At 48.0% G+C, this 71,122-nt stretch overlaps 1 protein-coding gene, 1 long non-coding RNA gene and 1 pseudogene across 4 annotated transcripts; 1 reads left to right on the plus strand and 2 right to left on the minus strand.

Moving 5' to 3' along the window:
* Positions 1-17,743: 17,743 nt before the first annotated feature.
* Positions 17,744-32,813, minus strand: LOC103345651 (uncharacterized). 3 transcript variants are annotated; one of them, XR_016218607.1, is made up of 4 exons: positions 32,599-32,813; positions 19,894-20,001; positions 19,379-19,584; positions 17,744-17,912 (listed from the first exon to the last, which is right to left on the minus strand). It is a non-coding gene; the product is annotated as an uncharacterized LOC103345651 (long non-coding RNA). The 3 variants fall into 3 exon arrangements; XR_016218606.1 differs by lacking the exon at positions 19,379-19,584 and having other exon boundaries at positions 32,599-32,801; XR_016218608.1 differs by lacking the exon at positions 17,744-17,912 and having other exon boundaries at positions 19,378-19,584; positions 32,599-32,803.
* A 1,881-nt stretch (positions 32,814-34,694) lies between these two features.
* LOC149123264 (small ribosomal subunit protein eS6 pseudogene) lies at positions 34,695-35,481 on the minus strand (annotated as a pseudogene).
* A 17,477-nt stretch (positions 35,482-52,958) lies between these two features.
* On the plus strand, positions 52,959-64,213 carry LOC103345660 (golgin subfamily A member 2). Its single transcript, XM_089311040.1, has 16 exons — positions 52,959-53,100; positions 54,418-54,540; positions 55,388-55,460; positions 55,669-55,676; positions 58,878-58,985; positions 59,262-59,305; positions 59,426-59,489; positions 59,979-60,035; positions 60,197-60,277; positions 61,126-61,164; positions 61,271-61,329; positions 61,638-61,779; positions 62,322-62,409; positions 62,762-63,090; positions 63,338-63,451; positions 63,956-64,213. Exons 1-16 carry the CDS (start codon positions 53,014-53,016, stop codon positions 64,211-64,213), a joined length of 1,674 nt encoding a protein of 557 aa, XP_089167166.1. The 5' UTR covers positions 52,959-53,013.
* The last annotated feature ends 6,909 nt before the right edge of the window (positions 64,214-71,122 follow it).

A 71,122-nucleotide genomic window follows, 5' to 3' on the forward strand; every position in this document is an offset into this window, starting at 1 on the left:
AGTGCAGGGCCCAAGCACTTGGGCCATCCTCCACTGCATTCCCAGGCCACAGCAGAGAGCTAGCCTGGAAGACGGGCAACCAGGACAGAATCCGACACCCCCACTGGGAATAGAACCCAGAGTGCCGGCACCGCAGGCAGAGGATTAGCATAGTGAGCCGCGGCGCCAGCCTCACCATAGGGTTTTAACATAGCTGTGTAAAGTTGCTCCTCAGATCCACAGTTAAGAGTTAGATTAGATCTCATGGCTTTCTTCATGAGGAGCTATGGTGATTTGGGATTCCTTGATTAGGAGACTAGTGAGCAGAAGTGAGAACAATGAAATTCTTCAGAAAAATCTTTGGCTAACTCACATGGCCCCAGTGTTTCAAGAATCACTGTTTTTTATGGGTACTTTAAGGATGAATGTTGGACTGTAGGAAACATAGTTGATGAAAAGCAGTGGCCTGGGGCATATTCATTCAGATACAAGGCTTCTGTAAGCAAAGTTAAAAACCATTTTTCTCATGCTTTGTAGAAGTCGTTTTCTGGGTGGAAAGTTAAATGTATGAGAAGATAACAGTGGAGAAACATTGAATTTCCATTATGGACACAGCTGTAACTTATAAGGTATTGGTGAAGAGATTGGTGACTAGAGATTTTTGTTCATTTTGGTGCAAACAAAGCTTCTTTACTGTTTTTATTCATTTACTTTAAACTTTATTTTAAAGGCAGTGAAGCAAAACTATTACCCACTGATTCATTCCCCAAATGCTCTCAATGGCCGGCACCAGGAAGGGGCAAAGTTGGGAGCCAGGAACTTAGTGCAGGCCTCCCACATGGGTGGCAGTAACCTAATTACTCAGACCATAACTACTGCCTCCCAGGTGGAGTCAGGAGGCAGAGCCAGTTATTGAACCCAGGTATTCTCATATGGGAAGCAGGTATCTTAAACAGCAGCTTAGCAGATGGCCAGATGCCCAGCCTCCTTATTCTTTTTAGAAGAGTTCCGTTATGTGGGCAGACGATGGCATAGTTCAACAGTCTCCTCTCGGTGGACATTGGTCTGTGATCATGTGTTTGCAAATACAAAAAATACTTGTACAAAGGATAATCTTGTACACTGTCACTTCATACAGACATCTACATCTGTAGAATAAGTCTAGAAGCCAGACGGAGTCAAACACTAAAGGAATCTAATTGTGACAGTTGTCACCAGCCCATATTGCACTGGGATGATGCTCTTCTACAAATCACCCATGGAAGTACCTATGTCTCTAAAACATTTCCAATAGAATGTGTTATTTTATTGCCACTTGGCTTTCTAAGTGACTTGTAACAGAGTTAGTACCCCTTAGTCTGGAATTCTCTTGGTATTCCAAGATGGAACAAAGCTGGACAGGGGAGCTCCCCCAGACTCCTGAACCCACGCTGTGCACAGAGCAGATCCAAAGCAGCTGCAGCTGCCCAGCGAGCACCAAGCTGAAATTTCATCTCCACCTGCATAACTAGGCAGACTCAACCCAGGTGAAACAAAACATTAATATTCTTTGGAGGAGCTTGGCAGGATCCAGAGATTCTAGAAGAATCACAGTGTCCAGAAAATAGGCAGAATCTGGAGTCACTCAGCAACTAAAGAATGAGGAAAACATGGCCCATTTTCAAAGGGAAAGGCAGCCCCAAATCACTAAGATGCTGAAATTATCAGGCAAGGACTTGAGACAGCTATTATAAATTTGCTCAGTGAGGTTAAAAAAATAAACAGATAATGACAAAAGAGAAGCAAGAAACCTTAAACTTAGGGCTGCACAAAAAAATAGTATAAAATATCTGAAAAAAAAAAAGTGTTGTGTTCTGGATTGCCCAGATAGAAAGAACCAGGGAGACTCACTGAAATGCAAAGAACAAAGGGACTTTATTTGTAGGTCTGTTAGATAGGAAGTCAGATATAACTTATGTGTGTGTGACAAAGGCCTAAAGAGAAGACGTCTATGTCCAGCATCTGCATCTCAAAGTCATCCCGATAACCTGCCAGGCAGGGGTCCCGCCCCTTCTGCCTGATAACCTTCTAGGTGCAGTCTAGTATCTGCACTTCAAAACGATCCTGATCTTCCAGGGGGTCCTGCCCATCCTTCCTCTAACCAGGGCATCTTCAGCCAGGCTTCCTCCTGTCTGATAACTTCAGGGGAGGAACTCAGATAGGAGTTTTTCCATTTACATCCAAGAAGTCCTTTGTTCCAAGAGGAGCAGAGGTAGGGAAGCAAGACCCATCTCCTTAAAAACCCCCGGCCTCAACCGGACTGTGCGCTCAGCCCTCTGCCTCTCTGCTGAGCCGCCCGCCTGGCCTGGCCAGGTGTACTCTCTCCACTCAACCATGTAACCACGTTCTCCCCCAGTCCAAGTGACTGAGCACTCTCTCGGGTCCTGTCTGGAGAGGTGCCCATCCGTTCTTAAGGATGTCCCTTCCCTAATAAACCTTGCTATTTTACCTCCCACTACTCTGTCTCACGCCTGAATTCTTTCTTGCGTGAAGACAAGAACCCTGCCATTCATTGGTAACAGGTCCAGCATGCTGGGGCTCCAGCCTCCTGTGCAACGCAGTGCTGAGAGACCAAGACCCCCTTCTTTGTTTCCAGGGTTTTTATAGTCCCCGGGTGTCGCTCCCCCTCTTCATGGAGGAACGACACTAAACCCTGCCTAGGCTTCATATCCGAGTCACGGCACCATTATGTCGCTCCCCGTCTTCGCGGAGGAACGACACAGGACCCTGCGCTGTTCTTTTGTCTGCTCGGCCCTCCCCGGGTTTGCTGCTGGTTCTTCCCGGGTTGGCTACCGACCCTTCCACCTCCGTGGAAGGGCGGTTCCCCCTGCCACTTTCCCCACTTCCGCGGGGGAGCGGCACATCACCGGCCAGCTCTCTCGGGGGCTGCACAGGTGTTCCTTCAGATAGATGTTCCTGGTGCATGTTGTCTCTCTCCTCCTTTATAGTCCTCTTCCACCAATCCCAACTCTGCTACCCACACGCCGAGTACGCTGCTCTCCTCCAATCAGGAGCAGGATCAGCTGCTGCAGGTCATCACTCAAGTTGGCGAGAGGCAGCTGCGTAGAAGTTGTTACTCCCTTCTCAGCGCCATATTGTGGGAGAACAGATGCATAGAATAAGTCTTAATTCCAGTAACAGTCTAGTCCGAGTTGCTCCCCACACCCGGGCAAACAAGTATCACATCCGAATTCTTTCTTTCCCCTGGCCCTGCCAGACCAAGGACGGCCCACCTTATTGGTTGCCCCAACCTGGTCCTGCCAGACCAAGAACTGCCCAGTGTCAGGTTTCATCTTCTCTTGCCAGGTGCATCCTGGGCCTAGCCAGTTCCTTTGTCTTGTATGAAGCCTATCATGGCGTGGCTCTGGCCTCTCACAAAAGGACAGAATATGTTTGTTACTGGTGAATGGCAGGGTTCTTGTCTTCACGCAAGAAAGAATTTAGGCATGAGACAGAGTAGTGGGAGGTAAAATAGCAAGGTTTATTAGGGAAGGGATATCCATAAGAACAGATAGGCACCTCTCCAGACAGAGCCTGACAGGGTGCCCAGTCGCTCAGACAGGGAGAGCGGGGTTCCATGGTCGAGTGGAGAGAGTACACCTGGCCAGGCCAGGCGGGCAGCTCAGCAGAGGCAGAGGGCTGAGCACGCAGTCCGGTTGAGGCCAGGGGTTTTTAAGGAGATGGGTCTTGCTTCCCTACCTCTGCTCCTCTTGGAACAAAGGACTTTTTGGATGTAAATAGAAAAACTCCTATCTGAGTTTTCCCCTGAAAGTTTCAGACAGGGGAACCTGGCTGGCGTCGCCCCGCCTTAGAGGAGCCTTAGAGGAAGGATGGTTATTGGGTAGAGGGGCTGGGCGTGTTTGAAGTGCAGATACTGGGCTGCACCTGGAAGGTTATCAGGCAGAAGGGGCAGGACCCCCACCTGGCAGGTTATTGGTAGAAGGAGCAGGGCAGGATGCAGACACTGGGCTGCCCCTGAAATGTTATCAGGATGACTTTGAGATGCATATGCTGGACCCAAGTGTCTCCTTAGGCCTTTGTCACACACACATAAGCTCATATCTGACTTCCTTGGTTAGTAGTATAATGAAGATGGCAGGAAAGGGTCCATGAATTTGAATGTAGAGCACTAGAAAGTATCCAATTTGAAGCAAAGATGGAAGAAAAGGAATAGATATTCTTAGGGACTCATCAGTCAACAGATGTACAGTATGCATGACTGGAATTCTAGAAGAGCAGAGGGAGACATTGATGTTGAAGAACAGATGTGGAAATCCTAACACTGCGATTTAACACTGGTTGAGATAAAATAAGTGTGTTCCCACTGATTTTAAGGCCTGTGTTTGCTAAGGGCAGTGCAGAATATTTGAGGCTTGGGAAATATCCTACTTTAACAAAATCACATTTTTCCTTAGATTTGTGAAATTGCTTTCATTTATCTTTTAATAAAGATTGAGGCTGGCACTGTGGTGCCGTGTGATGAGCTGCTGCTTGGATGCTGGCATCCCCTATCCAAGTGCCCATTCGAGCCCCCACTGCTCTGCTTCTGACCTGGCTCCTTGGCAATGTACCTGGGAAGGCAGCAGAGGATGGCGAGCACTCTGTCTGCTGCCCGCCCCCATGTGGGAGACCTGACTGGAGAGCGGGCTCCTGGCTTTGGCCAGCTCAGACTTGGCTGTCGTGGATATATGGGGAGTGACTCAGCCGATGAGTCAGCTGTATGTGATGCTCTGCTTTTCAGATACACAAATTGACTCCTTTCCAGTGTAAGTATTCTCTATTTTAATGTTTAAAACCATTAATCTGGGCAATGTGGTCATGTTGTAAATCCCCCACAAGCTAGAGAAAATGGTTCCTCTGTTGGTTTCAAAGTGAAGACAGTGGGAGAGGCCATTGTGTGCTCTGATTAGTGTGACATGTATTCACCAATGTAAGGTTTTGCTGCTCTTTAAATGTCCCTATTTGAGTTAAAAGTCCTTTTTCTTCCTAGTCAGAGGTAAAATCATAAACCTGTATACAGGATTGCACCTTCTCACAACTCTGATGGAGAGAGCAGTCTTTGATCCAAGTTCAATGTCAGTGTGAAGTCTCACATCTACACCTGCCTGGGGATGCACAGAGTTGTGCATCCTTCACAGAGCCTTCCTCCCCTTCCTCTTTCCTGGAAGAAATCTGTTTTCATTCTTTCCTAATTAATTTACACATTTTATCAACAGTGAGTGCATGCAGTGTTTCTGGAGTTAGGTGTTAGCACAGCAAGACGCCCAGCATGCAGGAAATGACCCCAACCCCCTACAGGTTACTGTTCAGACAGAGGTGGTTGTGAAGGAAAGCTGATCCCACAGGAGCTCCCTCCGCCCTCTCGGCCTCCTCCTGACTGGGATCAGAGATCTGTTGACAAAGTGCTAGGTTACATTTTTCTTTAATAGCTTTTAAAATTATTTTCCAAATACAAATAACAAATGAGAAGATGTCTAGTGCATATTGTTTCTCATCCCTCCTTACCCCAGAGAAAACATTTTTTGCAGTTTCTGATTTTAGTCTTCTGGTTTCTACTGCATTTGTGATATTTTTTTCTCTCTCCATTTATTCATTTGGGATGCTGTCACTGACTGTCCAGTTTGAATATTTACAATTTAGTTCATTTGTGTTACAACCCTCTGCCCTTTCCTCATGTTGATATTTAGGTAATTTCACATTTTTGAGATTTTTAAAATTTAAATAATCTTTATACTTCTCTTTCTACATCTCCCTTGAACAGAATCTCTTCAAATTCCACTTGATTTTTAAAAGATTTTGAGAGACAGAGTTACAGATAGTGAGACAGAAAGGTCTTCCATCTACAGGTTCATTCCCAAATGGCCACAACACCTGGAGCTGGGCCAATCTAAAGCCAGGAGCTTCTTCCAGGTCTCCCACATGAGTGCAGGGGCCCAAGCACTTGGGCCGTCTTCCACTGCTTTCCCAGGCCATAGCAGAGAGCTGGATTGGGAGAGGAGTAGCTGAGACAAGACCCCATACCCATCGGGGATGCTGGCGTGGGCAGAGGCTTAGCCCACTACACCACAGCACTGGCTCTCGAGTTTCACTTATTAAGGATGTGAATTCTCTTACCTCTTTGCCTACCTTTCTTTCCTTCCTTCCTTGTGTCAAGGATAACTTGGACTTTACATCATCAAGGTTAGTAATATTTACATTCCATCTTGCAACCACAAATCACTGACCAGAGGATGAATAAACATTGGCAACCAACAAGCAGCACTGACCTTACAGGAGTATGTGCATGCTGTCCAGGGGTGGTCTGAGCAGTGTGTTAGATGATGTGTTCTGTAACCAATACAGTTTAAAATGGCCTGGGCCACTCTGAGGAAAATGCCCTGTATCAAGGTAAATTAGAATACTTTCTCTGATGCTCTATGTATTACTTAAATTCATACCACATTATTATTTGCTTTTCAATTGGATCACAGTTCACTTGTCTATTTAACAGGTTTTTCCTGGAGTTTTGAATGTAGTTTGTCTATAATGATGTTGTCTGTTGATTTTATAAGATCTCCTTACACACCCGTGCCTGTACTTTGCAATTTTTAAATATTTACTTGAGAGGTACAGTTACAGAGACAGACAGAGGTATTCATCCACTGGTTCCCTTCCCAAATGGCTTCAGTGGCTGGAGCTGTGCTGATCTGAAGCCAGGAGATTCTTCCAGGTCTCCTACCCAGGTGCAAGGGCCCTAGCACTTGGGCCACCTCTGCTTTCCTGGGATATTATCAGGGTGCTGGGTCAGAAGTGGAGTAGCTGGTTCTTGCACTGGTGCCCGTATGGGATACTGGCACAGCAGGCAGATGCTTAAACTACTACACAGTGCTGGCCCCTGTACTTTGCACTTGTAGTTCCATCAGCCTTCCTCCGTGTCTGAAAACTCCTCTCTTGGAGTCTTTAGTCTTTAATTTGCAGTGGACTAGTTACCTGGTAGGCATGATTCATGCAATTACCCAGGCATTTCCATAAATTACCCTCCTGGCTTCCTTTCTCTTCAGGGACTCTCATTTGACTTGAGGGGAAAGTGCAGAACAGGTAGATTCTATGAGACCTGGCGTATCTCAATCTGAGTTTATTATATTTCAAAAAACTGCTGGTCTCCATGGGTACAGACACAAGCACTTGGGCCAGCATCTGCTGCCTTCCCAGGTGTGTAATCAGGAAGCAGAACAGCCAGGACTTGAACCAGGCACCCAACAAGGAACTGAATCTGCAGCACCACTATACCCACTCCTCACACTCTTTTTTATTTCTTTTTACTTCTTCTTGTAAAGAGAGAAGGAAACAATATGAAGATTCATTGAAGAATATTAGGGTCTAGTCAAACAGTTAAATAAATGCCATAAAATCTCAGAAGTGAAAAGAATAAATCCCATGGCAATATTAGGAAGCTACATGGATACAGTCAGTAAAATCCAGACAGTGGGGAATCTATAGGACAACTAATCTAGTTTCTTCAGTTAAGTTACGATGAACTGAGAAGGTAAGATGCAGGGGGAGCTTATATATTAACAGAGATTTAAAAAGCAATTTTTAGATCTCATTGGATCCTACAGTCAAGCAAAATATAAATTGTTAATAAAGCCACTGGAAATTTGAATGCTTACTCAATATGTCACAATGGTGTAAAAACAGGATAGTGTTTTTGCTGAGATACATAGTAAAACATCTCTTTAAAAGATTTATTTATTTAAAAGGCAGAGTTACAGAGTAGCAGAAGCAGAGAGAGAGAGAGAGGTCTTACATCTGCTTGTTCACTCCCCAAATGGCCACAAAACCTGGAGCCATGAACTTCTTCCAGGTCTCCCATGTGAGTGCAGGGCCGAAGGACTTGGGCCATCTTTTACTGGTTTCCCAGGCCACAACACAGAGCTGGATCAGAAGTGGAGCAGCTCAGCCAGTGCTGCGGCTCACTAGGCTAATCCTCCGCCTGCAGCACCAGTACTCCGGGTTCTAGTCCCAGTTGGGGTGCTGGTTCTATCCCGGTTGCTGCAGGCTTCTGCTACTCTGTAACTCTGCCTTTTAAATAAATAAATCTTTTAAAAAGATGTTTTACTATGTATCTCAGCAAAAACACTATCCTGTTTTTACACTGTTTTTGTCACGCTGCTTGACTTTGGGGAAGGTCATTGATGGAGTCCTTCCTTGGCTCCTTGCCTCAGTATTTTTCTCGGGTGACATATAGGGCTATACATAAACATATTTATATTACATATTATTTTAATACATTTTAATGTAGAGTTTTTCATCCTAGCTGGGTTTTTTGGATTTATTTTTTTTTAATTGTGTTTGCTGGAATTAAATTTGGAAGGATTGGAAGCTTCTGTATAAAATCTCAAGCTAGGAATTTCCTTTTTTAATGTATTTTTATTTTTTTTTTTTTACAGGCAGAGTGGACAGTGAGAGAGAGAGAGAGAGAGGGAGAAAGGTCCTCCTTTGCCATTGGTTCACCCTCCAATGGCCGTCGCGGCCCGTGCACTGCGGCTGGTGCACCGCGCTAATCCGATAGCAGCAGCCAGGTGCTTCTCCTGGTCTCCCATGGGGTGCAGGGCCCAAGCACTTGGGCCATCCTCCACTGCACTCCCAGGCCACAGCAGAGAGCTGGCCTGGAAGAGGAGCAACCGGGACTAGAACCTGGTGTGTCAGCGCCACTAGGCGGAGGATTAGCCTAGTGAGCTGCGGCACTGGCCCTTAATGTAATCTTATTCCCCCTCTCTTGTTTAGGAGCTGGGAATCTCAAATTCAAAACTGCAGTTGTTCTGGGAAGAACAAAATCTGCTTCTATATCCAGGTGACAAAATGATTCTGATGGAGAAAGCTTTGTAGGAATTCAGTCAATCTTTATCAGTTTCACTTATTTGATATCCAGTGTTTGGTCTCAATAATCACAATATTATAAAAAGTAGCATGAGATTAAATGCCCCATGTTGTGGTGCAGGAGTATTTTCCAGAAAAATAAATCTGGAAAAACATTCTGGGGCACGTGTGCTGCTGTGTGCTCCCCACGGCGGCCTTCCACCATGAGAAAGCGTTGCTGAGTCATCAAGTCCCTTTGGATGTGATTTGGAGGTAAATTTTTTCAGTGCACTGTGTAGTTCCAAAGGGAATAGGTGTCTAGATTTCAGGCAACAGTCTTGGAATGTCTCATGCTGCTTATCAGGTCCCATTTACCATTGTGGAAAATGGAAAACAGCTTTGAGCTCTTTCCAAATCATTGTTTTGTCCCAGATCACAGCCCAGCTCAGACTGTGCCAGGTGCATGTCCTTTACGCAGTTCCCATGCCAGCCATGTTTGCGTATGTGATTGCACAACAAACTCAGCAACAAAAAGACAATTCTGAATTTTCATAATGTGTATATTTTCGCTCCTAGCAGACCTTTCCTACTAATGCTGATTTTCTGTTGACTAGGCACAGACAACACAGCATGATTCTCATTCCTATGGACACACAGGAACACAAATCTAAGGCCTTTGACCACTTGGCTACACGGTGAGACTCAATAAACAGGTCTGTGCAGTAGAATGCACTTGAAGGGACTTGATAGCATGTGAGTGGATGAGATATGTTCTAGACCTTCCTGTGGCCCTGACCACTCTCTGACCTGGAGGCAGGATGTGAGTGGATGAGATGTGTTCTAGACCTTCCTGTGGCCCTGACCACTGTCTGACCTGGAGGCAGCACGTGAGTGGATGAGATGTGTTCTAGACCTTCCTGTGGCCTGACCACTGTCTGACATGGAGGCAGCATGTGAGTGGATGAGATGTGTTCTAGACCTTCCTGTGGCCCTGACCACTGTCTGACCTGGAGGCAGCACGTGAGTGGATGAGATGTGTTCTAGACCTTCCTGTGGCCCTGACCGCTGTCTGACCTGGAGGCAGGATGCAGCATGTGAGTGGATGAGATGTGTTCTAGACATTCCTGTGGCCCTGACCGCTGTCTGACATGGAGGCAGCATGTGAGTGGATGAGATGTGTTCTAGACCTTCCTGTGGCCTGACCACTGTCTGACATGGAGGCAGCACGTGAGTGGATGAGATGTGTTCTAGACCTTCCTGTGGCCCTGACCGCTGTCTGACCTGGAGGCAGGATGCAGCATGTGAGTGGATGAGATGTGTTCTAGACATTCCTGTGGCCCTGACCACTGTCTGACCTGGAGGCAGGATGTGAGTGGATGAGATGTGTTCTAGACCTTCCTGTGCCCTGACCACTGTCTAATGTGTTTGCAGGATGGAGCAGACCAGCAGCATTGCAGCTCTCAGCCCTGTGTTGTTGCCTTGGGGAAAGGGCAGAATGCATTCTGGGAACAGCTGTGCTAACTGTCTGCTCCTTTCTGCTGTCCATGAGAATGGATTAATGACAAGGTATTGATAAATGTAGTAACCCACAGCAAAATTCATTTCTATCTCTAAGTTTAGATTTTTCTTTTTTAAAATTTTATTTAAGACATACAAATTTCATGTGTTTCATGTATACTAATTTAGGAACACTGTGATACTTCCCATCCTACCCTCCCTCCTGCCTACACTCCCACCTCTCCCTCCTCCTTCTCCTATTCCCTCTCCTAATTTTTTACAATGATCTACTTTAAGTTTACTTTTAAAGAATTACTCATTTATTTGAAAGCTAGAGTTATAGAGAGGCAGAGAGAGAGACAGACATACAGACAGAGGTATTTAATCCACTGGTTCATGCCCCAGATGACCACAATGGGGAGTGCTACACCAGTTTGAAGCCAGGAGCTTCTTCTGGGTCTCCCACATGTGTACAGGGTCCTAAGGACTTGGGAAATAGAAGCTTTCCCGGGTGATAGCAGAGAGCTGGATCAGAACTAGAGCAGCTGGGACTCAAACCGGTGCTCACAGGGATGTTGGCACTGCAGGCGGTGGCTTTACCTACTAAGCCACAGTGCTGCCCCCATCAGTTTACTTTACATTCATAAGATTAACCTGACACTAAGTAAAGTTCAACAAATACTTCAACAAAGAAGAATAAGGGAAAAAAACTTCCTCAGTAGTAGAGACAAGGGCTATAAACAATCACTGAAGCTCAGGTTTCCTACTCTAGCTACAAGATTCACTAATAAGCAGTATGCTTTTTATCTATCTGAGTGCAGGACATGCCCCCGCCCCCCATCACCCTTGGCTGGAGCTTCTAAGAACCAAAAAGACGTTTGTCCTCTGTGTCCATGCTGCTGAGGTAATCACTCAGCAAACATCTGTTGAGCACTGAGTGCCATGCCAGGTGCTGGGACCACATGAACACAGTAGACTGAGATCCTTGCCCTCACAGCACTTTCACAGTGCTGGGAGGAGACAGGCAGTGACTACAGACAGGCAACGAAGTCAGCTGCATGTGTGCTGGCAAGACATGCTATGAAAAGGCTGATGGAACTTCAGGTTCTGTGGTGACTCGGGCTTCCTGTCAATGAGCATGACTAATGAATACATGCCATTAGCAGCAATAAGACTCGCAGCTTTGTAGGAGGCTTAAAATCAACACCTTCTGTAAGCTACAGTTGTAGAATGCACCCATAGGTTAAGCATGGTACCAACGGGATCAACAAACCCACTGGAGTAAGCGACACATGGGGGCGCTATTGGGTTGCAGAGTTACAGCCTGAACAACACAGATGGGTTAGTAATCCAGGTTGGGTGTCAACATAGTCCACTGAAGAGCCTCCATTTGAATTTCAGTATGCAAAATTGACCAGCACCTCTCCCACTCCCTATGTCCTAGGCTGAAAGAAACTGTGCTGAGAAGTCAGTTAGAAACATCTGCTCTGACAAGAGCTGCAGAGTTAGCATGAGGTCGTCTCTAGAGTTTGCCAGGGGGAGGTGGAGGCAGACTAAAGCGTGCCTGTGTTCCCAGTCCCAGGGACGGATATGCCAGCGTTTTCCAGAGGCAGAGGCACAGCGGGACAAGTGTGGACTGGGAGGCATTGCACCTGAAGGTCCGATCTCGGAGTCCCCTCCCACACAGAGCCTGCGCTGTCCCCTGAGCAGACCCCTGGCATCTTCACATGGCTTTCCACAGAGATAGAAGATGAAGTTGAGTTCCGTCACTCACTGCTAAGTTTTGAAGCATTCTCTTTTTCCCTCCCCAAGTGAGATTCTCTGGAATTTTTTTTTACTTTTCTAAGCAATCTTCCTTTCCCAAGAAAAATTTTCTATGGAATCCCATATACAAAAATATAAGGAAAATGCAATTACAAAACAATGGTAAAACAGTCTTGTGTAGCAATGGAAGCCAGTCTTTTCCATAGCTCTAGGATTTCAGGGAATGAAATGGAAGCCCCTGGATCAAATGGACCCTCTAATCTCTGACGTGCTCGGTGACGCTCTCTTTGGGGCTGACTTCTCCCTGGGATGCCCATGACAATCAGGGCTTTGAAATCCTACTTTCTGTGAGTAATTAAACTTTAGTAGGTTGCTGTGTGTGATGCTGTTTTTGGTCAACTCATCTTGTTCTTTCAAATTCTATTTTCTACTTTATAGATAAGTTACACAGAGGACATCTTGATCCATTTCAATTAAGTTCAAGTTCCAACCTCCATTGTAATCCTAGGTGAGATCAATTTTGAAAACTCCTCCTCCAGTCTTGTTAACATTTTCAGGTTTAAAACTGAAACATCTATGAGTCTACTTTGAGTTACTTTCTCCTTTATTTGCTTCATTTATCAAGGAGAACTATTGCATATTATGGAATTTTCTTACACAGAATGATAATAAGACCACTTCAAACACTTAAATAATTATCACATTGACTGAAAACATGGCTAAATGAGAATATTCAACTCAAAGCGAGATGTTTTTCCTAAAACATGATCTGTGGTCCTCTGCTTGTGTTAAGACAACCTCAGTGCACCTGGAATGAAGTCTTCCTCGTCTGCCTGTCAGAAACATAAATAACTTTGAATAGCATGGACCTGGAATGACTCCATCCTTCTGCTCACTGAAATCTGACCCAACGTTCAAATAACATCTCTGCCCCCTTTCAGAAATGTCTCTCCACACGCACCCAGTGAGCCCTGACCCTGCAGCCCTCAGGGTAGGACCTGGGACAGAGATGCCCTCTCCTCTGCCTTTCTTTGTCCCTCTCCACAGCCCTGATCCTATCCCCCTCTTCTGGATGCTAAACTCATGCAGGGACTGTGTCTTAGCCACCTTCACAACTGCTGCCACTCTAATAAAGTAGCTGCTGCACAGTAAGTATTGCAGAGCCATTTCTACAGTCTGAAATTTATGATGATTTTAAAAATGCACATGTCAGAATTCCTAGCAGTGCACAGTGAGCCTTATAGTGGCAGTGATTTTCCCTTTCCCCTCACTGCAATGCCATTCTTTTTTTTTTTTAGAAAGCTTTTATTTAATAAATAAAAATTTAGTAAGTACAACTTCTGGATTATAGCAGTTCTTACCCCCATACCTACCCTCCCACACCACTCCCTCCCCATCCCATTCTTCATTAAGATTCATATTTAATGGTCTTTATATACAGAAGACCAACTCTACACTAAGTAAAGTTCAACAGTTTGAACCCACACTGACACACAAAGCATAAAGTACTGTTTGAAGACAAGATTTACCATTAATTCTCACAGTACAACTCTTTAAGGACAGAGGCCCTACATAAGGAGTAAGTGCACAGTGACTCCTGTTGTTGATTTACCAATTGACAGTCTTACTTATGTCAGTGATCACTGGCGGCTCTTGTTATGAGCTGCCAAGGCTATTGAAGCCTTTTGAGTCCACAAACTCCATCAGTATTTGTACAGGGCCATAACCAAAGTGGAAGTTCTCTCCTCCCTTCAGAGAAAAGTACCACCTTCTCGGGTGGTCGCTTTTTCCACTGGGATCTCACAGAGATCCTTCATGTAGATCATTTTTTGCCACAGTGTCTTGGCTTTCCATGCCTGTGAAACTCTCTTGGGCATTATAGCCAGATCCAAATGCCTTAAGGGCTGATTCGGAGGTCAGAGTGCTGTTTAGGGCATTTGTCATTCTATGAGTCTGCTGTATGGCCAGCTTCCCATGTTGGAATACTCTTTTTATTTCTATCTATTGTTATTACCAGACACTTGGTCTTATTTATGTGGTCACTTGGGCAGTTATTCCTATCTATATGAGCAGTTACACACTTAAAATGATCACTTTAGCATGTAAGATAGCATTAGTTTCACTCAGCTTAATGGGATTGGGAGTCCAATGCAAGTTTTAACTTTACCCTTAGGGGTAAGTCCGTGGGAACATGTGCCAAACTGTGCATCTCTCCCCTCTGTTGTTTCCACTTTTATTTTTTCCCAGGATCTATTTTCAATTGGATTTACACACGTATGAATAATTCTGTGCTAAGTAAATAGTTCAACCAATGGTATTATGTTGAAAAAGAAAATCATAAAAAAAAAAAAAGTACTAAACTCTTCCTCGACACTTAAGACAAGGGCTGCTGAAGTCCTTGCTTCTTGTCATGTCAGTTTTACTTCTACAGGTTTCCTTTTATGTGCTTTGTTAGTTGTCACAGATCAGGGAGAAAATATGGTATTAGTCCCTTTGGGACTGACGATGCCATTCTTATTGAAGACAGTGCATCGTTTCCCCAGGATTTCTGTAAATAAGGAATGCCCTGGGCCACGTTCCCATTCTCCTTTCTTTCTCCCAGGTGAAGGCAGGGAATTTGAAACTTCCCAAGATTGCCTGGGACCTGGCAGAATCCACCACTGTAGGAGAACAGCAGGTGTGGTGGCGCGTGCTCTGCAGATCGTGTGTGAATGGCAACACAAAGCAGAGCCTTCAAGAACAAACTCTACAAACACGTAAGGGTGATCACTCACTTGTATCTATCCTAGTCCAGTTACAAAATGTTACTGGGCTGGGCATTTGTCACAGCAAATAAGCTGCCATTTGCTTGGGACACCATTATCCCATATAGGAGGACCTGGTTTGAGTCCTGCTATTCCACTCTGGTCCAGTTTTTGCTAACACAGGCAGCAGGGGATGGCTCCTGTCATTCAAGTAGGAGACCCAGATTAAAATTTAGACCCCTGTGCCTTCTGCCTGGCCCAGCCCTGGCTGCTGTGGACATTCAGAGAGTGGACAAGCAATGGAAGTGTGCTTTCTCTCTGTGCTTGTCAAATAAAGGGAAAGTTAATTTAAAAAAAAACAAACATTATTTGGGGAACAGTTTCCTCTATGTGAATAAGGTGATTTTATTCTACATCTGATCTTAGCCAGAAGGCCAAAAAGCGATAGGGTGATTTTATTCTATACTTAATGGCTGCATTTAAATGTGGTCTGAGGGGAGGTCTTTATCTTTGTGAAAGATTACGTAGCTCCCAAAGTACTCAGCACACAAAGCACACACAGTTCCATCAACTTTCTGTTCTGTACAACTGGCAGCATTTGAGCTCCCCATGAGCATGAAGAGCAGCAAGAAGAGGCTGTCATGGGTAGGGGGACTTGTCATGTCCTTTGGTTTTCTGGAAGAAGTTAGGACACAGCCATGTAAAGACACAGGAGAAGAGTTCAAAACTCAGAGGAATATTCCTACAAAATTTTTTTTTTTTTTGGACAGGCAGAGTTAGAGACAGAGAGAAAGGTCTTCCTTTTCTGTTGGTTCACCCCTAAAATGGCCGCTACGGCTGGCGCGCTGAGGCCAGCGCACTGCACCGATCTGAAGCCAGGTGCCTCCTCCTGGTCTCCCATGTGGGTGCAGGGCCCAAGCACTTGGGCCATCCTCCACTGCACTCCCGGGCCACAGCAGAGAGCTGGACTGGAAGAGGAGCAATCGGGACAGAACCTGGTGCCCCAACCGGGACTAGAACCGGGGTGCTAGTGCCACAGGCGGAGGATTAGCCTAGTGAGCCGTGGTGCCAGCTCAACAGCTCTTTTAAGACGGAATGGACTGCTTTGGGAAGAAGTGGGTCCCTTGTCACCGAAGACATAGGACCAGCATTTAGAGGGCTGTGATGATTCTTTGAATCTTCATCTAGAAATTTTACACTCTTGAGCTTGTTTACAAGGCACCATAAATTTAGTTCCACGTGAGTAGTGCCGCATATTGGGGTGCTGGTTTGAGTCCCAACTATTCCACTTCTGATCCAGCTTCCTGCTAATAGGCCTGAAAAGGCAGTGGCTGATGGCCCAAATCCTTCCAGATGGAGTTCCTGGCTCCTAGCTTGGGCCTGGCCCAGCCCTGGCTGTTGTGGGCATTTGTGGAGTAGACCAGCAGATGGAAGATCTCTTTCTCACTCTATCTCCCTGCCAATCTATCTTTTGAATATAAAATACATCTTTAAAAAACAACAAAGTATTTAATTTATTTGAAAGAATTACAGGGAGAAAGAGAGAGAGAGAGAGAGATTGAGATTCTTCCATCTGCTGGTTCACTTCCCAAATGACCAAAAAAACAGGGCTTGACTAAGCCAAAGCCAGGATGCAGGAGCTTCATCTGGGTCCCCAAGTGGGAGCAAGGGGCCCAAACACTCGGACCAGCTTCTGCTGCTTTCCTAGGCAAATTACCATGAAGCTGGATTGTAAATGGAGCCTCCAGGACTCGAATCAATGCTCATTTGGGATGCCAGCACTGCAGATGGTGGCTCAACCCACTATGTCAAAGTGCCAGATCCAATAAATACACCATTTTAAAAAATGGAAATGTGTATTCAGAGGGAAAAGAAGGTATTATTTTAGACTTCTTTGGAAAAAAATTTATAGAGAAATGGGGTTACTTAATTATCCCCCCAAAAATTTCTTCTAATGTTAATAAAGCTTTTTATTTGAGAGGCAGAGTTACAGGCAGAGAGAGGGAGAGACTGAGAGAAAGGGCTTCCATCTGCTGTTTCATTCCCCAAATGGCTGCAATGGTCAGAGCTGATCCAAAGCCAGGAGCTTCCTCCCAGTCTCCTACGTGGGTACAGGGGCCTAGGCACCTGGGCCATCTTCTACTGCTTTCCCAGGCCACAGCAGAGAGCTGGATCAGAAGAGTTGCAGCCAGGATACAAACTGGTGCCATAAAGGATGCTGGCGCTGCAGACAGAGGCTTAGCTCACTACACCATAGCGCTGTCCCCCTACTTCTAATTTTTAAGAAAACAAGAAAAGTAATTATTTCTTAGCATTTACTGTTGAAATGTCAGTGTAGGTCAAATCTCTGGTGACAGAATTGTTTATTTCTGTACATTATCACCCGTGTGAAAGTGCATCTGTGACCATCTTAGAAAAGTCTGCAGGGCCTTTCTGCCTCGTTAGAGGCTGTATTTGCTTCCTTGTGTATTATTCTGTACTCAATGTTAGCAATAGTTAGTGCTATTATTTTAGCCAAATGTTATAAGCTCAATCAACATATATGTTCTTTTATATAACTGACTTGCAATAGTATTAAGAAAAGCTACATCCTGCTTTGACACCACACCTGGGACTACATTGTGGGCACCCCTGTACCCTGTAGTCTAGGGCCAGGGCAAGGGTTCAGGTGTTGAAGGGCACTGAGGATGTGGTAAGAAAGGTGACTGGAGAGACCTACATACAGCTCCTGTTGGGGAACAGGGTTGGACACATCGCTCATTTCGTTTCCTCTGAGTTCAGATTGGGCACTTTCAGTTGTCCAGTCAGCCATTTTATTAATTCTTCCCTTTGTCCCCTCTAAGGCTAGAAGGAAGGAAGTTGGAGAAATAACAATCTTTATTTGAAAATGTTATTTATTTATATACATACTTATTTGAAAGGCAGAGTTACAGAGAGGGAGAGACAGAGATCTTCATTTGCTGGTTCAATTCCCAAATGGCCACAATAGCTGGGTCTGGGCCATGCTGAACCTAGGAGCCTGGAACTCCATTTGGGTCTCCTGCTGCCTTCCTAGGGGCATTAACAAAGAGCAGGAAAATCAGCAAAAAGCATGAAAAGACACAGCACCAAAGAAAATAATCAGATGGTAAATAAGCCACCTTGGAAAGCTGTTTGACAGCTGCTTGGATACTGGGGTGCAGCCCTATGAGGGACTAGAGTCGGCAGTAAAAGGAATCTACAGTCAATTCCCAGCAAAATTTGGATAAAACTCAAGGCCCTATGCTGAGTGAAAGAAGCCAGTCTCCAAAGAGTAGATGCTGTATGATCCCATTTCTAGGACATTCTAGAAAAAGTCAAAAGTATCATAATGGACAACCTGCCAGTGGTTGACAAGGGTGTAGGGGCTGGGGGAGCGTGTGCCTACAAGAGAGCAGTACCGGTAAGTTTTGTGTGGAGATGGAACTGTTCTCCTGAGTGTGGTTACACCAACATATATGTCTATAAAATCCCAAGAAAAAGTTGAGAACAGCAACCAGAGGCTGCTGGGCAGTGCCAACCCTGGACTTCTGAGAATGATCTAGTTTGTCTACAAGCAGTTCCACCTCCACCCCTTTAACCATGTTTCAGTGAGAGCTTGTGATCCACATTCAGTAGGGCTGGAGAAGAGTAGTTTGGCAATCAGAAGGTGACTCATTCCACCATCTTGACTTTAAACATTAAAATACCCAAAAGAATGCATTTTGCAAAATAGAATTTCTTTCTGAAATCTTCCACCTCTGGAGCATTCCAGAGGTACGTGGCTGGGCTAGTGCATATCAAGCAAACTTGCTCCTCCATTTAAAAATGCATAGAGCAAGACCTGACCTCGACAGTGTTTGTACCTGACCTCGAGGCTGTGTTGTTTCCTGCAGACCTCCAAAACCAGCTCACCTCCTCCCTCTCGTGCCACCTTCTGCTCCCCGGCAGGAAGTGGTGGCTCACCGGATTGTTGAAAGCCACACTGCCATCCAGGAGATCTGCCTGTTGACCCTGAAAGCCGCCCACTGTGTGGACACCATAGGCAGCGCTGGAGCTAGGAAGGAGGTGAGGTCCCCCTGACCACCAACGGCAGAGCTGGGCATTTCAGGTCTCAGGGCACCTAGATGGCACTAGGAATAGTGGGAGACCCCAAGGCACCTGGTTGAAAGCTCCTACACGGTGGCCACTGGCCAGGTTTCCTTTCATGGGGCTGTTTTGGGGAATCCTTTTCAGTCCAGTTCCAGCTTTCTGGAGATTAGCAAGAAGGAACGGGGTTATCCTAGGCTTTGAGAGACCTGGGATTCATTGTACCTACTCTGCCACTTTTTTACAAGCTTTGTGGCCAAGGCCAAAGTATCTCATCCTTCTGCCTTTGGCCTGCGTTTCTTGTGGAGAGTGATGGAGATGGTGTGCACGGAATGCGCCATGCAGCCATAGTGAATGTGTCATGTAAGGTACCTCTCGTCCCCAGCCTTCTTGTGTCTCTGGTTTCTATGGAAAAAAATATAATCACTTACATTGCTAGGAGAAAACTGATTAGTGCAGCAAAGCCACTTGAAGCTTTTGCAGTTTCTGAAGTGATGAGTATGAGTTATCAGCCAGCCGAAATCTCTCTGGCACCAAGGCAACTAAAAGTAAATGTCGTTGACTGGGACAAAGTATCTTTCCAGGTCTGTATTGAGTGCACAGCAGCAAACACCTTTGCTGGCTTCCACCTGAGATCCTGTGTTGGGGGGAAAGGTTCTTTGTGTCACTTCACAAGAACCTGCCCAGACAGTGTGCCCAAGAAAGGAGCATGTTGTGTGTATCCTGCAGATGGCAATGATCAAAATGGCCACTCCAGGGGCCTCTGCAGAGTCACCGACCTGACTGGGCCATGCAGGTGGGTGGAGCTGCAGGTGGCTCCCAGGCTTATCCTCTGACTAAAAAGTGAGTAGGTTTCATTGAAGAGCTTCTGCATCTGATAGGCTTGGAGATGAAACCCTCCAGCTACCTTGACAACACTACATGTTAAGAAATAAGAGCTACTAACTTGCTTCAAAGCGTAAGTGAAGTGATGGGGTTCTTTGATATGCAGCTCAGCACCCACACATAACCATCTTCTGTGACTACAATCAGCACCCGGCTCCACTGCATTACCCTGAAAGACAAAATTATTGAAAAGGCAAATGAGGGAGGTTTGAGGGATGGAGAGAGAGAGCTTTCTTCTGCTGGCTCATACCCAAAATCCCAAAAGCAGCCAGGGTGAGGCCAGGCTGTAGCCAGGAGCTTGGAACATCATATGGGTGGCAGGGACTCTTATGTGCGCCCTCAACTACTGCCTAGCAGGATGCGTGTTAGCAGCAAATGAGCAACCAGAACACAGCCAGGACTGGAGCCCAGGACTCTGCCAAGGGATACATGCGTCCCGAGCAGTGGCTTAACTGCTGTGCCAAAGGCTCACCCTGACTGTGCTAACAGTAAGGGTACCACCACAGGTCTGCAACCCACAGGGAGGCAGCAGCTGAATCTGCAGCAGTCCATGGCAGTGAGCATCCATTACACAGATCTGAATCCCTGGAGGTGAGAAAGAACCTCCCCCCAAGCCCCAAACATCCCTCCATATGCTCTCGCAGTGCCACCTTCTCTATCACACTGGAGAGAATTGCCTGCCCATCAGTTTTTAACCTTAAGAACTGAAGATAGTTTCCCATCGTCACTGCCTGGGGCTTGCCTCAGGTCTCTTAATCCTAACCACCTCCAGGAACCTCCAGCAAACCAAGCATGAGGTGAACCCCGCTGTGCTTTGCCATTTAAGAGTCTGCTCTCCAAGCTGGGAGCTTGAGAACGGCATTTCAGAGGCCCTGGGGCTACTTTCCACAATTCCCCGAGTTCTTTTCCTCATCTGCCCTGGCTGGATGAATGTACTCTGGATCAGTGTTGATGCGCCCTGTTCCTCTTTAGTAACAGCCACCGTCCCTGCTCTGGCTGCCTCCAGCTATGCCTTCATAAGAACCATGCGCTTGGTGGATGGACGAGATGAAGTTCACCTCTCGACAATCCCAAATGGGAGCTGCGAGACCAAGCCACAGGGTTGGCAGCCGAGAGGTAGGGAGAGCACAAAGCCTGCTTTAGACACCACGTCCATCTCCAGCCATTGCAGCTAGTTGTGGAGTGAACCTTTGGTTGGAAGACCTCTTGCTCTCTGCTTCTCCTCTCTCTGTGTAACTGACTTTCAAATAAAAATAAATAATTCTTAAAAAAATAAAATAAAACCACCTCAGATGATCACAAAATCCCGCAGCCATTGTTGGAGTCCCCAGGGACCTCCAAGGAGCCACCCAGAAAATGGGGCAGAGATGGCTGGGCCCTGGCAGGCAGGTTCTTTCCCAGCTTAAGATCAGAGATGCACACGGACAGCACTGCACAGGGCTGGTGCTCAAGTTCCTGTTGGCTTTGCACACCATGCGTGAGCCTCTGGCTCAAGTAGACTATTCTGCCCACAGTCTTCTTTGCACAGATCTATGTTCACACTTTGAATGGTGTGTAGAGTTATGACAATGAATTTTCCCATATTTAACGCCATAAGAAGCACAAGCCTCTACAATGCCACTGAGAGCCGGCACTATGGATCCTGCCCTGCCTCGGGGTCACCCTCACTTTCTGGGACCCCCAAGAAGGCGGCTCCATGCTTCTCATTCCCATTCCTCTGTGCATGGAATTCCAGCAGACAGACCTAGGCCACACACAGCAGCGTGCTGTGACCCCTGCGCTGTCACGTGGGGAGGGGAGAGCACAGCAGGGCGGAGCGGCTCTGTCTCCTGCCTTCTGCCCGTTCCCTCACCTTTTCCTTGCCTTCGCCTCATCGTTTCCGAGCCCCCGCAGACAGGAGCGATGAATGCCTCCCTGCCCAGGCCTGAGGAGGAAACTCCTGATGGTGTCAAAATGGTCACTGTTTTACAATACACATCTCTTAAGATGGATGAACTCTTTCTTTTTTAAACATCACAACTGCTGTGAAGGATGTAGAACAGGATTTCTCACTCATTGCTGGTGGATGCATGAGAGCTCACTACTCTGGTGAACAGTCTGGCCGTTTTCCAAAATTAAACACGGTCTCAGATATTCCCACACTCACCATTCTAAGAATTGAGGCCACAGCCTTGAAGAGGGTGTCCAAGTCACAGCATGGCACTATGTCAGCAGTTCAACTCATACTGGGGGCTATCACTGGGCCCTCCTACACATGAACAGAGAAAACGGTGTCCACACAGACATCTGAGGACAGGATGAAGGGATGGATGCCCTCTGTGTCTGTCCCTCTGCTACCCAAACAAATTTTGAATACACAAACACACCCCACCCTCCCTCCCAAGGTTGAGTAGGCAGGTGAGTTTGGCATTGTTCAAATGGATGGGAAAAGCAGCAGTGGAACAGTCACCCTTTGGGAAGCCTCACTGCACAGAACGCACGAGATCGACTCCCTGACCTATCACTGCCTGAGTGACAGACCCTCTCACTCTGAATCCATGAGCATTTCTGAATGGCTTCCTCCAATCAGGGTACTCACAACCACCCTGTTCAAACATGCATTGGACGGTAAGAGCTCCGTGCACATCAGGGCACGCTGAGGCCTCTGTTCTTGATTTAGGGTAAAGCTCTGTAACTCACTGTGCTGGAGAACAAAGCAACCCCTGCTCATCCCTCCTGAGGGGGACTGGCTCACAAAGGGCAGCTCAGCCCAGGCTGCCCCATACAGCACAAGGAGGGGCCTGGCTCTGCAGAGGCCTGAGCATCAGGCCCTGGGTGTGACACAGGTGACAAGACCACCCACCTTCCACCAGCACAGCAGGAGATGCTCCAGGGGCCTGACACTGATCATGAACATCCTCCCCGACAGGGCCCACACAGGTGCAGAGTTAGGAGGGGCCAGTATTAGACATTGACCCAGGTCACTCACTGGGTCCAAGAGGCCATGAGGAAGGGCTCATGGATTTGGAGCCAGGGAGCAGAGTGAGGGGAGGGGAAATGGGAGGGAAGGGGTCCTGTGCAGTGAGTGGGAATGGAAGCCATCAGAGTGAAGGGGATCAGAAGGACAGCAGGAACTGCTGCTTGGCACAACGTTACTGGTCTCTGAGCAGGGTCACCATGTGACCAATGCGTGACTGACTCCTGAGGGCAGGTGCACAGACCACATGCACAGGAATATTCCTAGCAGCCGTATCCATAGTAACCCCAAATAAGAACAACCAAACGCATTCCCACGGGGGCCTAGCTAAGCCAACGGGAGTTAGCCACACTGAGTATGGCTGAAGAATGCTAGAAATGAAGCATCAGTGACGAGGGTGGAAGAACGGAAGCAGGACTTCTCCATGGGCAGAGGTGGACAGGGAGGGTGCAGCAGGCCCAGCCCTTCCCTACCACATGAGGTGCTCAGGTGAGTCTGAGACGCGGAGTGAGGGATGCACGCTCCAGCTGCTGCCTCTCATTCAGTCTCCTTGCAGTCTTCTTCATGGTCTTTTATTTCTCTTTTTTTAATCTATTCTTCCTTTTTTGGCAAAATAAAATCAGAATTCATCTAGGATTTTATGGGAAGAACTGCTGCTCCAGCTGCCCTGCTTCTGATTAGAACCAAGCAGCATGGATCCGAGCAGGTGTGTTTCCATTGGCAAAGGCACTGGGCAAGATCCCATGGGTTTTCTGCCTGGCTACATCACCACCAAGAAACGATAAAGTGATAGATATTTTAATTATCCCCACATAGGAGGATATCCAAGATGGCCAGATAGTGTATAGCCATGCTGACTTCCGACTTCAGCTACCTAGGATATGAAAAGAACAAAAAAGTGCCATGTTTCTTAAAAGAGACAAACATCCAGATACAAGAAGTTCAAAGGACCCCAACCCAGAGACGATTTTATCCAAGGCACATTACAGTCACATTCTCAAAATACAGGGACAAGGAGAGAAGTCTAAAGATTCTAAGAGAAAAGTAACAAATCACCCAGTGAAAAAATCAATAAAGACACATCAGGGACTGGTGCTGTGGAACAGTGGGAAAGCTGCTTCCTGAAGTGCCAGCATCCCATAAGGGCACCAGTTCGAGCCCTGGTTGCTCCACTTCCAATCCAGCTCCCTGCTATGGCCTGGGAAAGCAGTAGAAGATGGCCCAAGTCCTTGGGCCCCTGCACCCACGTGGGAGATCCAGAAGAAGCTACTGGCATCCTGGCTTCAGATCTATCCAGCTCCAGCCATTGTGGCCATCTGGGGAGTGAACCAGTGGATGGAAGACCCCCCCACACACACACACCTCTATAACTCTGTCTTTCAAATAATAAATCTTTTTTTAAAAAAGATAGATTGGAGTTACAGCATGGTACTGATATCTTCTTGGTCTTTGGCTAAGATCCAGTGAAACACAGTGTTGAGCAAATGGACTGAACAGACATTTGGAGGACATTTCACTCAACAGCTGCTGAATACTCATTCTTGTCATCAGTGAAGAACGTTTTCTAGGATGGAAATCAAGTCTCAGTAAATTCTAGAAGACTGAAATCATACCATAGGGGGGTCACTGTGGCACAGTTGCTAAGTCTCTGCCTGTGGTGCAGACATCCCATATGGGCACCGGTTTGAGTCCTAGCCACTCCTCTTCTGATACAGCTCTCTGCTGTGGCCTGGGAAAGCAGTGGAGGATGGCCCAAGTCCTTGGGCCCCTGCACCCATGTGGGAGACTCAAAAGACTCTCCTGGCTCCTGGCTTTGGATCAGCCCAGCTCCAGCTATTGTGCCATTTGGGGAGTGAACCAGTGGATGGAAGACTTTTCTGTTTTGCCCTCTCCCTGTCTATAACTCTGCCTCTCAAATAAATGAAATCATACCATGTATGTTCTCAGACCACAAAGGAATAAAAGTAGAAGTCAGCAACATGAACATGGCATTTGTAAATACATGAAAATTACACATGCTTCTGAAATATCAATGGGTCACTGAAGAAATGAATAATGAAGTGAAAAACTTCCTTGAAATTTACGAGAATCAAAACACAACATATGAAACCCTATGGGATATAGCAAAGTTATTATGGAAACATGAGACCCCAAAACAGCTAAAGCAATCTAAGCATTCTTAAAAAGTAAAAATAAAGCTTAAGGCATTACAATACCAGATTTCAAGACATATTACAGAGCGGTTACAAGCAAAACACCCCATTACTGCCATAACAATAGGCATGTGGATGAATATAACACATCAGAACCCCACAAATTAATCCACGCATCCACAGCCAACTAATCTTTGGCAAATGAGATAAAATCACTCCCTGGAAAAGGACAGGCTCTTTAACAACTGATGTTGGTAAAATTGGATCTCTGCATGTGGAAGTGTGAAGCAAGACCCATACCTTACATCCTATACAAAACCAACCACAATGGATCCATGATCTAAACCTAACACCTGGAACCAGCAAATCACTAGCAGAAAACATAGGAGATATATGGCAAGGCATTGGCATACAGGACTTCTTAGATAAGACTCCAGAAGCACTGGAAATAAAAATCAAATATAGACAAATGGGGTTACATCAAACTAAGGAGCTTTATGAAGCATAGCAATGACTCACTCAACAAAGTGAAGAAGCAACCGGCACAATCAGAGAAAATATCACTATACCTGTGATAGAGGATGAATTCTAGAATATGTAATGAGCTCAGGAACTCAACAAAAAACAAAGCATTCCAGTTAAGAAACAGGCTAAGGGATTAGCAGGCATTTTTTGAAGGATGAAGCACAAACAGCCAATAGATACAGGAAGGATGCTTAGGCTCACCAACTATCAGGAAAACGGAAATAAAAGCCACTGTGTGGTTTCACCTCATCTCAGGCAAAGTGGCCATCATCCCACAACCAAAACATAACAAATGCTGGCGAGGATGTGGAGAAAAACATATCCCAACACACTGGTGGATGGAATGTTATCTATCTCAACCATTATGAAATACAGTACAGTGATTCCTCACAATTTTTTTTTTAATTTTTAAGCTTTTATTCAGTGGGAGAAATGTATAGGAACGTGAGATCCCTATCTAAAAGAGCAATCTGGGTTCATACCTTCCTCACAACTTTTAAAACCGAACAACCACAATGCCCAGTAATTCCATTAATGGGAAGTTACACAAAGGATAAGAAATTTGCACATAAAAAATTTCTGTACCCCTGCGGTTGTAGCAGCTCAACTCACAATAGCTAACATATGGAAGCAATCCAGATTCCCATCATTTGATGATTGCACAAAGAAAATAAAATGTGAGATATATGTATGTATGTATATGTATACATGAGATGTTATACATAATATATGTAATAGAATGCTGCTCAGCCATAAAAAAGAATGAAACCTTGTTTTATGCAACAAAATGGATACAACTGGCAACCATTACTAGTGAAATAAGCCAGTCACCAAAAGGCAAATTTGTATGTTTTCTCCGATCTGTGACAGTTAATACATAGAATACAAAAAATTAATGGTTTCACCCATATACAACAACTGGAGATCTGATTATTGTTATAGAGTTTGTACATACACTTAAGAAACAGTAGTCTTTCTACTTCTACTTGGATCATTAAAATGTCTACACTGTCAAAACTAATCTACAGATTCAATACAACCCCCATCAAAATACCAATACTGGGGACAGTGCTCTGGTGCAGCGGGTTAAAGCCCTGGCCTGAAGTGCCAGCATCCCATATGGCCACCAGTTCTAGTCCCGGCTGCTCCTCTTCCAATCCATCTCTGCTATGGCCCGAGAAAGCAGTAGAAGATGACTCAAGTACTTGGGCCCCTGCACCCCTGTGGGAGACCCAGAAGCAGCTCCTGGCTTCGGACTGGCACAGCTCCAGCTGTTGTGGCCATCTGGGGAGTGAAGCAGCAGATGGAAGACCTCTCTGTCTCTACTTCTCTGTAACTCTTTCAAATAAATAATATGTATCTTAAAAAAAAATACCATTGTTTTCAGAATTAGAAAAAAAACCCTAAAATCTATATGGAATCACAAAATAACCAGGATAACCAAACTGATGCTTAGCAAGAAAAAAAAAATCCATCTGGATGTATCACAGTATCTGATTTCAAGGCATACTACAAAGTTGGAGTAACTAAAAGACATGATATTGGCATAAAAACTGATGCAGAATAGAGATCCCAGAAATTAATCCACATTCATGCAGCCAAAAGTGCTCTTATCATACATGGTGATGGCAAACCTGGATGTAACAGAATGAAATGAGACACAAACCTCTGATCATATACAAAAATGGAGTGAAGATGCAGCAAAGACCAAATTTTACACCTGAGACTATGAAGTTACTTGAAGAAAATGTAGGGAAACACTCCAAGACACGGTGTAGGTGATAATCTCTTGGATAGACACCCAAAGCACAGGCAATAGAAGCAACACTAAGCACATGGAATTATATCAAACTCAGAAGGTTTTCACAGCAAAAGAAATGATACATAGAGTGCAGAGACAGCCAACAGAGTGGGGAAAATGTTTGGGTGCTGCCTAGCTGACAAAAGATAAATATCCAGAATATATCAACTTAAAAAACTCAACAAAAATTAGCCTGCCAGTGAAGAAATGGACAAAAGACATCAATAGAGAGTGACAGAAAACAAATGGCCAACACATACATGAAAAAATATTCAACATCACTCAATGTCAGGTAAATGCAAATCCAAAACACAATCAGATATCCCATCACCCCATCAGAATGACTGAAACACAAAAGACCCAGAGTAACAAATGCTGGGGAGGATGTTGCTCAAAGCAAACATTTACACACTGTTGGTGGGAGTGGAAGTAAGTGCAGCCACTGTGCAAAATAGCATGGAAACATCTTTTAAAAAGTAGAAATAGAATTTCCATATGAGCCAGCAATCCCTCTTCTGATCATGTTGTATTAAAAACATACCAGCACAACCATGTTTATAGCAGCACTGTTCACAATAGCAAAATCTGAAATCAACTGTCAACATCAGAATAAAGAAAATGCACTCTGCATATACAATGCGATTATTCAGTAACATAAAAATGAAATTCTAACATCTGCATCAGAATGGATGCAACTGGAGAATGTCATGTTGAGTGAATAAGCTAGACATAGAACGATAAATACTACATTTGCTCCCTTATAGATAGGAGTTTAAATTTTAAAAGACAAAAAGTATGATTCCAAAATAAATAAGAAAATGACAATGTATATTAGTATTTCTGTAAATATTATGGAGCTGGTGCTATGGCACAGCAGTTAAAGTCACCTCCTACATGTAGTGCTGGCATTTCACTCAGGCACTGGTTCAAGTCCCGGATGTTCCCCTTCGGATCCAGATCTCTGCTGTGGAAAGCAGTAGAAGATGGCCCAAGTACTTGGGACCCTGCACCCGCATGGGAAATCCAGAAGAAGCTCCTGGCTTTGGATTGGCCCAGCTCTAGCCATTGCATTCATTTGAGGGGTGAACCAGCGGTGGGAAGACCTCTCTCTCTTCCTCTGCCTCTCTGTAACTGTGCCTTTCAAATAATGAAGACCATGATAACTTTGGGAAATGGAGTTGTACTGAAAGCATTCCTCAGAGTAGAGAGGAAACAGTAAAGTTAATGCCACTGTGAAAACAAGGTTCACCATTAGTCTTCTCTCCACGCCTAGGTGAGAGGATGGTCACAAGAGGATGGTGTTGAAGGTATCTGTCCTTTCTTGGAAGCTTTTGGCTGAGGCAAGGGGATCAGTGAGACACAGCTAAAGAAACCTTGATTTTCAAGACTCTGTAAGAGCCTGGCAATTCTACAACCTGAGAACAAAAGGTCTTACACTGCACTTAAGTGGGAAACAAGAACCCTCAAACCATGATAGGCTTTTTCTTTCTAAAACAGGCTCCATTTAAAGATATCTAAGGATACTGCCATTACCAAATCTTGCTTGGATTCTGGGACATACAACTAAGAACCTATGCTCCTCTCCCTACTCCCCTTCACAAACCTAATTCCAGACACTTTACCACAAAGCTAGCCTGCCAAATGTGGTGAGGTTGAGGCCTTGAGGGCAGATCATGAAGACACAGGACTAAGAGGGTAAATACTGCACCAGATGCTTCATTCAGGAAGTGCCTCCCAGCATGGTGCCATGAAGACATGAGAGGGAGAGGCCCCAACCAGATCAGAATAGGACCAGGGCCCTCCTGGGGAACAAGGGGAAAGCAGAGAGGGGCTCTCTTTAGCAACAAGGGGTAGAGAACCTGGGGTAAAGTGTTCAGTAAACACCAGTGGTTTGAAGATCTTTACATCAATAGCATTGATTGATTAGTATTTAACAGATGCCAGATGCAGAATAACTAATGTGGAGACAGCTAAAACATGCTAAATTGGATTATATTCATCCATTGGCTACATGAACACTGACTTCAGTGCCAGTGGTCTTTGAGATAATCCCAAGCATAATGTGAAAAATTAAACACCATGAGGTCCATTTTACAACAATGCCCAAAGGCTACTGTTGACTCTCCTATATACCAGAAAGGATTACAGGAAGACTTTTAAACAGTACATCCCTAAGAAAAAAAGTCATTTCCACATATTAAAGAATCACTATGGTGAGGCCGGCGCTGTGTCACAGTGGGTTTAAAGCCTTGGCCTGGGGCCAGCGCCATTGCTCACTTGGTTAATCCTCCGCCTGCAGCATTGGCATCCCATATGGGCACCGGTTCTAGTCCCGGTTGCTCCTCTTCCAATCCAGCTCTCTGCTGTGGCCCAGGAAGGCAGTGGAAGATGGCCCAAGTGCTTGGGCCCCTGCACCTGCATGGGAGACCAGGAGGAAGCACCTGGCTCCTGGCTTCAGATCAGCATAGTTCCAGCTATAGCAGCCATTTGGGGGGTGAACCAATGGAAGCAAGACCTTTCTAACTCAAAAAAAAAAAAAAAAAAAAACCTGGCCTGAGGTTTCAGCATCCCATATGGGCACTAGTTCAAGTCCCAGCTGCTCCTCTTCTGATCCAGCTCTCTGCTATGGCCCAGGAAGGCAATAGAAGATGGCCCAGGTCCTTGGCCCTTTTACCCACATGGGAGACCCAAAGGAAGCTCCTGGTTTCTGGCTTCAGATTGGCACAGCTCTGGCCATTGTGGCCATCTGGGGGCTCGGGGGGTGAGACAGCGGATGAAGACCTCTCTGTCTTTACCTATTTCAAATAAATAAAATAAATAATAAAAAAAGGAATCACTATGGTACATGTGCACCTCCCTGTGTGCCACTCAAATAGCTGGCTGGGGAGTTTTGGATTCCACCCAGGAATACTCTTCTTCTAGGTGTAACAGTAGATTATTCCTAGAAACCAAAGAAACAATCTTCCTTCCCCAGAGAAGCTACTGTATCATTTGCAACTAGATTTGGTTAGACAGGTCCCAGGGGAGCATGAAAAATTTAGCTCCTCGATTCCAAGAGTATCTCACTGAAGCTGTGACCATGGATCTAATCTGGGATGAGAACACACTAGTACATCACCACTAGCAGTTCAGCCATCAGACAGAGAGCTTGGACAAACTATTTCAGCACTGTGCAGGGCATTTTGCAAGGAGGGAATCTAATGCCTGGCCAGACCCACAGGCTCAGGCAAAGCTGAAACGTGTTGAGATCTTCGGGTCATCACAGCTCAGGGGTCTTCCCAGGTGTGGCTGATGGACATCCAACGTGGAGGAATCAGCTCATCTAAGGAAAAACCAAGATGTCTTATTGCTCCTACCGATCCCCAAAACAGGTGAGTTAATTTTATTCTGACCACAATTGGCCTCATTGCAGATTACACAGGCACAAATTTCAACTGTGCTCCTGTTCTGTGAGACAAAGCATCTCCCTGTGCTCTACTTTGATTTGTCCTTTGTCTTCTTAGGTGAGTTTGCTTTATCTACCCACCAAGCTTGTGCGTTCAGGGTACACTTCTGTTTCTTTCATCTTTACAAAACCACACTGCCTGACACCTTAGCATAATTCAGATCCTCAAGATTTCTGTGGAAATTAACCAGAAATACCAATGTAAGTAGACACAACAGAATGCAGAAATCTCCATGTATATGCATCTGTTGAATCTATGTAACCATCCATTCATCCCTCTATGTATCTGGCATTTGCCTGTATTGGCAAAGAAAGATGCATTATACAGCTGCTGACACTCCTGAGCCATTGAGGGAGGATCCCAGGGACCAAGATGCCCACGTCCCCATCTGGAGACCCAGGAGAGCCATTCATTCAATTCTAGGACACTATCAGAGTATTGGTCAATTATCTAAGGCATTAAGGTAGGAGGGTCCGCTCCTGCTCACGGACTGAGTAGCCCTTCTGCTCTACTCAAACCTCACCAGGAAGGGCAATTTCCTTGACAAAGTCTATAGATGTTAAACCTAGCCAGAAGTACCCACACAGAAACATCAAATTTATGCCTGGCCAAATGTGTGGGCACTTGGTGGCCCCGTCCAGTCATTACATAAAATCACCTTTCATACTAGGATCAAACATGAAATAAAACACCAGGAGTAAGGCAGGACTTTAGCATTAGCAGCCATAACAGTTGGTACCCATAGGCAGACAGGAGGAGGAAGGGCTGGAGGGGAGAAGGGATGAAAAAGGCAGGCTAGGGGAGGGGCTCACTGGAGGACAGGAAGATGGAGAGTTTGGAAACACCAGGAATCAGAAGACAACACAGGGGCTGGCGCTGTGCTGCAGCAGCTTAATGCCCTGGCCTGAAGGGCCAGCGTCCCTATGGGCACTGGTTCAAGACCCGGCTGCTCCACTTCTGATCCAGCTATGGCCTGGGAAAGCAGAGGAAGATGGCCCAGGTCCTGGAGGAAGCTCCTCACTTCAGGATTGGCAGAGCTCCAGCCGTTGCAGCCAATTGCGGATGGAAGACCTGTGTGTGTGTGTGTGTGTGTGTGTGTATAAAACTCTGACTTTCAAATAAATAAATCTTCAAAAAAAAAAAAAACACAACAATGTCATAAGGATGAACAGCACTGTGGCATAGCAGGTAAAGCCGCTGCCTGCAGTGCCAGCATCCCATATGGGTGCCAGTTCAAGACCTGGCTGCTCCACTTCTGATCCAGCTCTCTGCTAAGGCCTGGGAAAGCAGTAGAAGCTGGCCCAAGTCCTTGGGCCCCTATACCTGCGTGGGAGACTCAGAAGAAGCTCCCGACTCCTGGCTTCAGATCAGCACAGTTCTGGCCATTGTGGCCAACTGGGGAGTGAACCAGCGGATGGAAGACTGACATCTGTCTCTGCCTCTGCCTGCCCCTCTCTCTCTGCCTCTGCCTTTCCTTCTCTGTGTAACTCAAATACATAATAAATCTTTAATTAAAAAAAAAAAAGCATCAGCAGAAAGAGTAAAACTTCAGACTGAGCACAGCCCCCTGAAGTGGAGCCCCGAGCTCTAGCTCAGTCCCTCACCCTCACCCTCACCCCATCGTGACCAGCACTGCAACCAGGGCCAAGTTTCCTGAACTCAGGAAGCAGCTAGCAGAGATGTACAGCCATCTCCAAACAACCTTCGCATGTGCGCAAAATGTGCTTTCACAGGCATCGCCTCAGTTCCCACAGCAAGGAAACTGCGGTCCCTGCCTTCTCTCATCCCTGGGGGTCTTTGAAGCCCAGGACAGCCCAGGAAACCACAGCCAAGTAATGAAGGCAAGGTCACGCATGTTTGCCTCTCGCGGAACACACACACTCACCACGGGTGGCTCTCCATTGGCTGACAGATGATTCCTAAAGCTTGGTCTGTGTGAGAAACAGCCTCACCCATCCGCTCAAGTGATGGACTCGACTCAGTGAGTGCAACAAGAGCGAGACCCGATTTCTGATCTTGCAACACCTTGTGTCAGCACACCAGGAGCAGGTTCCAGCAAGCTATTTATTTCCTAGCAAGCAGATCCCTCCCCCAGTTCCTCATTGGCTGAGTAACAACAGCGTGACAATCTTCCTGGCATTTGCTTCAGCTGTTTGGCCACAACCTTCCTGGGTCCCTAAAAACTCAGGTGCACGGAATCTACCATTCTTACTTTGAAAATGAACCAAGTGTTTACTTCTCACAGGGAGGAATAGTGAAGAGGAGTTCTTGGGCAAGGCACCTTTGTGCAGAGCAGTGTGTATGAGGGGTGAACAAGGGCTTGTCTAGGAGAAGATATACTATATTGGCTAACACAAATCTGCACTCATGTAGAAAACTCACACTCTCATCTGTGGGAAATCATCTCCCACTCCTGAATATGGCCCGGAAAGGGTCTATTGTAAACTGCCTGCATGTCTGTATCCTCCGGCAAATTACAAATTCCCAAACACACCCCCGACATTCTTAGCCTAGTACTTCTCCCAGTGGTGGCACAGATTCCCAGAAGTAACTTGGGGGTTTTGCCTCCACATGCTTGAAACAATGGGATTCAGACTCATCTCTGTGCCTTGGTTGTCAGCTTCTAAGCAGCTGTGTTTCCAGCTCCCATTCCATGACAAGCAAAGTCCTGTATCATCCACGCCCACCCACACTCCAACACAGGAGCCCACAAAGAACTGTGGGCTGTGTTTTGGGCCCTTGTGAGACTTGCTGTCTCCCACAGTGCACATCAGGAGGAAGCTGGAATCAGGACTGGACCAGATGTAAACCCAGGAAATCCTATGTGGGATGTGGACACCAGGAGGTGACTTATTGCTGCCCCAGGAATCCACCTTTTACTCCTATAACACTTAAGAGGGAATTACATAAAATTAATTATACACAGGCAAGTTTGTGCACACAAGGCATGACTATGTTATCAATAACAAGAAAAGCAGTATTGGACCAGGGCACACAGGAGCAGAATTTGTGTATGCTATTGTAGGTGGCATTGACTCAACTAAGGGGCTATATATTTAGGATGCTGTATGTGATGTCAGTATCAACATATTTTTGATAATCTTTTAGAGATTTACTTTATTTATTTGAAAGGCAGAGTTACAGGGAGAGAGGGGGAGAGAGGCAGATCTTCTGTCCACTGGTTCACTACCCAAATGGCCTCACGGCTGAAGCTGGCCCCAGCCAAAGTCAAGAGCCAGGAGCCAGGAGCTTCTTCCAGATCTCACACTGGTGCAGGGGCCCAAACACTTGTGCCATCCTCCACTAATTTCCCAGGTGCATTAGCAGGGAGCTGGACTGGAAGTGGAGCAGCCAGGACTTGAACTGGTGCCATATGGGATGCTGGCATCACAGGCAGCAGCATTACCTGCTACATCAGAAACACCAGCCCCTAGATAATTTTTGTGTACATGGGGGACAAGTTCAAGGGCATTTAACTAGCTGTGAGCCAAAGCCATACCAAGGGTGCTCGAGGCTGGCCAGGATACCACACGGCCCCTCAGGGCTCAGGCTGTGAGCACCTCCAGGCAGCAGTGGAGGTCAGGGCACATCAGAATGAACTTTGAAAAACTGATTTGAGGGGCCAGTACCACGGTGTAGCAAGTTAAGCCTCTGTCTGCAGCACCGGCATCCCATATGGGCGCCAGTTCAAATCCCAGCTGCTGCACTTTTGATCCAGCTCCCTGTTGATGCACCTGGGAAAGCAGCAGAGGATGGCCTAAGAAATGGAAATGCAACAAACACAACAATGCACCTCAAGGACCGCAAAAAGCAAGAAAATCCCAGAGTTAGAAGACAGAAATAATATCAGAACTGAAACATGAAATAAATTTTTAAAAAGATGAGTGGATTAGGTTTTTTGAAAAGGTGAACAAAATTTGTATTTTTAAATTTTATTTTGAGATCTGAAACACAATCTTATTTATCTGTTGTTATTAAACCTTAGTTTTGACTGAACTCAGACTTAGCAGTAGACGCTCTCAGAGAAGACAGCCCACATCTCCCGACAATCTGTTCCTGGCGTTTTTCTTTGGCCTCCTCCATTCTCTTGGCCAAGAGTTTAGCATATTCTCCAGCCTCCTCCTAGTTCTTCTTAGTACACTGTTTCTTCAGAGCAATTCACTGGCGTCTGTGTTGCAGGACACGTGGAGTAACAAGACACTGAATCTTTTGTGCTTTGGTCCTAGGTTTCTTAGCTTCTTTGTTTAAGGGCTTTTCTTACAACATACAGGCATACATCATCATCTTTAGAGAAACTGAAAAGTTTACAAATTCTGCTGGCTCTTTTAGGACCCAGGCAACGAGGCACCATTGTATTAGTCAATCCAGGAATATCTTTCTCTCTCTCTTTTTATTTTATTTTTTTTTACAATGACCAAGTTGAGAACACTCAAATTGGCATCAACAATGAAGCCCCGAACTGATTTGAGCTTTCTTTCTCCAGTTCTCCTTGGTCAGTAACAGGAATGCCCCTTACTCAGCAGAAGGTGGACCGCCCATGGGTCAAGACACCTTGCTTCATGGGAAAACCTTGTTTGTCATTCCCACCACTGATCCAGACCACATAACCCTTCCATTCTTCACCCAGGGCGTCGGCAGCAACTTCTGTGGCCATACACTTCTCATAGAAAGTACGAAGTTTACGTTCACTGTGCACTTCGATGAGTTTCTGGCAGCCAGTGGCTGGGAAGGAGATATTCAGCTTCATTTTGAAGCAGCTGACCGCTTCGGAGGCTAAATTTTATTTAAGGTATACAAGTTTCATGTATTTCCTATATACAGATCTAGGAACATAGTGATATTCCCCATCCTTCCCTCGCTCCCACCCACGTTCCAACCCTTCTTCCTCCTCCCTCTCCCATTTCCATTAATTTTTACAAAAATCTATTTTCAGTTTACTTTATATTCCTAAGGGTAACTCTACACTAAGAGTTCAGATAGTATAAAGGAAAAAATACTGTTGTGGGGGCTGGTGCTGTGGCACAGCAGGTTAAAGCCCCAGTCTGCATTGCAGGCATCTCGTAAGGGTGCAGGTTCAAGTCCTAGCCGCTCCACTTCCAACCCAGCTCTCTGCTATGGCCTGGGAAGGCAGTGGAAGATGGCCCAAATCCTTGGGCCCCTGCACCCACGTGGGAGACCTGGAAGAGGCTCCTGCTTTGGATCAGTGCTGCTTCAGCCATTATGGCCAACTGGGGAGTGAACCAGCAGATAGAAGACCTCTCTCTGCCTCTGTCTCTCTGTAACTCTTTCAAATAAATAAAATAAATCTCTAAAAAAATACACTTGAACAAATTTTTAGGTAGACAATAAAAACAGAGAAGACTCAAGTCAATAGCAGACATGAAAATGCGACAATGCATATGATAACACAGAAACATCACTGCCCATTATAGATTGTGAAAACCACATGCCAACAAATTTGAGAACCATTAAGAGAAAGATAAGGGCCAGCGCCACGGCTCACTAGGCTAATCCTCCACCTGTGGCGCCAGCACACTGGGTTCTAGTCCCGGTTGGGGCACCGGATTCTGTCCCGTTGCTCCTCTTCCAGTCCAGCTCTCTGCTGTGGCCCGGGAAGGCAGTGGAGGATGGCCCAAGTGCTTGGGCCTTGCACCCGCATGGGAGACCAGGAGGAAGCGCCTGGCTCCTGGCTTTGGATCGGCACAGCATGCCGGCCACAATGAGCTGGCCGTAGCGGCCACTTGGGGGGTGAACCAACGGAAAAAGGAAGACCTTTCTCTGTCTCTAACTCTGCCCGTAAAAAAAAAAAAAAAAAGAAAGAAAGAAAGAAAATAAAAAAAGAAAGAAAGATAAAACTCTGTAGGTGTGAATTACCACACCTGCAGCATGAAGAGAGACCAACAATAAGCTGAGAATTGGAAGCAGTAAGAAAAAAGCTCCCAGCAAGGAAAAGCCCAGGACCAGATGGCTTTGTGGCTTCATTTTAGCAAACTCTCAGTAAGAACCAAACTGGTTAATCTCAAAGTAGCCCCTAAAAATTCAAAGGGAGGGAAACCTTCCCAATTCATTCTAGGAGGACAGCATTACCTCTACTTCAAAACCAGGCAAGGACACAACCAAAAAATAAAATTACAAGTCAGTGTCCCCAGTGGACACAGCTGCAAAATCCTCAACCAACTATCGCAAAAATAAACTTAACAACAAGAAATCATTCATACTAATCAAGTGGGGTTTATCACAGGGATTCAGGTACATTCAACCTGTACACACCAAGAAACCTATCACAAATCACTTCAATAGAAGGAAGGAGAAAGCTCATATGATCACCTCGACAGAGAGAAATCAGTTGATACAATTCAACAATCTCTCCTCATTTAGAAACCTTGCACATAGGGCCGGCGCTGTGGCGCAGCGGGTTAACACCCTGGCCTGAAGCGCCTGCATCCCATATGGGCACTGGTTCGAAACCTGGCTGCTCCTCTTCCAATCCAGCTTTCCTATGGCCTGAGAAAGTAGTAGAAGATGGTCCAAGTCCTTGGGTTCCTGCACCCACATGGGAGACCTGGAAGAAGCTCCTGGCTTCGGACTGGCACAGCTCTGGGCATTGCGGCCAATTGAGGAGTGAACCGTCGGATGGAAGACCAACCCCTCTCTCTCTCTCTTTCTGCTTCTCCTCTCTCTTACTCTCACTTTCAGATAAATAAATAAATCTTTAAAAAAAAAAGAAACCTTGAACAAACTCATCATAGAAGGGGTATGTCCCAACACGGTACAGGCTATGTTGGACAAACTCACAGCTAAGGGGATTTCCTCAAAGATCTGGAATCTGAAAAGAATGTCTACAACCACCACTCTTAATACAGTACAAGTTATCATGAAAGCAATTAGGCAAGAGAAACAAGTAAAATGCATACAAATAGGAAAGGTGGAAGTCCAACTGTCCCTGTTTGCAGATGACAGGATTCTACTTGGGAGAAACCTGCAGACTCCCGCAAGAGAATATTAGAACTGGAAAACAAATCCAGTAGCTGCAGGGTACAAATTCAATGTGCAAAGCTAATTAGCATTTGTATAAACAAACGATGAACTGTGAGAAAGAAGTTACAAGACCAATTCCATTAATAATTACAAAAAATTTTAAATGGAATAAATTAAACCATAAATAGTAAAGACTCCACCAGTGATAATGACACAGCACTAATGAAAGAAATGAAGGAGCTAAAACAGAAGAACGGCCTCCCATATTCATGGTTGGAAAACGTATTTATTTACCTTTTTAAAATTATTTATTTGAAAGTTAGAGTGGGATGGGGGGAAGGTAGGTCCTGTATCTGCTATTCACTGGTACAGAAACAGATGGATAGACCAATGGAACAGAATAGAAACACCAGAAACCAACCCAAACTTCTACAACAAACTTATATTTGATCGAGGATCTAAAACCAATTCCTGGAGCAAGGACAGTCTATTCAATAAATGGTGCTGGGAAAACTGGATTTCCACGTGCAGAAGCATGAAGCAAGACCCCTACCTTACACCTTATACAAAAATCCACTCAACATGGATTAAAGACCTAAATCTATGACCTGACACCATCAAGTTATTAGAGAACTTTGGAGAAACCCTTCAAGATATTGGCACAGGCAAAGAATTTCTGGAAAAGACCCAGGAGGCACAGGCAATCAAAGCCAAAATCAACTATTGGGATTCCATCAAATTGAGAAGTTTCTGTACTGCAAAAGAAACAGTCAGGAGAGTGAAGAGACAACCGACAGAATGGGAAAAAAATATTTGCAAACTATGCAACAGATAAAGGGTTAATAACCAGAATCTACAAAGAGACCAAGAAACTCCACAACAACAAAACCAACAACCCACTTAAGAGATGGGCCAAGGACCTCAATAGACATTTTTCAAAAGAGGAAATCCAAATGGCCAACAGGCACAGGAAAAAATGTTCAAGATCACTAGCAATCAGGGAAATGCAAATCAAAACCACAATGAGGTTTCACCTCACCCCGGTTAGAATAGCTCACATACAGAAATCTACCAACAACAGATGCTGGCGAGGATGTGGGGAAAAAGGGACACTAACCCACTGTTGGTGGGAATGCAAACTGGTCAAGCCACTATGGAAGTCAGTCTGGAGATTCCTCAGAAACCTGAAGATAACCCTACCGTTCGACCCAGCCATCCCACTCCTGGGAATTTACCCAAAGGAAATTAAATTGGCAAACAAAAAAGCGGTCTGCACCCTAATGTTTATTGCAGCTCAATTCACAATAGCCAAGATGTGGAACCAACCTAAATGCCCATCAACGGTAGACTGGATAAAGAAATTATGGGATATGTACTCTTTAGAATACTATACCGCAGTAAGAAACAATGAAATCCAGTCATTTGCAACAAAATGGAGGAATCTGGAACACATCATGCTGAGTGAAATAAGCCAGTCCCAAAGGGACAAATATCATATGTTCTCCCTGATCGGTGACAACTGACTGAACACCAAAAAGGAAACCTGTTGAAGTGAAATGGACACTATGAGAAATGGTGACTTGATCAGCATAGCCCTGACTGTTAATGAACAACTTAATACATTATCCCTCTCAGTATTTTTTGTCTGTTCTACTTAATATGACTGGTTTAATTCTGTAATTAATACACAGTTATTCTTATGTGTTGAAATTTAACTGAAATGTGGTCCCTGTTAAACAGAAGAGTGGGAATAAGAGAGGGAAGAGATGTATAATTTGGGATATGCTCAAGCTGACTTGCCCCAAATGGTAGAGTTAGAAACATACCAGGGGACTCCAATTCAATCCCATCAAGGTGGCATGTACCAATGCCATCTCACTGTTCCAAGTGATCAATTTCATGTCACAATTGATCATAATGAAAGGACTAAGAGTTAAAGGGATCACATAAACAAGTCTAGTACCTGCTAATACTAACCAATAGAATAAATAAAGGGGAGAGTGATCCAACATGAGAAGCGAGATACACAGCAGACACATAGAATGGCAGATGTCCTAAACAGCACTCTGGCCTCAGAATCAGCCCTAAAGGCAGTCCAATCTGGCTGAAAAGCCCATGAGAATATTTCAGGCATGGAAAGCCAAGACACTCTGGCAAAAAAAAAAAAAAAAAAACTAACTAAATGAAAGATCTCTGTGAGTGAGATCCCAGTGGAAAGAACAGGTCTTCAAAGAAGGAGGTACCTTTCTCTGAAGGGAGGAGAGAACCTCCACTTTGACTATGACCTTGTCTAAACAAGATAAGAGTCGGAGAACTCAAAAGGCTTCCATAGCTTTGGAAACTCATGACTGGAGCATAGGGAGACTACTGATGCCATAAACAGGAGTGTCAATTTGTAAAGTCAACAACAGGAGTCACTGTGCACTTACTCCTCATATAGGATCTCTGTCCTTAATGTGCTGTACACTGAGATTTAATGCTATAACGAGTACTCAAACAATACATTTCACTTTGTGTTTCTATGGGGGTGCAAACTGTTGAAATCTTTACTTAATGTATACTAAACTGATCTTCTGTAAAATAAAAAAAAAGAAAAGAAATTAGCAATTCCTAACTTGACTCTCACTGGGATTAAACATGACAATAGGTCTGATCTGATTTCATCATCATTTAAAAAATCATCTATTATTTTTCACTTTATATTTCTGTGTGGGAGCAAACTGTTGAAATCTTTACTTAATGTATGCTAAACTGATCTGTATATAAAGAGAATCGAAAATGAATCTTGATGTGAATGGAAGGGGAGAGGGAGTGGGAAAGGGGAGGGTTGTGGGTGGGAGGGACGTTATGCGGGGGAAGCCATGGTAATCCATAAGCTGTACTTTGGAAATTTATATTCATTAAATAAAAAATAATAATACAAAAAACCCTTCTCCACCCAAAAAAAAAAACATAGAAGACACAAATAGGAAACAATTTTAAAGGACACAGACAGACTAGAAAATGCATACCCATACGAGAAATGAAACAAGGAAGGACTAATCTATGTAATATCTTCAAGTGTTATTTAAAAAAATATACAGTAGTACATAATTCCTATCAGTTTGTTTGACAAAGATTTTAAACGAAGTTTGAGAAAACATTGTATTTTCATCAAAATTGATACAGGCATTTCTTTTTGGTGATTTTAGCTCCCACATATGAAGGAGAACCTGTGGTATTAGTCTTTCTGTGTCTGTCCAGCATGTTTTTGTTTTTGTTTTTGCTTTTTTGCTCAAGTTTACTTTGCTATTTTGGGTGTTTTTAATACATATTTTTGGATTGTTTTTCTACTTCTATAAAGAATGTCATTGGTATATTGACAGGGATTGCAGGGAATGCATACTTAAGATGCTATAGATTCTTAATGACAATAAGTCTTACAATCCATGAGCAAGAAATATCTTCACATTTTTATGTCCTTGATGATTTCTTTCATCAATATTTTATAAATTTTATTGTAGAGATCTTTCATTTCTTTGGTTAAATTTATTCCTAAATATTGGATTGTGTTTGTGATATTGTGAATGGGATTTCAAACCTGATGTCTCTTTCAGTGAGATCATTGTTGGTACATAAAAATCCTACTGTTTTGGTTTGCTCCCTTTGTAACTGTGATTTCACTGAACTGATTTATAAATTCTAACAGCTTTTTGCTGTAGTGCTTGGTTTTCATCCAGGTACAACATCATGAAATTTGCAAATGTTAATTTTAAAAGTTTATTTATTTATTTGAAAGGCAATTACAGAGAGGGCAAGGCATAGAAAGAGAAATATTCCATCTATTTGTTCACTCCCCAAATGGCTGCAACAACCAGGCCTGGGTCAGTCTGAAGCCAGGAGCTAGAGATTTATCCAAGTCTCCCACATGGGTGCAGGGGCCCAAGCACTTGGTCCATCCTCTGCTGCTTTCCCAGGTGCATCAGTAGAGAGGTGGACCATGAGTGGAGTATCCAAGAATCCAACTGGTGACCATATGGGATGCTCATGCTGCAGGCGGTGGCTTTACCCACGATGCCACAGAGCTGGTCCCAAATATGGCTATTTTGAATTACTACTTTCCAATTTTAATTACCTTATTTATTTTCCCTCCAAAATGTTCTTGCTAGTACTTCCAACAATATACTGAATAAGACTGGTGAAAAATGGACATTTTTCTCTTATTCCATATTTGAAAAGAAGTGATTTCTGCTTTATATTTTTCAGTATAAAAGTAGCTGTTGGTCTGTCTCATAAAGGCTTTATAATTTTGAGATGTGTTCTTTTTATTCTAATTTGTAGAGGATTTTTTTTACTATAGAGATATTCGATTTTATCAACTACTTTCTGTGTCTGTTAAAATGCTCACATGATTTTTCCCTCATTCTGTTGATGTGATTTATGAGGTTTTTGATTTCCAAATGTTGAATCACCCTTGCATCTTTAGATGAAATCAAACTTACTGTTATGTATAATCACTGGTGTAGCTTTGGATTTGGTTTACTAATGTTTTGTTGAAAACTTCTGCATTTATGTTCATCAAGCATACTGGTCTGTAGTTTTATTTTTTGTGTTGTGTCTTTGGTATTGGTATTGGTAATGCCAGCTTTCTGAAAAGTATTTTATAGTTTTCTTTTTAAAAAATATTTATTTACTTGAAAGGCAGTTACACAGAGGCGGGGGAGGGGTAAGAGAAATAGCAAAAGCAAGAGTGAGCAAGAAAGAGTCTTTCATCCATTGGTTTACTTCCCAAATGACTGCAATGGCCAGGGCTGAGCCAATCCTAAGACAGGAGCCAGGAGCTTCTTCTGGGTTTTCCTCATGGGTGCAGGGGTCCAAGGACTTGGGTCATCTTTTACTGCTTTCCAAAGCCATTAGCAGAGAGCTGGATCTGAAGTGGAGCTGCCAGGCTTCAAATTTTCAAAGTGGCACCCACGTGGGATGCTGGCATTCAGGCCAGGGCTTTACCTGCTTCTGCCACAGTGCTGGCCCCTTACAGTTTTGTATACTCTAAAATATTTTGCAATAATTTGAAGAGTATTTGAGTTATTCCTTTTTAAATGTTTTATAGAATTTAGGGTTTTCTTTGTTGGGAAACTTTTATTAATTACTACTTCAGTAGTATTTCTTCCTATGGCCTATTTATATTTTCTATATCTTCCTTGTTTAATCTTAATATGTTACACATATTCAGGAATTTACTTGAGGCTTTTAATTTGTTAACACACAGTTCATAGCAGCTTTTTATGACCCATCATATTCTGTAGTATCAACTGTAACATCTACTTTTCTTCTCAAATTTTATTTATTGAGGTTTTTTTCTTCTTTCTTTTGTTACTCTGGATAAAGGCTTTTCTATTTTGTTTATCTTCTTAAAGAACCAGCTATTTGTTTTATATCTCTAATATTCTTTTAGTTTCAATTTCATTTATGACTGTTCTTATATTTATTTTTTCTTGTGCCCTGCTAATTTTTGCCTATGGCTTGTTTTTCTTTTTCTGTGTTTTTTTTTTTAAGATTTATATATTTTTTTGAAAGTCAGAGTTTTTTTTTTTTTTTTTTTGAAAGTCAGAGAGAAGAGGCAGAGAGAGAGGTCTTCCATTCACTGGTTCACTCCCCAATTGGCCATAACGACCAGTGCTGTGCCAATCTGACGCCAGGATCTTCTTCCAGGTCTCCCACACAGGTGCAGGTTCCCAAGGACTTGGGCCATATTCTACTGCTTTCCCAGGCCATAGCAAAGAGCTGAATAGAGGCCGGCACCATGGCTCACTTGGCTCATCCTCCACCTGTGGCGCTGGCACCTCAGGTTCTAGTCCTGGTTGGGGCACCTGGTACTAGTCCCAGTTCCTCCTCTTCTAGTCCATCTCTCTGCTGTGGCCCGGGAGGGTAATGGAGAATGACCCAAGTGCTTGGGTCCCTGCACCCACATGGGAGACTGGGAGGAAGCATCTGGCTCCTGGCTTCAGATTGGCACAGCACCAGTTGTGGCAGCCAATAGGGGAGTGAACCAACAGAAGGAAGACCCTTCTGTCTCTCTCTTTCACTGTCTATAACTGTCTCTATCTCTCTCTCTCTCTCTCACTGTCTAACTCTGCCTGTCCAAAAAAAAAAAAAAGAAGAAGAGCTGGATAGAAAGTGGAGCAGCCGGGTCTCCAACCGGTGCCCATATGGGATGCCAGCACTTCAGGCCAGGGTGTTAAACCACTGCACCACAGTGCTGGCCACTTTTTCTGGGTTTTTGAGATGCAGCATTAGACCATTTATTTAAGATCTTTCAAATTTAAATGTAAGCACTTGTCATTATAAAATTCCCTCTTAATACTGCTTTTGCTGTGTTCTATGCTTTGATATGTTGTGCTTTCATATTCATTTGTTTTAAGAAATTTTCTGACCTCTTTTTAATTTTTTAAAATGATGCATTGGTCATCATGTTGTTTAATTTTCATGTACCTGTGAACTTTCCAGTGCCCTTTTTTATTATTATTGATGTCTAGTTAGATTGATTTCAGTCTGAGAAGGTAGGCGCATGGTATGATTTCAATCTTTTGAAGTTCTTGAGACTTGATTTCTTCATTAGTAATCAGTGTCAGCATTGTCTACATGTGCCACAGGTTTCCGTTCTTCAGCCTTTTGTGGATGTTACAGTATGACTTTGAAGTGGCATGAGCTTCCATAGGTTCTTAGTCCCTAGAGTTGTCAGCCATACTGGGGTTTGTGATGTCCGTATCCACATTTCTGGTCATGCTACCCTTTTCTACCAGGCAAATATGAATATTTCTGGTGTTTGTGGCAGCAAAATTTATGGCCTTTTTACTATACTATGTGGATAAGACATTCCCCAGGTCCTGATATGTTAGCCTGACTAATACCCAGAAATTTAGCATCATGAGTTCAAGTCCCAAGCTGGGAAATGTTAAGGAGACATTCCCTGAGTCCTACAGGGTGAATACAGTTTATGCTGAGGGTTGTGTATCAGCAGGTCTGGGTCTGGAGCACTGGAATGCTTATATAAGGCTCCATTTCCTAGGGTCTAGGTGTATTTACATGACTCTCTGAAATACAGTACACAGAGTGACAGCCCTGGAGTTACAGGATACAGCGGGGTCCTTATCCAGGTCTCTCAGGTTGACTGCCAATTATTCCAGGGATTGAATTCCAGCCTGAAGCATACAAAGATAGGATTGTATAACTCCCACAGATGAGTGTTATTCCAGGGTTTATAACACCAGCAGCAGCAATCCTAGAGCTTCAGATATTGGAGAGAACTTTCCTTTGTGCCTACAAGGCATGCAAAAATGATGCACTGTCCTGCCTTCCAGCACCATGTGCCAAGAGTTTCAGAAGAGGCCTCTTTAGTTCTGGTACTCTGGAATTCTGTATGAGATGCTACTGGTTCTCACGGCCATATGAGGCCGTGAGAATTTCTCTATATTGTACAGAGCAAGCAAGTAGAGCTCCAGAGCTCCTGCAGTTGCAGAATTCACAAGGGCTGTCTCTACCATGGAAAATGCCCATGCTGTTTCTGGGGAATTCTGGTAGCAAAGGGGCTGCTTGCTTCATCCAAGGCAGGTGGAGTACAGTAGCTTCTTAAAAGTATCTTGGGTCTGGCACTTTAGGGACAGATGAAGGCAATGTGGGTTTTGTCTTGGAAGCAAGGAAGTTGCTCAAAACCCAATCATCCCCCACAAATCTGCTTTCACTTGTAGGAAGCCTCCAAAAGGAGACACTGTATTGAATATTTTCCCATTTTGTATTAAAATGAGTATCTTGGCTGGGAAAGAAGGTTTTAAAACATAGTCTTATGTTTATATAATGAGGTAAATAAATTTTTTACTAACCACTTTTTACACAATCTTAAAGTTATCATTAAATTCTAGAATTAATTCCAAAGACTGAAATGACTACCTCCACTGAGATAGCTACAGCCTTATAGCTAATGTGTGCTCTTCCCCTCCCCCCTTTTGTTCAACAAACAGACCCACCAATCATCATTTCACTAGCTGAAAGGCACTAAATAATTTTCTTCATAGTACCACAGGGACCTAATATCTCCAAGTCAAACAGATAATTGGTTCTTGATTTTGACACCAAGAAATGAATGAGTAGGTTATCAGAGGATGACTTCATAATTGCAGAAGGGTTTTAACTTGCTTGCCTTTTTGGGAAATGAAATTATATTTTCCAATAGACATATCTATCACAGTACCTGACAGAGATGATCAATACATCATCATAAATAAAACCAGCAAGCATACCATAGTGATTATTTGCACTTTTAATGCATTTGTTAACCTTTATTGAATAGATTTATTGTCATACAATGAAGATAACTGGGTAAAAGCTCTGTCAATCATATGGAAAAACATAAAGGTCACTTTTTATAAGTAAAACTTTCAAGTTTGTACTTAAAAAGCAAACTAAACAAAAAGCACACTGGCAAGGTGGTTTTCACAGAATGACACACTATATTCAAAACTGAGAAAATGAAACAATATTGATGCCCCATTCTTAAAAATTAGTCAGATTTTTCCCAAAAAAATAAGGTAGACACTCCTAGTGCTGAGTTCTGCTGAAACTTTAAAATATATATTAAAATAAAAATACCAAAAGTAGACAGCGCCACATAAAATGAGAACACATTTCCCTAACAAAATTCAGAAAGAGTCCTGATTTCCCCACCACTGAAATCCTGTAAGTTTCATTGGGCTAATGATGCTTCACTGCCCTACTCTGTTATTAGTGGTCAACAAATGTAGATTCTGAATCTACTTTTTTTCTATCCAATTAAAGAACTACATTGGTGATGAGGCAGAAAATGAACAAATTAAATGCAAATACTTTAATTTTCAGAAATTTTGATTTTTTTCATTACTTTACCTCTCCCCAAATTGAAAGAAATATTTTTGAAATGTTTCTAATAAATTAGTATAGAAAAATTATGTTTGGTACATTAACAGAAGCTATCCATTTTCTCAAAGTATAGGAATTTCAATTATTTTATTATTTGGTTTGTGGTCATTTGTATTATCACAATTGCCATAAAAATGATAACTTCAAAATTAAGCCTACAACTAGAGATAAATAACTATATTTCTATGAATTGTCCATGAGGCAGATGTTATCCAAACATCTCTTATAGATTTCCATTATTCATTATTCCTGAAAAATCACTTCAGAGACAAAACAATTATTTGTTTCAAATTTGTGACAACATCTTAATACTTCTGATAACTATAATCAATAGCAGGTAGTAAGACTTGTTTTCCGATGTGTTATATTAATGTATTTAAGTAATTAATAATGTATTTTAAGATAATTCTATTCATGTGTAAGTTTAGTGAAGAAATCTTAATAACACCAGAGATTGCTTAAAAGTGAAAAAATATTATAATTTGAATGAAAATGGCTGATATTGAAGGTTCCCTTCCAAAAGAGAAATTCTATAAATCAATAAACTTAAAATTTGCTTTTATTACTAGGCATTTATCTTCATAAAAATATAACATTTAATTTATATCTAATAGTATAGTTCATTTGTATATTATAAGTACTACAGGATTTTTCTTAGCTTATTCTTAAAAAAAAAAAAAACTACAAGATAACACTTTGGCTCTCCTGAACTGAAAATAATGAAAATGTTGTTCACTATGAACTGCTTAAAAAAAGTACATAGGCTGGCGCCATGACTCACTTGGCTGATCCTCTGCCTGCAGCGCCAGTACCCTGGGTTCTAGTCCCAGTTGGGGCCCCGAGTTCTATTCCCAGTTGCTCCTCTTCCAGTCCAGCTCTCTGCTGCTGCCCAGGAAGGCAGTGGAGGATGGCCCAAGTGCTTGGGCCCTGCACCCGCATGGGAGACCAGGAGGAAGCACCTGGCTCCTGGCTTTGGATCAGCGCAGCATGCCAGCCATAGCAGCCATTTTGAGGGGTGAACCAATGGATGGAAGACCTTTCTCTCTGTCTCTCGAGGTCTAACTCTGCCTGTCAAAAACAAATATAAACATATGACCTTAGGAACATTTTTTGAGGCACAAAATCCCTGATATGGCAACAGAAGTACATAAGGACATTCAACACACACGGGTCCTTTCTAGCATGTCACATGACAACTTGTAAGATTTTCTTGGTAATACTCAGGCAATATGCATGTTCGTGATTCAGAAAATCGGATGAGGTTGCAAGCAATGAAAATAATAGGTGATCCTAGTAGGAAGAAAAGCTTGAAGTCCTTTCCTTCTTTCCTTGAAAGCCCTAAGAAAGGGTGCCTTCTTCCACATGAGGGGCAGAAGCACTAAATCTCAAAACTAGGTGGGAGGAGACCTGGAAATTTAGGGACCTCCTGCAAGCCTGCATGCTCTCTATTAAACATGGTTTATCCCCTCTGAAACTCATGGGCACAGTTAATCCAGTGATGAGAAATTCAGCAGTGAGAACAGGTGAGGCCCTGCAGGAAGTGATCAGGATAAATCCACTCATGTGTTCATGGATTAATGCCTTATCCCTAGGGGACTGCAACATAGACCACTTTGGATTGGCCCCCTCTGCACCCCTTCTGTCTGTCCACTGGTCTCTGTGCCACCCAGGCCTCTACCAACAAGAAGACCATCACCAGATGCTGCCCCTAGACCTGCACCAAAACCATGAGGTCAATAATACTGCTTCCTTCTCACGCACCGAGCCTGTGCTGCTGCACGATTAGCAACAAGAAAACTGACCCAGACCCCTACGCCGAGAGGCCTGCTTGAGATCTGCTGCCTCACTCAAGGAAATCGGGTCATACAGGAAGTTCAAGTTCTTCCTCACCACACAGAGATTGGAAAGCTGATGCCCCAGGGTTCAAAGAAGCTGCAGGCGGGGACTGCACACCACCCCGTGGTCCTGACGGCCAGCCCACTGCATACCGGAGTCCTAGCATCCTCCTGAGGGCTCCTGCGGTGTGGGAAACACAAACAGTAGCACTGGCTGAGCCGCCTGGAGCCCCTCTCAGGAGATATACCTTGTTCAATGACCGTACTTTGTGTAGTTCTTCTTGTCAGTGTATACACTTTAGAAATTGATTACAGCAGAAAACACATACGAACATGTTTCTTTATGCCTTACTGTGGAAAGTTTGACTACAATGTGTCATGGTGAAGATCCTTTCAGGTCATGTTTCTTATGTGTTCTATGTGCTTCCTGTACTTGGCATCCCTTTCTTTCTCCAAATTGGGGGAGTTTTCTGTGATTATTTCACAAAAATAGGCCTTCTATTCCATTCTCTCTTTCTACATCTTCAGGTACTCTTAAGACCTGTAAGCTGGGTTATTTGACAGTTTTTTTTAAAAAAGATTTATTTATTTATTTGAAAGTCTCAATTACAGAGAGAGGAGAGGCAGAGAGAGAGAGAGAGAGAGACAGATCTTCCATCTGATGGTTCACTCCCCAATTGGCCACAACAGCTGGAGCTGAACCAATCCGAAGCCAGGAGCCAGGAGCCAGGAGCTTCTTCCAGGTCTCCCACATGGTGCAGGGGCCCAAGGACTTGGGCCATCTTCTACTGCTATCCCAGGCCATAGCAGAGAGCTGAATCAGAAGAGGAGCAGCCAAGCCCTCAAGTTGCACAAAGATGTCATTGATTCCTTGTGGAGCCTCCAAGTAACAGATCTGTCAGTTGAAGTACCTTTAACTCTCCTGTGGCTCTCACTGCCCACAAGGTCAGGAACAATATCCAGGAAAGAACTCCAACACACCATTGCATTTGAGAGTTTATGGTATGGTCACTTACATGCTCCATAGAGTACAATTGACAAATTTCTCAATTTCTATTCACGGAAAACTTGAAGCAAGTTTACTCATCAGTAAAATGTGTGAACCACTGAGAGTAGTTCTGAGTTAAAAAACTGGGGAGACATTTGTCTTTGAGTCCTTTCCCCCTAAAGATAAGAATGGACCCTAGTATGTGTACAGTTTATGTGTGTGTGTGTATGTCTTTTTGTGTTTTTACTATTTATAAGTATTTCCCATATTTCACACATTTGCAATATGGCAATATTTCTACAATATCAAGGGTTACATTTATTTTAAAAATATTTTGTCAGTCTATATTGTAAAAGAAAAGTGAACTCTAAATCAATTTTTTTACTTTCTCCTGTTGTTTTTCTCGATGAACTGTCTGATAATTTTGAATTTACAAGAAAGTAATACATGCATAAGCACTTTGCTTAAGCAGAAATATCATAGAAAATAAGTGTGTGCTACATTTGAGTTTCCTTTTCAGAAAAATTTCTTCCTTAAAACAATCTCATGAAAAATCCCTTACCAAAGTGTCACTATTTATATGGGCCCTGAAAAAAAATCACATATGACTCCTCTGCTTTCTTTTTCCATCCTTTATCTCTATTTTTATTTTTCAATAATATGATTGTGTAGGTAATGAAAAATTTATCTTCATGCCTAAGTATCTATGTAAAACTTACCTACACAAGTCTTGTGTTTGCCCATAACCTCTATCCATAAACTCCTACAATATAAAGCATATCCTAATGTGAATTCATATTCAAAATCCAATATTCTAACTTGCTGTGTTATACATGCTTGTTCTGGGGCTGGCACAGTAGTGTAGCAGGTAAAGCCACTGTCTGCAGTGCCAGCATTCCATATGGGCACCGGTTTGAGTCCCAGCTGCTCCACTTTTGATCCAGCTCTTTGTTATGGCTTGGTGTGGTGGAATGAGAGGGCCATGCCAAGGTGGCCACTAGCAAGGGAGCATCAGTTACTCAGGAATGGCTTTGAAACCCACCTGGCAACAGGCTGTGATTGAATGGCTTTGGAAACTGCCTGGCAACAGGCTGTGACCGGATGACTTTGGAAGCTGCTGGCAGGCTGTGATTGGATGGCTTTGGAAACTGCCTAGCAGGCTGTGATTGGATGGCATTGGAAACTGCCTGGCAGGCTGTGATTGGATGGGGCATAGACTGCCCCTTGACCATATTGGCCTGTCTTGGCTATATAAGAGGTAGTTTCAACTGAAATAAACAAGTCTGCCGGCTGCTCACCTCAAGCCTGCTTTCACTGGACTCCCGGGGTCTGTGTAGTGACTCCGCGCCTCTTGCCCCCACCACGCTGTTCCTCTCAGAAATGAATCCACTGCAACATTGTTGAGAAATCAACAGCAACAGGCACCCACATCTGCCAGTGGTTCGGATCCTGTCCAGAGAACCCCCAGGCTCAGCCACGGGGGCCCTGGGCAGCTGCACTGAGTCCCGAGGCTGCCTGGGAAGGGAGAGGAGAGAGCCAGCTGGCCCAAGGACAGAAACAGGAAAGAGGGAATCTGGAGCTGCAGTAGGGAGAGGGAGGGGCCTGGCCCTGAGGTCCCAGGGGCGCCCTCCAGTGTGGGGCTGGTGCAGTGGGGCAGATGCGGTCCTGAGGCAGGTAGAGTGGCAGGTACCTACCTTGGCTGACGCTCCTCAGGGACCACTGAGAGGGATTCTGAAAGACAGCTCGGGAGCCTCCTGGAGTTTTGTCTGCCCAGGAAGACTGAGGAAGGCCCACCTGTGGGCTGTGGTTGGGGTGGGGGAGGGCTGGGGGTAGCTGTGACTGCCACTGTGGGGGGGGGCACGTAGACATCCTCCCCACATTGGGTGGGCTCAGAAATCCTCACGGGATGGAGGGCGTTGGCACCCACACAGAATCGGGGGTGCTGGCACACTCACGGATTGGAGGCCGCTGGCAACTTCACGGGTCAGGGGGCACGGGCACCCTCACGGGTCGGGGGGCACGGGCATTCTCACAGTGTTGGGGGCCCAGGCACACTCACAGGGTCGGGAGTGCTGGCATCTTCTCTGGTCGGTGGACTCTCACGGGTCGAGGGGCCCAGGCAACCTCAAGAGGTCGGGGGTGCAGCCACCCTCATGGGGTTGGGAGGCGCTGGCACCCTCACGGGGTTGGGAGGCGCTGGCACCCTCACGGGTTGATGTCTACTGCAGCCCCCCGCACGGGGTCGGGGTCCGCAACCATGCTCACGGCTCGGTGGCCTGGACATCCTCACCGGTCGGGGGGCTCAGGCACACTCATGGGGTTGGGGGGCGCAGACTTCCTCACAGGTCGGGGGGCGCAGGCCCCCTCACGGTCCGGGAGGCACAGAAATCCTCACAGGGTCTGGGGGCTCCGGCACATGCACGGAGTCAGGGGGCGCAGGCACCCTCACTGGTTGGGGGCGCAGACATCCGCGCGGATCTGGGAACGCAGGCACATGCACGAGGTCTGGAGGCACAGACTTCCTCACGGGTCGGGGGGTGCAGCCACCATGACGGAGTCGGGAGGTGCTGGCATCCTCACGGGGTCTGGGTCCGTAGCCATGCTCACGGTTCGGGAGCGCAAACATCCTCACGGATGGGGGGCGCAGGCACACTCATGGGGTTGGGCGGTGCAGGCACACACACGGGTCGGGGGGCACAGACAACCTCACGGGATGGGGTCTGCAACCATCCACACGGGTCGGGGGGCGCAGGCACACGGACGGGTCGGGGGCACAGACCTCCTCACGGGTCGGGGGGTGCAGACACACGCACAGGGTCGGGGGGCGCGGGCTACTCACCGTGACCGGAAGGCCCCGCGGCAGCTGCGGCCGGGTCTGCTCAGCCCTGGAGGGAAGCATGGGAGAGGCTGAGGCCCCGGAGCTGCTCTGAGGGGAAAGGGAGCCCGTGGGGGCGCGGGAGGAGGAGCCGCCGGGAACTGGGCGCGCCCGACTGGATCCAGCTGGGCGGGGACAGACGCGCTTTCGGGATCAGTGTGGGGCCCCTCGAGGAAGGGCTGGGTGTGAGAGGGGCAGTGTATGGAGGACGTGAAAGGGACCCCCGAGGGGATTTCTGAAACGAGAACGTCTGGGGCACATCTGGGAGGAGTCAGAAAGGGCTCGTGAACTGATGCAGTGTCCCCTGCTCTGCGCTCCGCCCACCTCCTGAGCCCTGGGTTCCGAAGGCCCCGGTTCGGGGGTGCCTGTGGAGAAAGGGGGTCCAGGGCGCGGGCCGGAGAGCGGCCTCTGGGGTCCGCAGACTAACTAGAGAAAGCTGCGCGCGCACCCAAGGGAAATCGCCCCGCCCCCAGAGTGGGCGGTGACAGAGCTGCATGCGCAGCTCCCATTTTGACGCCTCGGACCACGCCCCTCTTTGTTTCATCTTTCTCACTGACCAATGGGCTTGAAGTGTGGCGACCACGCCCACCCAGCCCCGCCTAGTTCTGCCCTGAACCTGCGTCTCCTGGCTCAGTCACACATCTGCGCGGTAGCTGCTGGGAGCAATTCGCATTGGTTGCCGGGATCGTGGTGATGTGGCCCCCCCTCCCCCCGCCCCCTCCTCGCCCCGCGATGTCGGAGGAAACCCGACAGAGCAAACTGGCTGCGGCCAAGAAAAAGGTAAAACATCGGGTCGCGCCCCCCGGCCCAGCCCACTGCCCCTCTGACGGTCGGTCCGTGGCGGGGTCTGTGCGGCTCCTCAGACACTCGGGTCGAGCCCGAGCGCCCCTTGGCTTCCCCCACCCAAGTCCTCTCAGCCAGCACCGCCCCCTCAGCACCCAGCCCCCGCCCTGGCTTGTCGCCCCTGGGTGACTTTGGGCCATTGGCTCCTGGGGCTCCTCGGCCCAGCCTCAGACCTCACCTCCGGCCTCCCGAAGCCGGACCTCCTTGGGGTCTGTGGGCTCAGTCTCCAAGGACTCGGGTCCCTACCCTGTGCCCCACCTCCCCCTGCGCAGAGCGTGGGTAGGGCAGAGTGGGATGTGGTGAGGTCAAATCCCCCTGGGACTGGCATTACCTCCAGCTCGGGCTTTGATCTCCCGGCCCAGTCCCCTAAGTCCTCACCCCCTTTCTGCTTCTGCCTGCAAGGGGACTGGGGGCTTGGGGACCCCCTTCCTCAGCTCGGACACTGACAGTGAGATGTGTCCCGTTCCCGGGGAGCTGGAAGTGTGGGCAGTGTTTCTGGGTGACCGCGGGAAAACTGGTTTGGTTTTCCCCCAGGTTTCGACTCTCCAGAGACTTTGGGGGGTGTGCGAGTTCTCAGGCTCACATTCAATTTCCCTGACCCTGGGAGCAGAGTGCCCCACACTCAGGCTCTCTGGAGTGACAGCTGTGTGACCGTCTGTGGAACAGACCTTGGGAGACTAAACTTTATAGCCTGAACCCTCCCCAGGGGAGTTTTTGAAGCTGGGTGAGGGCACTGCCACAGAGGAGCGAGGGAGCAGCTTGGTGAGGCTGCCCTGTGGCTTGGGACGGAACCTGTCATGACATCATAATGGGCCCTTGACTGGAATAATGCCTGGGTTCTACTCTTTCTCCTCGGTGTCCAGGGTTCCTCGGGGTGCCCCTCGAAGTTCTGTGAGGTTCTGATATGGAAGAAAGGACCCAATGTCTTGTTTCCAAACCACACAAAGTACAATTCCTGACCCCATAATGTTTAACCTTCTACCTCTACCTCTGGTTTTGCTCCCAGCAGCTGCTGATTCTTGGCAGAACCCCAGAAGTGAGAGTTGGAAGCTGATTTTAAATTCCATCATTCCCTTTTATTGAAGCCATGTTGTCAGTTCTTCAGACGTTAACTGATCGTTCCAGCCCCTTGAAGGGTTGTCGGTGGCATGAAGTCAGTGGTGGGCATGAGAGTTCTTGTGAACACTGTGAAGTAGGATGTGACCGCAGGGGCTTAGGGCATTCCAGAGAATCAACTGCTTTTCCTTTCCACAGTTAAGAGAGTATCAGCGGAAGAACAGGCCTGGTGGTCCTGCAGGAGGAAAAAAGAAGAAAAACCTTGAAAACGGCAGTAGCCCTGAGACAACCACTTCTCGGGGTTGTCACTCAACTGAGGATGTGAGTCTTGGCTGGCCAGGCTGCTGGGGGCTCGGGGGCTAAGGGGCAATGGGGGGTGGGGGGTTGGGGATCCAGAGGACAGTGGAAGATGGAGGAAGGGAGTGTTAGATACTGGTCAAGGATTCTGGGTCTGAATGCTCCCTTTCCCTCTGCTAGGGATATGATGTAAGGCAAATTGTTCAAGCTTTCTGGGCCTCTCTCTCCACATCTGTAAAATAGATAGGGCTGATGTTTTACTCACAAAGTTTGAGAGTTTTTGCTGTTCTCATATTAATCCAGAATACAGGGTCTTGTAACATTCATAGTCGCTGGTATTTGCGACTTCCTCATCCCTGGCCTCAGGAAAAGCCAGGTCAGCGAGAGCAGCCTGGCCATCAGGCTGTCCCCTTAGGAAGCCCCAGGCACTGGGATTCGGCCTTGGCTCTGGGTGACCTCAGAAAAGTCACAGCCTCCCCTGGGCTTCAGTTTCAGGCTGTCAGATATTATTGGATTGGAACAGTGTCTTCTAATTGTTGAGCTGTAGCCTCCCTTGTTCAAGAGAACCCTTCTGCAGAAGTCTGGTTTTAACATGGAGAGTGGGGGTCGTGTCTGGGGGAGGGTCTGAGAGCCGCGCTGGTCAGTGACTGCGCTTCATGTGACTCTGGGGCCTGGGGACTTTTCCCTCTGTCTGGCGAGGCAGCAATGGCCAGTCTGAGAGGATGGCCTGGGGGCCACGGTGTGGATCTCTGCTCTTCCTCAGCTTCCGTTTCCTGACTCCACCTCTTCCTTCCCCGACATCCTCACCTCTCTCTAAGCCACGTCTCTGTGTCTTCCCCTGCCCTTGTTTTCCCCTTTTCACCGCCTCTAGATGCAGGCCATACTGAAGGTGCTGGTGTCTGACCTTAACCGTTCCGATGGGGTAGCGCTGCCCCATAGGACAAGTGGAAGGGGAGGCAGTGCCGAGACCCCCTCTCTGGCTTGCTGCCTCGCAGGTGTGCATGTCCCTGAGGCTTGTCTCGTTTGGGGGAGCCTCTGCCCCGGCTTGTTTTATGTTGCTGCCATTAACCCTCGGCCTGCTTATGTCTGCTTCCTCCCCTGCTTGGTTAATTGCATTTTTTCCCTTCCCTCGTGTCTTTTATCATCTTGGAGAGGGTAAGGCACACCTCAAAGATTCGGTAATTTGGGAATAACTTTCAGAGCGGGTCTGTGGGGTTTTGGGCTTTGAATGCCCGGTGCGGTCAGACCAGGAGATATTTGAAAAAATACAAACTCTGTTACATTTTGCCCTCTGGGCAAGTAGACCAGATGGAAGTGAGTGATTTTTCAACTTGATGAATTCCATTTTGGTTTGAGAGTGAGAAGGTAGAATTAAGAGAAAATGAATTGGCTTTATAATCGCAAGGATGGAGGTCAGCTTTTCAGAGGAACTAACCAGCAAGGATGTGAGGCTACCCAGACAGACCAGTGCTAGGACACTCTGCCTGCCCCTCATCTCTTTGACAAATCAGATGGGACGCTCAACCGTATTCACTGGGCTCGTGGACGGCAAAGGCATTGGCTGCACAGTGGTGGAAGTAGAAGAACAAGACAGGAGACACCGTGGGGGTGACAGAGTCCTCTGAGAGGGGCAGGGGAAAGGCGGCAATAGGCCAGCTGCGTGGCTAGGTGAGGGAGGTGGGTTCGGAATGGACTTGCAGCTTGAGGAGGTGGCATTTGAGGCCAGTGTGAAGATTAAAAGTGGGTAATATTCATCCACGTGGTGAGTGGGGGAGGCAGAGGGAGCAAAGAGGTCATAGGCAGCATTGTGAGGTCATAGAACACCTTTCAGGGCTGCAGGGAGCCTGGGTTGGGGGAGGGGCAGGGCACAGGCACATGGGGCTAGGTAGGCCATAACCTGCAGATGATGTTGGCACTTCCTGTCTAACTGCCCCAGGGCCTTCAGCCAAGCCAGTGTAGCAGGGCTGATCCAGAGATGGGCCTGGGGAAAGGGACAGGTGGCTGGTCAGCCATCATGGCTGCTCCCACCCAGTTAGGTCTGGCCAGGGGCCGTGACTCACTCTATGGCCTCAGAGGAGACACCAAGTGGCATAGTCTGGGCAGGGCCCAGGCACGGAGAAGTCCTGACAGCTGTGTATATGACTTCTAGGAGCTCAGTGTACTTGAGCCATCACCATGTCTCCCTAGGTTGGCATGAGCAGGAAGCTGGAGTTAGACATCAGGCTCGGGCACTCTGAAGCGAGGTGTAGCCTTCGCATCTGGTATCCCGACACCTAGGCTAAGCTCCCACCTTAAGACTTAGAATTGTGAATTGGTTGTTCACGAAATAATCACGATATATAGATTCAATTTTTATTTACTTATTTATGTATTTGAAAAGCAGAGTTACAGAGAAGGAGAGAGAGAGAGAGAAAGTGTTCCATCCGCTGTCCACTCTCCAAAGGGCTGCGCTGGCCGGAGCTAGGCTGATCGGAAGCCAGGAGCCTGGAGCTTCATCCAGGTCTCCCACATGGGTTCAGGGGCCCAAGGACCTGGGCCGCCATCTGCTCCCTTCACAGGCCATAGCAGAGAGCTGGATCGGAAGAAGAACAGCCGAGACTTGAACTGGTGCCCATATGGGATGCTGGCACTGCAGGCGGTGGCTTTACCTGCTAAACTACAGCACTGGCCATGGTACCTATATTTAAAATTGCTCAGAGGAGCTGGTGTTGTGGCACAGTGGGTTGAGCTACTTCCTATGATACTGGCATCCATATGAGTGCTTGAGTCCTAGCTGCTCCATTTCTGATCCACTTTCCTGCTAATGTGCCTGAGAAAGCAGCACAAGGTAGCCCAAGTGCTTGGGCCCCTGCACCCACGTGGGAGATCTGATTGGTGTTTCTGACTCTTGGGCTTTGGCTTGGCCCAGCCCAGTCTGGCCCATGGTGCCCGTTTGAGGAGTGAACCAGTGGATGGAAGATTCTGAGTTCCCCTCTCTCTTTGTCACTCTGCCTTTCCAATAAATAAAATAAACCTAACAAGTCAAGGAAACTGCTCAGAGAAGTGTTCTCCCCACTCCCCTGTTGTTTCTGTGTCTAAAATAGAGCTCAGTGGGAACTAAGATGCTAAGAGGGACCTGGAGCCTGGGTCCATGGCTGGGAGTGCAGCCTCTCTAAAGTCTCATGCCTGGCCCGCTGCTCTTACCTGATAGATGCAGTCACAGACATTGTCAAGGCAACAGTGGGTTCTGAGGACAACAATCACTGTGGGCGGTGGGTTCCAGGCCATGGTCACGGTATAACTGCAGACTCAGCACGCCTCATCCTCATCTATAGGCTTTGCAGCCTGGACTCTAAGGAGGCAGCCGATTGGGGTTTTCAGAGGCCAGGGCTGAAGGGTCCAGAGAGCAGGCAGCAACTCCATGCCTCCACTCAGCTCCTCTGGCTGCTGTCACTTGTTCAGCCATCTTGGCTGTGTGTGGCCGTCTGGCCTGCTGACATGAGGTGGTCTCTAGAGCCAGATGCTTGGACCGAGAGTTAGGCCTGAGCCTGGGAAGAAGCTGGATGGGGCTGGCCGAGGGAGGGGGTCCCGCTGCGGGAGAAGGAGGAGAGGCTTCTCCATGGCTCCAAGTGCTAGATCCCCACATTGTTCCCTAGCAGTTTTTCTGGCAATGAGGCGCCATGACCTCCATGTGCCAAGTCAAAGAGCAGATGTCTTACCTGTGATTTCCTGGCTTCTTTTGGTAGAGTAGGTGTTTCTGGAGCTGCGGGATTGGGCTGAGAGGTATGCCCATGAGGCGGCTGTGGTTGATTTTATCTCCAGAAAGCAGGGAGGGGCTTCTTGGGCAACATTTCTCCTTGGAAAGGCCTGAATCAGAGAAATGCAGCTGATGGTTGAGGCAGAGAGGAGGGCAGGGAGAAAGGGCGGAGAGCAGGAGAGGGCAGCGGCAGAGAGCTACCTGGAGGGAGCCCCGTCACCACCAGCAGCCTCGGCCCAGCAGGGGCCTAGAGTTAGGGTCACTGTGCGGCAGAGACTGGCTTTCTAGAAGAACACTGCCGTGTTCCCTGATGTTGGTGCCCGTTCCTTCTGCCTGCTGTGGCTGCCGGAGGTCAGAGCCCTTGCAGAGGTCCAGGGAGAACCAGGGCCTCGTGTCCACGGAGGTCGTAGCCCCCCCCTCCTTTGAGCTTTGGCCACCTGAAAAGATGCCACATGTCCCCAAGCCTGGGCAAGCCATTCCCACAACCCCTGTGGTTCCCAGCATGTGTGACTGTCACTCTGACTGCTACAACATCTTCCTACCTGCCCTGCGCCCTTGTGTCCATGGCAGCGAGGCACATCCTCTCCTGCATGGCCCCCTAACCCCCTGCTCTGTTCCCTGACAGGCGCCCAAAGACCGCGCTGCTCCTGCACCACCCTCTGCTGATGCCACCGTGTTACCTGGAGGTGTAGCGTCCCCTGGCGCTAGTCTAACTAGCATGGCACCAACTCAGGTTTGTGCCTCTGTCCTTGTGCCTGCTACCCCGGTATGCTTGCACCATCTCCCTTCCCAGAGGACTGCGCCTGCTGTGCATTCTCGTCTCCTTTCTTCCCGCAGCTTGGTTCCCAGTGCCAGGCACCCTTCCCGGCACTGGGGTGGGGGAGGCCAAGACGGGGCTTTCTCTTGAGCTTGTGGCAGTGGCAGGTTGCTGGAAGGAGCTGGGCTCCTGCCACCCCTGGGTGGTTCTTACTGGAAATCAGGTGATCACTGTTTCTTTCTTCTCCCTCAGATCCATGATGCTGACTATGGCCCTGTCCTCATAGATGAGACCAAGTGAGTGTCTTCCTGTGCGGGCAGCAGTCCCTAAGCCATGGGAGTGAGGGCAGGCCACGGCCCAAGGACCTCTTTTGCATCAAGCCCCTGCACCCCTAACCTCTGTGTGTCTGTCCCTAGGACATTGTCCTCCACGGAGAGCCTGCGTCAACCTGCTCAGCAGCTCAATGGTCTTGTCTCCGAGGTACCCCAGACACTGGGACTCAGGAAGGGAGGAGAGAGAGGAAAGGACAGAAATGGATGCTGGGATTCCTGAGAGATGGGGAGATCCTGGGAGAGACTGACCTGCTGGGCCATGTTGGGCAGGCTGGGTGATGGCTTCTTCTTGGAAGCCATACAGATGAAGGACATGGCCATGCGAACGGAACGGTGACAATGTATCTCAGCGCAGGAAGCATAGGGAGAGCATCACTAGGGAAGGGAGGGGGATGGTGATGAGACCCAGGAGAAGCTGGCATAGAGGGTGATGAGAGGAAGAGGCCAAGCTGGGCAGAGGAGTTGCCAGGTGGGGGGGGGGGAGGTAGTCTGAGGGTAGGCATAGAGGGTGATGAGAGGAAGAGGGCAGGCTGGGCAGAGGAGTTGCCAGGTGGAGGTGGGGTGGAGAGGTAGTCTGAGGGTAGGGACTTGGCGGTGGAGGACATAGCATCTCCATGGGAGCTCTTGTCTCTTCTAGTCAACGTCCTACATCGGTGGAGAGGGCCTCACATCTTCCTACATGAAGGATCTGGAGGTGAGTGGCTCTGCAGGGCCAGCACCCCCCTTCTCCCACAGCGGGGGCTGAGTGCCCCACTGCCAGCTGAGATAGCCCGTGCCCCCCACCAGCCCTAATGACTGCTCTCTCTACCTCTCCCCCAACCCTCCTGCAACTCCTCCTCTCTGCATGCGCCTCAGAGCCGGTACCAAGAGCTGGCAGTAGCCCTGGACTCCAGCTATCTAACAAACAAACATCTCAGTAACACCATAGAGGAATTGGTAAGAGCCCAGTGGGGTCCCCTGATTCCATGCTGCCCACCCTGGACTTCCGTTTCCCCATGGGCTCTGAAGAAAGGGACTGGGGGCCCCTTGGTGCAGAGGGAGAGTGGGGTGCTGGGTGGGCCAGGTCTCAGCTGGAGGGACCCCAGAGCATGGAGCATGCAGCATGGCTCTCGTCCTGTCACTGCCCTCTCTGCCTCCTCTCTTCTCCAGACACCCCTGCTTCCACCCTGGCCACATTGGCCCTGGGATTGTGGCCTCTCGTTCAGCGCTGGCCACGAGCCTCATGTCCCTGCCCTGACTCAGGCCCTGACTTGAGCTTTGAGTTTGGACAAGCGCCTCTCCACCCTGGGCTTGAGTTTCCCAAGGAGGTTGAAATGGCGGTTGTCAAAGGTCTCTTTTAGCTCTAAGAATCCAAGATTTCCAGGCTCCCTGGGACGTCAACCTTAGGGAGAGAAGGGATCTTACCTGTGCTTTTCATTCCTGTGTCCCTGCTGTTAAGAGCAGCCCCAACCCCTATGTAACACGTGCTGAGCTGTCGAACGATGCGCACACCCCTGTAAATCCAAACCTAGTGGAAGGCCCATCTTTTCTCACATTCCGTTTCTGGAGGCTCACCTTACTGTCCCCTAAGAAGAATCCCGATTCAGACGCGGTTCCATAGCTGTGAGCAAAAACCAGCAAAGACCCACATGCTCTTTCCTTGGGAGCCTCGGGACAGGTCCTGTGCCCATAGGGTCTGAGAACATGCCAATCCCGCCCTGGCCCCCTGCCCACCCCCTCTTGCTTTGGGAGTGGAGTAGAGGGGACATCCTTAGTCATCTTCCCTTCTTTGACTCTCCCCACAGAAACGACAGAACCAAGAAACTATGGAGCAAGCGGAAAAAGTAATGTGATTTCTGTGTCTGCTCATGGCACGGCTGCTGGGTCTGCACCCCACCCCCTCCCCATCCAGGGTCCCTGAGAACTGATGTAGCTTTTCTGTGTTTGCAGCACACCAAGGAGTTGACCAAAGAGCGAGATGCTCTGAAACTGCTGTTATACAAGAACAAGTAAGACGGGGAAGGTGGCGGGAGGAGTTTGGGGGACCTTAGTACAGGTGACGAGGGGAGGGGTGCCGGGGAGCATGAGGAGGAAGTGGCTGTACAGGCTGGGACGTGTGCAGAGCCAAGCTCTGGTCCCAGCTGTGCCACCAGCTCATGCGATGGCCTCAGGCAGCTCAGGTCCTCTCTCTGGCCTGCCACGGGAGTGACCTGATTGTTGGGGACCCCTCCAACACCAAGGTTCTTGGCAGGTGCAGCAAGAAGGTGGGTTGGTCACCAAAGTGGTCCACTCTGTTTGCTCATTCCTCTCACCACAGCAAAAACAATGAGGACCTGAAGCAGCAGAACTCTGAGCTCCAAGAGAGGCTTCGAGTCCTCGTGACCGAAAAGAAGACCCTGCAGCTGGGCACGGAGGAGCTGCAGAAGAAGCTGGAAATGTCTGAGCTGCTGCTGCAACAAGTAAGAGGCTGCAGCCCACGAAGCCCCAGCCCTAGCCCGCGGGGGCCACCATCCCCAGGGACTGTCAGGGAGGCCCCCAGCCAAGAGATGGAAATTCTGAATCCTTATTCTGGTCCTGCCCTAGAATCCTCCAGAAATTGCTAGAATTCTGCAGAGAGAGTCCCTGCCTGGACCTACACAATCAGAATCTCAGTGATACAGCTTTTCAAAAATGTGTATTTAAGCATCTCGGTTTCCGTTGGAAAGGCAGAGGCAGGCAGACAGAGATGGAGGGAGATCTGCCATCCACTAGTTCATTTTCCAAATGCCTTCAACAGCCAGGGCTGAAACCAGGAGATTGAAACTCAATCCAGACCTCCTGTGTAGGGTGTCAGGATCCCAGGAGGCCGTCCCCTGCTGCTTCCTAAGTTGCACAGTACAGCAAGTGCACCTGCTGTGGCCTGCAGCCAGAGGTGGCTGCGTGTTTGGGTTTTGGGGGCAGCGTCGGTGCAGAGGGAGGCAGTGGCCCCTGCTCATGGCTCTTTTCCCTGTGCTCTGGGCAGCTCTGCACACTGAGGGAGGAGAAGGAGTGCAGCCTGAGTCAGGTGCGGGAGCTGGAGACCACCGTGGTCGAGCTCAAGAGCCAGATGGGTAAGCAGGGGCAGAGGTGGCCTGGGAGCCGGATGGGTGTCGGGTGCCCCGGCGAGGGGTGTTGTGGCAGAGGGAAGCAGGTCTGTGCCGGTGGATGGCAAGTCTTGTTATCTCTTTGAGCATAGGTGACCTCATCTGTAAATAGGGGTGGCGTACCCACTGTCCACCATGCACTGTCAAGCACTCTGTGTCCTGGCTTGGAAGGGTAATGACCATCTGAATATGGAAAGTTGTTAGCCAAGAAGCCAGCACCGGGGTGGGGGCAAGAGTTGGCCTGAGGAGCTAAGGACCAAGACAGGAGCTTTTTGAAAACCCAGGGGCCAGGGCCCCTGATGGCTGCTTCCTTTCTCAGCTGAGCCTCCCACCCCAGAGTCCCCAGCTTCCCCCACGGGGCCGTCGGAGGCGGAACAGCAGCTGCAGGTGCAGGCTGAGCAGCTGCAGAAGGAGCTGGAGAGCCTGGCGGGACAGCTGCAGGCCCAGGTGCAGGACAACGCAGGCCTGAGTCGCCTGAACCAGCAGCAGGAACAGCGGCTGCTGCAGCTGGAGCGGGAGGTGGAGCTGTGGGGCAGCCAGGCCGAGGAGCGCAAGCAGAGCGACCGCGTGACCATCAGCCGCGTGCTCCTGCAGAACCGGGAGCTCAAGGAGCAGCTGGCCGAGCTGCAGGATGGCTTCGTGAGACTGGTGCGTTCGGCCTCCCTGGGCAAGGCCTCTGGCACAAAACACTTCCCTCTGGGCCTTCACTCCCCCCCACCAAAGGGGACGGTGATGACCTAGGCAGGTGCCCTGTGAGCCAGGACCCTGCTCAAATGTCTGTCGGAGGAGAGGGGCTGAGCTTCCAGCCCTCCAGGCACTATGGGAGGCGGACACCTGGTGCTGGGATCCGGATGCAGCCGCTTTGGGTGGCAACGGATTGCTTCTCTCTGTGCAGAGCAATGACAACATGCGGCTCACCCTCTCGCTGCAGGCAGAGCAGCACATCAAGAACGAGCTGGCCAGGGAACTCGGCCAGCTGCAGGAGAAGCTGGGGGAGCTGAAGGAAACGGTAATGCTCAGCCTGACTGTGAAGGACTGGGCCATGGGGACAAGTCTCTGGGGAGGGCAGTGCTAGGCCCAGGAGGGAGGCCGCTCCAGTCTGGAGTGACAGGTGACCTCCATATCGACTGTCCTGCCTCTCTTAGGGCTGGTAGCCCCGGGATCCTCCCAGGCCTGGACATCATTGTCCCACGAGAGGTGTTTCACCCACCTTAGCTACCCTTTGCTAAGCCTCAGATTCCTGACAAAGGAACTTAGCATTTTTTCCTTACACAGGTGTTGAGGATGAGCTGAGATTGTGCATGTAAAGTATTAGGCACAAGTGTTCCCCTAAAGATGATGCCTTCCCTCTCGTGTGTGGCCTCAAGTTAAAGTGATGGGAAAGAAGGGGATGAGGTGTGAGGCTGGGTGCAGGAGACGCAGGGCTCTGCGCCACTCCCCTGCAACCAGTGGAATCAGTTAGCAAGCCACCACCTGCCCTCATGCTCCCCCCACCCGCCTTGGTCTTCCGCAGATGGAGCTGAAGAGCCAGAAGCCTCAGGGTCTGCACCAACAGCGCGACCAGTGCCTGTTCCACCTGCAGCAGCACGTGGCCGCCTACAAACAGCTGCACTCTGAGAAGAAGGCACTACACAAGCAGCACCCTACTGTGCAGCAGCTCAAGAAGCAGCCACAGGAGATGCAGAACCCCCGGGAGTGCCCAGGCTTGGGCACCAACCACTGCATCCCCTTCTTCTACTGGGCTGACGAGCATGACGAAATTATCGTCTAAACACCAGATGCCGTCAGCCCGGAGAGCCCCAACCCCATCCTTGCCACTCCACCCCTGCTAGCCACCCTATCCCCTGCCGTTCCTTCCCAGTTCCCTTCCCTCCTTAGCCAGAACCCCTGATGGGGAGAGAAAGGCCTCTTTAGGCTGCCTCTCTGGAGGACCCCGGGGGCTCCTGGGGCCTCCTCATTTCCAGCTCCATCTTTAGAGGCCGTGACCAACACAGGCAGCATTCGTGTGGCCCCCAGAACAGCCAAGAACAGGGGATGCTCAACCACTTGGGCAAGTCAGCCAGGCAGTTTTCATCGCCCCTCTTGGGATCTGGCCAGGAACATCACATGGGGGCATCAGAAGGGCATGGACATGAGGGCATCAGGCGAGGAGGGCATCTGATTGAGGGTCATTGCTGGGCGGGGGCACCCAGGCAAGGGCATCGCTGGGCAGGGGTCACTTCCGGGGCAGGGGCATCATCATGGGCAAGGGTCACTTCCAGGCCAGGGGCATCATGGGTAAGGGTCACTTCTGGGCCAGGGCATCATGGGTAAGGGTATATGGGCGAGGAGGGCACAATAGGATGAGGGTCGTCTCTGGGCTCCCGGTCCCGAATTGCAGGGTGGCCTGGGCAAGCTGAGGCTAATGGGAGGCCGGGTGCTTACCACAGGTGGCGCTCATGGTAGGCCAGGCGTGGTCCAGCTCTTTACTCCGTGCCTGTGCCCCCAGGCAGGCCAGCTGGGAGGCACGGTCAACAGCCCTCAAAGGGTCGGCTGGAGCAGGCGATGCAGGGGCGCCTGTCCCCTTACTAAGAGAGGCACACCAGCCAGGCAGGGCCGAGGCAGGCTAGGCAGGCATTCAGGGGACTCCCTTTTCTTTGGAGGCACTTTGGGGCAGGGCAGTAGGCAGCATTCTGTCAGGCCCTAGGACAGTTGGGGCTAACTCTAGGCCTGATGAGGGGAAGAGGCTGCCTCCAGTGGGCCTCCCCACCCCCACCCCCACGTACATATTGTACTTGTGTATATTTTGTATATGCTGGGGGTAGGGCCTCCCCTGTATCATAGCTGAGGCTGGAGCTCGCAAATGAGGAGGAGGTCATAATAATTATTTGGGGCTGGGAAACTTATTTATTGACAGTCTATGGCCCAGGAAAGAGGCGGAGATAGGGTTGTGGCACCATGGTGATGTGGCTCCTGTTATTATCTTGAAATAAAGAGATAGAGCCATACTGCTTGGCCCATGTGTAGCAGCTTTGTCACAGGGCCCAGGGTTTACTTTGCTGCAGGTGGGCACTGCACAGGGCAGCAGGGCCTGCCAGCAGTGGGCAGCCTCTGTGCTGTGCTGAGCGTTCAGTGGGGTGAAGAGGCCTCTTCCAGGCTGGTCTCCTTACACTGCAACTCCAGGGGCACTGCCACGTGTGTGTGTGTGTGTGTGTGTGTGTGTGTATTTATGAGTATTTATAGATATTTATAGAACAGGGCAGGAGTAGGACCGCAGAGGGGCACAAATTTTCACCAAGGTCATGCCTGGAGTTGTGAGCTCACCAGACAACAGAAAGTCACAGATGAAGGGGAGGCTTAGGGGCTGAGGGGCCACTGTCAAGTCACAGAACAGCTCTCTGGACAGACTGGCACAGGGAGGTCTCCGAGGAAGAGAAAGGATCTGGTTAGATGTCAAAGGGGGGCCTGGGGCTCTCAGGATGGGATGGCCTTGCCTGACCCAATCGGCTGGCAGTGGGAGAGAAAGCAGAGAGAACAGCAGAGAGAGAGGAGGGAGACAGGTAGTAAGGCAAGAGCAGCCAGGCCATGGCACTGGTGGGCAGGGCGGAGGTGGGAAGCAGCAGCAGGTGGGCATGTGGGTGAGCTTTCTGGAAAAGGCCATGGACAGGAAGGGGAAGGAAGATGGGAGGAGGAGCTGGAGTAGATGACCAGAGTTTCCGGGGAGTCGAGGTGGAGGCTGGAGAGGGCCTCCCCTGCCACTCATGCCACCTCTCACTCACCTCCCAGGCAGCAGTGCCACAGTCCTGACACTGCCTGGCCCTCTCGGGCTTCCCTCCTCACTGATGGCCCTGCCTTTGGACCCACTGGCCAGGGCCAGCACTAGCCTGGGAGGCTCACGTGGCAGCCAGCAGGCCTGATGGAGAAAGACAGGAGGAAGAACCCTGCTTGAACCAGGAGCGTGCAGCTAAAACAGATGGCTGGAGGGGGTGCCGGAGGCCCCTCGGGTACTCAAAAACCCCAGGAGTCCTCTGAGGGGACCCTGAGGAGGCAGGGCGGGCAGGGGGCCACAGACTCATAAATCTAAGAGGGAGCCTCGGCTGGTCTGGGGGCTGCAGGTCGTGGAGGCGAGTTTGGGCCCTCCCTGCTGGGGAAAAGCAGAAGAGGGAGAGTCAGAGGCCAGCAAAGAGTGGTAGGTGGGGCCCTAGGCCAACTCTGCGGCCCGGCCAGGCGGAACTCAGAGTAGCTGACCTGCCCTGGCTACGGGGCTTCATCTGGGGCTGAGGACCCTGCCTTCAGCCAGTAGCAGGTGTGACAATGCCCAGATGGGAGGCAGGAGGCTGTGTGTCCCCGCCTCACCTGGGCTGATGGGTGCAGAGGATTCTCAGGCTTTGAGGTCATCAAGCAACCGAAGGCTTCACCCCCGGCCACTCTCAACTGCACACCCAAGGGACGAGGTGACCCCCAGCCTTTCACCCTGGCCTGTGCTGGGGCTCCCAGGCTGGGGGGCTTAGTACTCCCTGCCCCCTGCCCCCAGCAGCACAACTCAGATTGGGGCAGGTGTGGCACGCCCAGGAGGAAGTTCAAAGACCTCTGGCTGTTCCACAACAACACCCCCCAAGTTCCCAGCCCCTACACCATCAACCACAAGCTCCCTGGCCTCTCTGCCAGTGGTTCGGATCCTGTACCGAGAACCCCCAGGCTCAGCCACAGAGGCCCTGGGCAGCGACACTGAGTCCCGAGGCTGGCTGGGAAGGGAGAGGAGAGAGCCAGCTGGCCCAAGGACAGAAACAGGAAAGAGGGAGTCTGGAGCTGCAGGGAGAGGGAGGGGCCTGGCCCTGAGATCCCAGGGGCGCCCCCCAGTGTGGGGCTGGTGCAGTGGGGCAGATGCGGTCCTGAGGCAGGTAGAGTGGCAGGTGCCTACCTTGGCTGACGCTCCTCAGGGACCACTGAGAGGGATTCTGAAAGACAGCTTGGGAGCCTCCTGGAGTTCTGTCTGCCCAGGAAGACTGAGGAAGGCCCAACTGTGGGCTGTGGTTGGGGTAGGGGAGGGCTGGGGGTAGCCATGATGCCACTGTGTGGGGGGGCATGTAGACAACCTCTCCCCATTGGGTGGGCTCAGAAATCCTCATGGGGGATGGAGGACATTGGCACCACAGGGGTTGGCGGGCACTGGCAACCTCATGGGTCGGGGGACAGAGGCACCCTCACAGATCAGGGGGCATGGGCACCATCACAGGGTCGGTGGCCACAGCCACCCTCACCAGGTCGGGCAGCAGCTATCCTCACAGGGTCAGGGGCAGCAGCCACCCTCATGGGGTTGGTAGTTCAGGCACACTCATGGGGCTGGGGATGCTGGCACCCTCATGGCTCGGGGGGCACTGGCACCACATGTCGGGGCCCCTGCACCCTTAAGGGATCGTGTGGTATAATGAGAAGGCCATGCCAAGATGGCTGCTGGCAAGAAAGCATCAGTTACTCAGGAATTGCTTCAGAAACTCCCTGGGAAACCACCTGGCAATGGAGCCTGCCTGGCAACATAAACCGCCCCTTGACAAGATTGGCTGCCTCAGCTATATAAGCTGCTGCACCAACTGAAATAGACAAGTTTGCTGGCTGCTCACCTCTGGCCTGCTTTCACCCAACTCCCGGCATCTGTGTGGTGACTCTGCGCCTCTTGCCCCCACCACGCTCCTCCTCTCAGAATGAATCCACAGAAACATCTGGCACCAACATGACTGAGAGAGACACTGTGTCGGACTCGGTGAGGTCCTCCCTTGATTTTTGGCAAGTAGGCCCCTCGGTGTTTTGTGTGCTGTTCGGTTCTGTGAGGGTGAGCACAGAACCCCCTCCTACGCCCCTTTCCTTGTCCTTGTCCTCGGTCTAAGTGACCTCAGGTTAAGCACACATCGCCCAGAAGCGTACGCCGCTTCTCAGCTCCTCTTACTTTCAGTTCACCTGGTGAATTCACATAAGGGACTGATCATCCCAGAATTTGGAACCAAGTCATCTACCCTCCCTTGAGAGAGTTGACGCTCCGGAGACACCGTGTGAGCATACGGCCTTGACCTAACGAATCAAGGAAGTCCCCCACTAAGCACAGGACGAACGTACGACCTGATACACCACTGTCTGTCTGTCTAACGTAGGGAACCCCTGCATAATGCCATCAACCACTGAGGTGCTAGGAATTTGTTTTGTTATGGCAGCAGTGCTGTGTGTGTCTTTCCTTTGGCTAGAGTTGGCGTGCTGTTCTGCTCTTAAGCACTCAAACATGGGAAAGATACCCCCTCTCAGAAACCCACACAGATGACCAAACATAATGAATCTGTGAGTGATGAGAGCCTGTCACTCCAGGTCCCTGTCTCACAGACATCAGTTGATGACTTAGGGAGAGAGCGCTCTGACAGTGAAAATGACATGTCAGCAGACAACGCAGCAATGCCTAGTTAGACACCCCCCAGATACCCATGGGATGAACTTAGACGAGCTTGAGGCAATAATCCATGTGAGGTCATCCCATCTGCACCCAGTGAGGATCCCCATGTTTGTGGCAGTTCCCAGGTACCCCAGGCTCTCAGAGCAGCTGCTAGACCCCATCCCACCTGCATGTTTGCCCTAAATGTAGCAGCAGATGTGGAATTCAGGCCCTGGATTCCAACACCCATAGAAAGGCTTTTGCTGACCAAGGGCCAAGGATATGCTTGTGTCTATCCAGAGAATGCAGGATAGCCCATTTGGGTACCAGCCAGAAACATCAAGCCTGCAACTGATAGTCAACCAGAACTAGCTGAACAAGACAGAGCCCACCTTGTTAGTGGATGCACCTGCTACCAATTGTCAAGCTACTGCCCTATCATCCTACCCTGAGGAACTGCCCATAGCCATATTTGCTACTGTTTTATACGCCTACTAGCTCTGGTCAGCCACTCAAATGGCCCACAGCCTGCATGCAGTTACCGTTGTTCCTCATTCCTACCCCCATCTGAACAAGCACTCCTATGGTCTCCCATTTTGAGTGCTGGTTAGTCAATGACGGGTAAGATCCCCTGGCGGACAACCTAAGACAGGCACAGCCATGAACGGAGACCACATGGAAACGGGGTCAACAATGGTATGGCCAAGAATCATGCCTCCCGTTGCTCGAAAATAAACAAAAAGGGGGCAATGTGGTGGAACAAGAAGGCCATGCCAAGATGGCTGCTGGCAACAGAGCCTGCCTGGCAATAGCCTGTGATTGGATGGCTTTGGAAACCACATAGCAATGGAGCCTGCCTGGCAACAGGCTGTGATTGGATGGCTTCCGAAACCACATGGCAATGGAGCCTGCCTGGCAACGGGCTATGATTGGTTAGGGCATAAACCGCCCCTTGACTGGATTGGCTGCTTCGACTATATAAGCTGTTGTACCAACTGAAATAGACAAGTCTGCAGGCTGCTCGCCTTTCACCCACTTTCACCCAACTCCTGGGATCTGTGTGGTGACTCCGTGCCTCTTGCCCCCACCACGCTCCTCTTCTCAGAATGAATCCACAGTAACAATTAAGTTCAGGGGGGAAGCAGGGGCTGCCTCAGAATGTGGATTAAAACTCAAGATTTGCACTCTGGACCAGGGGTGCCTCTTTGAGGACAGCCAGGCCTGGATGTAGCTCCAGGAGCCCTGCAGGAACACACCTGCCAGAGAGAATCTGCAGGGTAGCTCCTGTTAGTTAGTTACCTGATAACCCACCCTTGATTAGCTTGAAGGGTCTTACCCTGCTACTTCATTCCCCCATCCAAATTTTTATCTTCTCTCCTTTATTCAGAGAGAAACTGCACCTGGATGTTGTTATCCAAGGATTCATACTCAGCTTCCAGTCCAAGCCAGGTCTCCAGGTGCCACTTGGGGGTGCCTGACAAATGAACAGGTATCCACACCACATAGAAGAGATGTTCCAGTTACTGGTGTTACTTCTCTAACGATGAGGTGATTTGGGCCCCACGTGAATACTCATGAGCTTTGCACACACTGATACATAGACCAGCCCGGAGCTCCCCAAGGCCTGGATCCAGGAAGAGGATTCTCTCTAGTGCTTTGTACTTGGCTAGAGTTGAGGATGCCTGCACTCATTTCTGCCCACTCACACAGCCCCACACCCTGGGTGCCTAAGATCCATTCTCAGGCCTGCCTCACCACCACTGACCAGCATCAGGGTATTCTGAGACTCCCCACAAAACCTCTGGAGGCTCTGAGAGTACACAGGGAGGGCAGGATGACTGAGCCAGAAGGGACTTTTGCCTATGGGGGCCTGAGGCTGCAGGAAATTGTTTTTTTCTCCCCCAGGCTATGGATTAATTGAATCTAGGAGTAGAGATGCCCCTTGCAGCTCAGTGACTAGAGAACAACCTCTCTTTCATCCTTTCAAAAGGTCAGCACCTTCAACACCAGAATGAGCTCATCCTGGCCCCCACTTCACATATGATCTCAGTGACAACTCCAAGGCCAGCAGTCAGGCCTCTTGGAACCTGTCTGGGGCATGTAGGAAAAGAAGGGGCCTCTTGGGAGAGAACATGATGCCTTGGGCCACCTGGCCAGGTTTTCTGTGATATCCCCAGGACAATGGCAATCTCAAAAGCAAAAATAATCAGGTTTTGTAAAGAATGATATTCATTTGGGAATGGTAGAGCAACGCAATGGTTGAACATGTGTCATAATAGACTATGG

The sequence above is a fragment of the Oryctolagus cuniculus genome, chromosome 12 (genome assembly GCF_051225735.1).
Source record: "Oryctolagus cuniculus isolate XC-2025 breed Fujian yellow rabbit chromosome 12, ASM5122573v1, whole genome shotgun sequence".
NCBI classification, from domain to species: Eukaryota; Metazoa; Chordata; class Mammalia; order Lagomorpha; family Leporidae; genus Oryctolagus; species Oryctolagus cuniculus.

What these genes read in the sequence shown, in the direction of transcription:
- LOC103345660 (XM_089311040.1), top strand. Translation starts at nt 53,014, where the DNA reads ATGTGGCCCCCCCTCCCCCCGCCCCCTCCTCGCCCCGCGATGTCGGAG. An exon ending in GTTGTCACTCAACTGAGGAT is followed by an intron (nt 54,541 to 55,387) that starts GTGAGTCTTGGC and finishes CACCGCCTCTAG; the next exon opens with ATGCAGGCCATACTGAAGGT. An exon ending in GTCCTCATAGATGAGACCAA is followed by an intron (nt 59,306 to 59,425) that starts GTGAGTGTCTTC and finishes GTCTGTCCCTAG; the next exon opens with GACATTGTCCTCCACGGAGA.